Here is a 72089-nt window from a genome sequence, read left to right as displayed (position 1 = left end):
ACTGTGCACTTCATCCCTGAACTAAGATATAATTTGCTTGACTATCGCTGCCTTGATGCATCTGAGTCCCTCAGAGGCACAGGCTAAGAGAAGAACATTTCCCCAGTGAGTTCAGTAGAGACGTGACCACAAGACAGTAGTGCACCTGTGCTGATGCAGAACACGTGGAGGGTTCATTTTAGTGCATCTGATTGACTAGGCTATGGCAGAAGCAGAGTCTTTTTCTTATTGGCTGGTAGACAATGTGGGAAAGTACTCTGTTAGAGGAAAGAAGGGACGGCCTGATAAGAGAAGGAGCTGAGCTGGCTGGAGGTTGCAATTCTGAAAGTGACTGTAACTGGGAGGAACCATGAAGACATCCACAGGAGCTTTAATCATATTCTTGTGGCTGCAGCTGAACTGTGAGTTGAGAAAGTACGGGAACCAGAGTATATTAGTGGATATTCTTCAGAAGTCAAGACTGGCTTTACTCCGGTTTCCTTCAGTTAGTGTAGAAGAAGAGAATTCTGAAGCAGACTAACCTGGAATCTCTTCTCCTTTCTCTGATCTTTTCTTTCTGCACAGGGTTCAGCCAAGGAGAGAAGGTGGAGCAGCATCCTTCTACCCTGAGTGTGCAGCAGGGAAGCAGCTCTGTTATCAACTGCAGTTATTCAGACAGTCTCTCAGTCTACTTCCCTTGGTATAAGCAAGAGTTTGGAAAAGGTCCCCAGCTCCTTATAGACATTCGTTCAAGCATGGCCAAAAAAGAAAACCAAAGACTCACTGTTTTTTTGAATAGGACAGCCAAACATCTCTCCCTGCACATCGCAGACACCCAGCCTGAAGACTCAGCTGTGTACTTCTGTGCAGCAAGCACACATTGCTTCCCAGGCACCTGCTGCCTGCACTCAAACCTGGGTGTGGGGCAGTCCCCTGTCCTTTGACATAGACCTTCAAGTATAGTTTTTGTCCTATTGTTTGTCTGCAAGTGGAAGATAATGTGTTAGATGTTAAAAACATATAATAAGACTATTAGGATCAAGATGACCCAGAAAAGGTTAGAGCATTTTGTTGGATGACTGTTGTTTAATGGATTCTTGAATGGAGTTATGTTTTATTTGGAAATTAAGGTTTTAAGGAACTTTACATTTGCTATTGAGACTCCTATAAATCACTCCTAGTACCAACATTACAGTCCTTATTATCGATGGGCACTTAATTATTGTGCTACAAAAGTAGCATTTATGATTTTTCTAATTCTAAAACATCACATGCCAAACATAGAAGTATTTAAGGTGCAAATATGAAAGTGATAAATCTGTGAAGACCTTTGGGTAGTGAGACTCTCAGCTGGAACAGAGAGAACTATGACATGACCCACACACTTGCTACACCAGGAAACCCCTGTTTCCTGTTCTGGGGCCACAGCAGCAGGTACTCAGCCATCTTTCCCTCACCCTGTCATGCTCCCTCACTGTGCCAAGCCCTGAAACTGAAGAAGAAGACATTTTCCATCTAGTGGGCGAACTCAAACATGTTGCTCTCTAACCTTCTCAAGGTGGTCAAGGCTTCCATGTGGCTAAGTAAGATGGTCCCTGTGGAAATGTGCCTCCTCTATGACCTAACGTCAAGAGAGATAGGCAGGATCTTGTGGATACCTCAGGAAAGGGGATGGCAGTGTGTAAAATAGAAGTTCTGATTCTATGTTTTCTCCTTCAGGATCCAGTATTGCCCAGAAGATAACTCAAGCCCAACCCGCAATGTTAGTGCAGGAGAAGGGGGCTGTCACTCTGGAATGCACATATATAACACCAGTGACCCAAATCATATTCTATTGTGGTACAAGCAGCCCAGCAGTGGGGGCGATGATTTTCCTTATTTGTCAGGATTCTTACAGCCAGCAAAATGCCACAGAAGGTCGCTACTCACTGAATTTCCAGAAGACAAGAAAATCCATCCAACTTGTCATCTCAGCTTCAGAGCTGGAGGACTCTGCAGTGTATTTCTGTGCACTGAGGGAGTCCACAGTGAGAGGTGTGATGGAGCGAGGTATACCCAAACCCCAGGGCTCTTCCTGATGCATCTCCCTGCTGTAGAGCCCAAGGCAGGGAATTGATGTCCCTGACAGGAAGTGGTTAGTGTTGAGGCAACATAGGTACAGGCTTAGAGAGAAAACCTCACTCTAAGAAAATACCTCTCCAGGTAAGAGTTATCATGCATCAAACACTTCCTCACCCCTGAAAATTTGTGCTGAAATTTTTTATGGAAGACTAGAATAGCCACAATAAACAATTTGCCATTTTTGTAATTAGATTCAGCTAGAAGGATTGGCTAAGGAAATTTAGAAACGTTTGACTCAAAAATCAGCAATAATGTGTGGGAATTACTGGATTTTTCAGATAAATTTGTTCAGTAAATATTTATTGAGCATATATTATGTTACAGGCATTGTTAGTCTATGAAGACCCTCAAATGTCTCTGTGGTTTTCCTTTTTTTGTTTTATATCATGCCATTTTATACCGTTTAATGATTTAGTTTAATTAGGTTTGTTTGCTGTGAGTCATTGTACTTACATTTAGTTTCTAAGGGACCTGCTCTGTGATGTAGTTTGTACTAGTGTTCATTCCATCTTATTAATACCTCTAGCATAGGTGTGCTCAGTTTGTATACTATAGGGTTTACCTGCTTCCCACCAGTCTATTCCACAAATGATCATAATTAGGAGCTCTTAGGGGGACACTGTGAAGGACCAGAGTGTGAATTTTCCCCTTTATTGGTTCCTGCCCTTCACGTCAACACTCCTTCAAAGGTATTTTTTTTAAAGATTTTTATTTATTTATTTAAGAGAGAGACTGAGCAGGAGCAGAGGGACAAGCAGAGGGAGAAGCCGACTCCCCGCTGAGCAGGGAGCCCAATGCGGGGCTTGATCCTGGGACCCCGGGAACATGACCTGAGCTGAAGGCAGCTGCTCAACCAACTGAGCCACCCAGGCTCCCCCTTTGAAGGTATTTTTTGCCAACACGTGGCTCACTTTGCACACTTCCCAGCACTCTTTGTTTGTTCGATGTTCCACACTCCAAAATCTTCATTCTTGCCATTTTCCTTCTTCTACCTCTAACCCCATTTGCCCTGTGCCTTAAAATTCAGATGGTAATGGATGGTTGATAATTGGTCTTGCATTGTAACAACCTCTTATATTTGCTTGGAAGGCAGATATGTAGAGAAGAAACCTTAAGAATCTCTTAAAATGTTTTAATTACAAAATTTTACCATTTTAATATTCAATTTACCATTTTAACAATTTTTAATTGTACATTCACTGGTATAAAATACATTTACATTGTTGTTCAAACAGCACCACCATCCATTTCTAGAATTCTTTTCATCTTGAAAAACTGAATATTTGTACTCATTAAACAATAACTCTCCATTACTCCATCCTTCCAGTCCTTGGGAACTACCATTCTGCTTTCTCTTTCCATAAGTTTGACTGCTTTAGATACCTTGTAGAAGTGGAATTGTGTTGGTCATTTTGTGACATTTCATTTGACATAATGCCCTCAGGGTTCGTCTATGTTGCAGTGCGTGTCAAGATTTCTCTCCTTTTTAAGGTTGAATAATATTCCAGTGTATGTACATAGCACATTTTGTTTATCCACATCCATCTGTGGATGGTGTTTTGGGTTGCTTCTGCCTCTTGGTGGAAAGAGGAATACATAAACATCTCAATATTGTGGGTATATAGTCAAATTCTTTCCATTTTTCAGTATATATCAGAAGTGGATTGCTGGATCATAAGGCCATTCTATTTCAAAATTTTTGAGAAACACTTATACTTGTTAATTGGAACAACTATGCTCTAGACTTCATTTTCACAATCAAGTTTCAAGGACCAGAGAAAGAGAGTGATCACTAGTCATGAAAGGAGCTCCAGTATATGAGTGAATCACAAAATTCTAGAGGAGTTTGTCACCCTTGCTACAGTGCTTTGCTTAAATCAGGTGTCTAATAATTGCTCTGAATGGATTGGTGAAACCACTACCCAGTGGTCAGCTCCTGAATAGCAATTGGGCATCCATTATAATATGTTTTCTTACCTCTTTTGGTAAAGATCCAAACTTGCAATTATTTAATACTTCTTTAGTAGTTCTATTTGCATAAAGAAAGTACCTGTAAAAGACTGTCTTAAAATATTTCAAAACTTGGGGAGAAGTCATTTTGCTACTCTCTAGTCTCTCTTTCAGTTTTTCTCTGACAACCATACCATCTATAGTAACAAAAACAGGGAACAGCTTTTACTATCATCCAGCTCTGTGTTCTAATCTATTAGCTCTGCCATGAACTTTCTGGATACTTTTGAGCTTTGTTTCATTATTTGTAAAACGGGAAGTGATATCTCTTTAGTATTTTGTCGTGACAATTTATCAGTAATATATCCAAGAGATTGACAAATAGGAGATGAGCAATTTAGGAGGGTATCTCAATAGGTACAGAGAAAGCATTTGACAAAATCCAGATCCATTCCTAATTAAAACTTCCACCAAATTAGAATTTAAGGGAATTTTTTCAACTAAAAAAGGGCTACTAAAAGACCTACATCAAATGTCATACTTCATGGTGAAAGCCTAAATGATTTTTCCTTAGTTTCATAAATAAGGGAAGATTTTTGGCTTTCACCACTTGTATTTAATATTGAAATAGTGTTCCAGACAATGCAATAAAACATGTGGAAGAAACAAAAGCCATACAGTGTGGAAAGGAAGAAGTGACTTATCTTTATTAACAGCCAGCATAACTGAGCAGAAAATGGAAGGGAATCTACAAAACTGCTACTAGAACAAATTGGTTTAACAAAATCAAAAATATACCTGGTATATGATCCAGCCATTCTACTCCCAGATATGGACCCAAAAGAAATGAAAACATATGTTTATAAAAATATTATATACAAATGTTCACAGCAGCTTTATTTATAAAAGCTCCACTGGGACTAACCCATATGGTTATCAAGAGGTGAATAGACAAATTATTTTATAGGCACATGATGGGATACTACACTGCAACAAAAAGAAACAAGTCCTGATAATTATGAACAATGAAAAAATTTAAAATAATTAGGTTGAGAAGAAGCCAGACAAAAGAGTGTGTGATTTCATTTATATAAAATTATAAAATATCCAAACTAATTCATAACCCAAGTGTTGCCTGGAAATGGAGGTGGGAAAGGGTTGAGAGAAGGATTACAAAGAGACATGAGGAAACTTTTGGGGTGATGCTTATGTTCATTATCTCCATTGTGGTGATGGTTTCACATATATATAAAAGTCAAATATTATAGAATTGTTCACTTTAATTTGGTGCCATTTATTGTTATGTAAATTATGTATAAATAAAGCCATTAAATATCTAAATTTACCATGCACTACCTTCCCTAAATGTTGTGCAAATCTTCTTGTGTGACACAAAATGGAAAATATTTCTCCTGTAGGATTTCATTGGCCTGAAATGTTTTTTTTTTAAATTATAGATAATGACTTTCTCCATCATGAGCTATACTGTTTATTTTCAACCAGCATCATCCCAACCTATTTAGCATTATCCCTGCATATCTGAATACGATTTTGTAGTGGCTTGTCCCGAATTCTTTTCTAGCATAATTTTGTGGCAGGTTCTGACAATGTGATTTGGAAGGTGGAGGGAAAGGGAAGGGATATGTGAATCCAAACAGTATCCAGGCCTGAATTTCTTACTTCACTCCACATCTGGGTAAGCATTCCCATGTTGGCTCTGGACTCATGAAACTCCTCGACATGAATCTGTGGAGAGAAGCCTCCAGGAAACAGCCTGAGCTGTTTCCATATGTATCTAGATATGTGTTACAAGGCTTTATAAAAGATGTGTCCCTCTCCAGAACTTTATCCTAATAATCCTGATTTCTTACCTTGTGTGAAAAATTATTTGATTAACGTTTGGCAACAAAATGTGACAGAAGGATGGTAATAGAAAACATCATTGAGGCTAAAACCTGTTAAGAGTATACCATTAGTATTTGCTGCCTGATTCACATACACTAGTCACCTTATGTTGGAGTCAATAAAGCAATGAGAACATAAGAATCTCAGATCATTCTATGGGTATTTGACAATGTCACGCATGATGTTTCTTCTGTCTAGAATTCCTGTTTTCCACCTTTTAATGATTCTGAAAATCAGGGATATTTGACTAATAAATGCTTGCCTATAAAATAGTGTAATATTTCTTCTGAAATCTTTATTAAAAACAGTATTTCTTACAATTGCTAATAATTTAGGAACAAAGAAATATATATCAGTTAAAGGCAATTTGTTCATTTTTTTGTTATGTAGAAATTATTCAGTGAATACTTAAAAAATGATAGTCACAGTTCTAAATATTGGGGTACAGTGCCAGAAAAACAGAATCACTCAGCAATGACTTGAATTCCTATTACTTTTTCCATATTCAACTCGAATCCCATTTCTGGCAGTCGGTGGGTTATAGGCTGGCCCACATGGACACATGAGAATATGAAGGACTGTAGTAAGATGCTTTAGAAGATTGTTGTCCTCCAGCTACAGAGATGCCATGCGAAGCTGTGTTAAAAAAATTCCATGTCAGGTAGTGTCTTAAGAACAAATGGACCTGAGAGGTCAGGATTGCTGTTGTTCAGACTTCCAAGGGCCACCTGAAGATTGACATGTGCTTCATGAATCAGGGATGAAACAGACTGCTGCTGACTTTGGGAGGCCTCTGGCCAACATGCACGCATTTCAGTCCCTGTCCACCAGGGGGTGCAGCTTCCTACCACAATCACATTTCCTGTGTGAAATGTGGGCTTCCACTGATCATTTCTCTGTCCCTCCAATGTTTCTTCATGTTAAGATTGAAGAATATTATTTAGGTGACACTCCAGAGATGAAGTGTTCTCCAGGCTTCGTGACTATGGTACTCTTAATGCTTGGTAAGTAAAATGCCTTTTAAAAATTGGATTCTTTATTGCATTGTGTCAGAAAACTATTAACTATAATTTTATCCAAGAGCTTTATGCCCAAGGTGACACAGGTCTCTTTTCTTTTTCCTCAGGACAAACCCATGGAGACTCAGTGACCCAGATGGAAGGCCAAGTGACCCTCTTAGAAAAGGCTTCCCTGACTATAAACTGTACTTACTCTACAACTGGGTATCCCACTCTCTTCTGGTATGTCCAGTATCCAGGAGAAGGTCCACACCTCCTCCTGAGCTCCTTGAGGGACCAGGGAAAGAAAAGCAAGAAAGGTTTTGAAGCCACCTTGGACAGCAAACCCAAATACTTCCACTTGGAGAAAGGCTCAGTGCAAGCGTCAGATTCAGCTGTGTATTACTGTGCCCTGCATGACGCAGTGACGGGGACTGCAGGGGCAGCTGAGCACAAACTCTGAGCAGGACAGGGGCCTGGATGCTGAGCGTCTCTGACTAATCCACTCTGGTTCCAGCACAGTCTGTGGTTGTTTGTTGCTCAGTGTCTGCTTGATCCAAAAATCATACAAACGAAGAACATCAGAACCAGAAGTAACATCCCCCAACCCTAGCTGTTCCTTGGTGATATTGAGAACCGTTTGATGCCAAGAGTTCCTCAGCCATGGTGTAACTAATTTAAGGTAAATCCATGTAACAATGAAGTGGTCTTTGCTCATCCTTTCACTGAACGTCCAGCCCCACAAGTTGTTCAGGGCACCCAGATGGGTATTGTTGTGTCTATGACACTTTTAGAGACAGACAGTGTGCCTGAGGAGGTGGTGTCTGCCCATGTCTTCCTGACAGAGTATGGCAGGAGAGTTGATGGGGAACTTCAGCTCCAAACCAGGGTTTACTAGAGAAAGAAAGGAAGGGAAGAAAGGAGGAGGAACACATGAACCTGAGCAAGGAAAAGAGAGGCCAGGGACCTCTGCCCTGCTTTCTTTTCTAGTGAATCTGTTGGCAGACTCAGGCTGATATTCAACATGAAAGGGTGGGGGTAGAAACAGAATGGAGGAAGTAGCTCATATCCTGGCCAGTTAAATAGATCAGTTGGCTTTCTGACAGTAGGAACTCAAGTGAGATCATTCTCAGTGCCCAGGAAATACGGTGAGAGAAAATGCTCTTGCACTGATGTTTCCTAACAATATAGATCGATAGGTGACACTGGGAGGGAAATCCTATAAATTTCTCTAACTCCTGTTTGCAACCTCTCACAGAGAGCCACAAAACATGTATTGGAGAATGCATGGGAGTCAGTGAAGTTTTCCAAGGAATAACAGAAAAAGCAATGTCTGTAGTACACTGCCAGATTTGCCAATATTGTTGCAATCTTCTTTATTTTAAAAATATTTTTAAAGATTTATTTATTTAACATAGAGAGCTAGGGAGATTGAGAGAGAGAGAGAGAGAGACAGAGTAGGGGTGGGGGTGGGAGTTGAGGGGGAGGCGCAGAGGGAGAAACTGTTCTGAAGCAGACTCTGAGCTCAGCCTGGAGCCAGACAAGAGGCTGATCTCACCACCCCGAGATTATGACCTGAGCTGAAACCCATAGTCAGTTGCTTAGCCAACTGTGCCAGCCAGACGACCTTAGATCCTTAAATTATTGTCTTCTTATCAGTATATTTTATAAATGAGCTATGACCAAAATATTAATACATTTCCTTATTATATTAATATATATGTTAATATATCCCATTATATATTCTTGGTTTAAATTAATTTTTTATTTAATTGTTTAAAATATAAAGTTTTTCAAAGCTCTAGAAATATAAATGCATGTCAATAGGTCCTTTAAACAATTCAAAAGTGTATATAATAAGAATTCGCCTGACATTTGGATAAACAATGTAGACTAGGGGTGCCTGGCTGGATTAGTCAGTAGAACTGAAACTCTTGATCTCGGGGTTGTAAGTTCCAGCCTCATGGTGTGTTATGAGATTACTTAAACGAAAGTCTTTTAAAAAAATCATGGTAGATTATTGCTTATCTATTGATTTGTCTAAAACTCTATTAAAAAGATAGTAAAGACATCCCAAAGGGCAGGAAGTGGCAAACACAAAGTAAAACAAGGAAAAAAGCTACTAGCGGACAGTGACGTCAACCAGTTTTAGAAAATGTGTTGTATATGGAGAAAGGCAAACTTGGCATGAAAGACTAGCTAAAGAAGAAAACCTGGCCTAGTGTAGAAGAAACTCAGTGTGTGCTGTGCCCTCCAGTAAGGGTCAGGGAAAAGAAGCACCACATTGTTTTGGATAATTGAGGAAGATGGTGTTGCCAGTGTTGGTGTATGAATTCGTGTGCGTGCGCCAGTGTGCATGTGTGTGCATGTGTTGAGGGTATTGGGGTGAAAGAAGTAAAATAAGTGGACTGAGTGAGAAAATTTTTAAGTCACAGAACAGCCATGCATCTATGGCCCTTTATAAGAATCAATGATCATTTTCTTAACCCAGCTGGTAACTGGATGTTGGTCTTTGAGGAACTGAGAGAAGCACATAAATAATTTACCCAAAATCTGTGTATTACTAAGCTTTTTGATTTTTGCTCACAGGTTTGACTTTCCTTTACTTAAATAAGTTCTTTCTTTCCTCCCTCCAACCCCTGGCAACCACTGATCTTTTTACTGTCTCCATACTTTTGCCTTTTCCAGAATGTCACATACTAGGTATCAAAGAGAATGCAGCCTTTTCAGGTTGGCTTCTTTCACTTAGAAATATGCATGTAAGTTTACTCCATGTCTATCCATTGCTTGATAGCTCGTTGATTTTTAGACTGAATAAAATTTTTTTGTCTTATCTATAAAGAGCTTTTCAAACTCAACACCCAAAAAACCAAAAAATACTGTCAAGAAATGGGCCGAAGAATGAACAGACATTTCTCCAAAGAAGACATACAAATAGCCAACACACACATGAAAAAATGCTCCACATCTTTCGGCATCAGGGAAATACAAATCGAAACCACAATGAGATACCACCTCACACCAGTCAGAATGGCTAAAATGAACAACTCAGGAAACAACAGATGTTGGCGAGGATGTGGAGAAAGGGGTACCTTCTTACACTGTTGGTGGGAATGCAAATTGGTGCAGCCACTCTGGAAAACTGTATGGAGGTTCCTCAAAAAGTTAAAAATAGAGCTGCCTTATGACCCACCAATTGCAACACTAGGTATTTATCCAAAAGATAAAAACATAGTGATTCTTAGGGGCACATGCACCCCAATGTTTATAGCAGCAAGGTCCACAATAGCCAAAATATGGAAAGAGCAGATGTACATGGGCAGGTGAATGGATAAAGAAGATGTGGTGTATATATATACAATGGAATATTACTCAGCCATAAAAAAGAATGAAATCTTGCTGATTTGCGATGACATGGATGGAACTAGAGGGTATTATGCTAAGTGAAATATGTCAGTCAGAGATAGACAAATACCATATGATTTCACTTATGTGGAATTTAAGAAATAAAACAGATGAACATATTGGAAGGGAAGGAAAAATAAACTAAGAGGAAAACAGAGAGGGAGGCAAACTCTAAGAGACTCTTAACTATAAGGAACAACCTGAGGGGTGCTGGAGGGGAGGTGAGTGGGTGGGTATGGAATTGGGTGATGGGCACTAGGAGGGCACTTGAAATAATGAACACTTGGTGTTATGCAACTGATAAGTCACTGAGTTCTTTTTTTTTTTTAAAGATTGTATTTATTTATTTGACAGAAAGAGATAGCTAGAGAGGGAACACAAGCAGGGGGAGCGGGAGAGGGAGAAGCAGGCTCCTGGCTGAGCAGAGAGCCCGATGCGGGGCTCGATCCCAGGACCCTTGGATCATGACCTGAGCCGAAGGCAGATGCTTAACGACTGAGCCACCCAGGCGCCCCAAATCACTGAATTCTATCTCTGAAACTAATACTACAGTATATGTTAATTAAAGTGAATTTAAATAAAAAATAAAAAAATACAACTTTGAAAAAAAAGAAGACTCCTTTATCTGGATATACCATAGTTTATTTACCCTTTCTTCTACTGAAGGACATCTTGGTTGCTTTCATGTTTTGGCAATTATGAATAAAGCTGCTATAAACATTTGTGTGCAAGTTTTTGTGTAGGCAGAAGTTTTCCAGCCATTTGGGTAAACACCTAGGATTGTCATTGCTCCCTCATAAGGTAGAAGACTGTTTAGTTGTGTAAGAATCTGCTAGTCTTGTGTTTGTTCCAGTGTGGTGGTACCATTGTTCATTCTTGTTAGCCACTAATGAGGTTTCCTGTTGCCAGACATCCTTGCTGGTATTAAATAAAAAGCAAACAGATCAGCCTTGAAAATTCCCTGGGCAAAGATCACTTTCTTTTCTTTTTTTTTAAAAGATTTTATTTATTTATTTGAGAGAGAGAGAGAATGAGAGATAGAGAGCACGAGAGGGAAGAAGGTCAGAGGGAGAAGCAGACTCCCCGCTGAGCAGGGAGCCCGATGCGGGACTCGATCCCGGGACTCCAGGATCATGACCTGAGCCGAAGGCAGTCGCCCAACCAACTGAGCCACCCAGGTGCCCCAAAGATCACTTTCAAAACCAATTTAGTCTTTCAAATAAAGCTTAATTTAACTTATTTTGCAAGACTAACTTCTCCTGCATCATTTTTTTGATGTGCCTTTGGAAATCATAAGTGAAACTTGAAATGTTCCCCAAGTTTGATATTAGATACCTACTGAGCAATTTCTGATACCATTTACAGCAATTCTGATATTATAACCAATCACTGTGAAGAGTAGACACTCCCAGTCTCCTCACTCTATAAACTGCTTTCTAGCAATATACCCCTGAGCCTCATGCCATGTTTTGATTTGAGTGTTCCCACTTCATGAACTGTCTTTTCAAATGTGCACATGACACTTTTACTAATTACTACTTTGGTGAAATTCATTGGGTTGACCTGGGCTATTTCTGAGTTTTTGACACCAGCAGTTGGTGGTGTTAGTGTTTTGGATTTTGGCCATTCTAAGAGGTGAGATTGTGCTGTCTTATTTTTTTTAATGTAATTTTTATTGTGTGAAGAACACTTACCATGAGATAGAGCCTCTTAAAATTTTAAGTGTATGATACATGATTGTTGGCTATGGGTAAAACGTTGTACAGCAACTGTCTATTCTTTCACCTGGCTGGATTAGTAACTCCCCCTTACCCTGTCCCCAGAGCCCATGGCAACCTCTACTTTGAATCACTCTTTGAATCTATGAATTTGAATATTTTAGATACCACATTAGAGTGGAATCATGCATTATCTGTCTTATTGTGACTGTGACTGGCTTATTTCAGTTAGCATAATGTCCTCAAGAATTCATCCATGTGATTGCATATTGTAGGATTTTCTTTTCTTTTTTTCTTTTTAAGGCTGAATAGTACTCCACTTATGTATATAGCACACTTTCTTTATCCATTCATCTGTTGTTTCGCATTCAAGTTGTTTCCCCATCTTGGCTATTGTGAACAGTGCTGCAATGAACATAGGAATGCTTAATATCTCTGAGATCCTGATTTCAATTCTTTTTTTAAAGATTTTATATTTATTTATTTATTTATTTATCAGAGAGAGAAGGAGAGAGCATAAGCAGGGGGAGCAGCAGGGAGAGGGAGAAGCAGGGTCCCCACTGAGTAGGGACCCTGGGATCATGACCTGAGTAGAAGGCAGACACTTAACTGATTGAATCACCCAGGCATCCCCTGATTTCAATTCTTATTGCTATATATCTAGGAGTGGGAATCCTGGATCATATGGTAGTTCTGTTTTAAACTTTTGAAAAACCTCTATATTGTTTTCCATGGTTACAGCACTGTGCATTCCCACCAACAGCATGCAAGTGTTCCAATCTCTTCACATCCTAGACAACACCTGCATTTTGTGTTTTTGATAATAGCCATCATTTTTTTAATGTACAACATGTAAATGATATCAAAGAATTTATTGTAAATGTAGTGGCAAATACATTAAGATAGTTATCATTAAAAGGAACTAAAAAATTACACGTTTAAAGTATGTGCTTTTTTCTGCCACCTTTAGGTTGTAGCTAGTACCAACGTTTTAAATACTGAAATATATAATGGGATGGCCCATTTTCACATAAGTGCATGACTGTGTGAGCTGATAGTTCATTGGAGCTTTGATTTTTATTTTCCTGATGATCAGTGACATTGAGTATTTTCTCACATACTTATTGGCCATTTGAATATCTTCTTTGCAGAAATGTCTATTCTAGTCCTTAGACCATTTTTAATTGGCTTATTAGTGTTTTTTAAAACTATTATTATAGGAGTTCCTTTTATAGTTTGGATATTAGCCCTTTATCACATATGTGGTTTGCAAATATTTTCTCCCGCTCTGTAGGATGACTTTTGATGCTGCTGATTGTTTCCTTTGTTGTACTGAGCTTTTTAGTTTGATGCAGTCCCCCTTGTCAGTTTTTGTTTCTGTTCCCTTTGCTTTTGATGGCACGTCATTGATTATTGCCAAAACCAATATTGTGGAACTTCTCTTCTATGTTTTCTCTTCAAAAAAGTAACTTTTAGGGGTTCCTGGGGGCTCATTGGGTTAAGACTATGACTCTTGATCTTGGCTCAGGTCATAATCTCAAGTTGTGAGACTGAGCCCCATGTCAGGCTCTGGACTGAGTGTGGAGCCTGCTTAATATTCTCTCTCTCCCTCTCCCTCCCCCAGTTTGCATGTACTCTCTTTCTTTAAACAAAAAAAAATCTCTTAGTTTGTGACTTTTTCTATTGTTTTGCTATTTCTGCTGTAATCTTTGTTATTTCCTTCCTTCTGTAGACTTGGAACTTACTTTATTCTTTTCCTAGTTCCTTGAGCTGTAAGTTAGGTTATTTATTGGGGTCTTTTGTTAGGTTATTAGACCTTTATTCATAATTCCTAGGGGGATATCTAAGAGAAAGGAACACTTTTATTTATGAAACAATGCACTAAAGCATGCATATGAAAGATAGACTGTTAAAATGTTTAAGATATTTATATGTGTGGGTATGACTCCAAGATTGCTTTTATTGTGATACATTTCATTTAATAGGATACTAAAATTGACCCTCCTAGTAAATAAATGTGATGTTCATAAACAAGACAATTGAAGTCTCCCGTGATTCAAATTTGCACTTGATTTCTTGTGCAGAGAATTATACACAATTTTGATGATGGTTTCTCAACTTCTCTTAATGTGTTTTTAGAGGAATTAGAAATGTATGCTTTCAATAGTTCTTAAAGCATTCCCAATTGTGAAAGAATGGAGATTTGAGGGACCACTGATGAAACTGTAGAAGCTGTTATTCACACTTGTTTTATCCTGTGTTCTATCAAGATGTGGAATTTGCTTAATTTTACTCTCATCCTTTTCTGTAAACCTTGATTTCTTCTTGTTATTTCATCTCTCCCAGTTTTCTTCTCTTTTCTGTTCCCTTTTCTACTGTCTTTCTTTTCTTAGATCTTCCCTTTGCAGGAGTTCCCTTAGTTTGCTAGCTAGGTGTTCTCTCAGACAGCTTTGACTTCTTCTTCAGCAGAACTGACATTCCTTGGGATCTCTCTGGTGGGTGTAGTGGGTTTAGCAGGTGAGGAGGGGGCTTTAGTCTTTGCACACAGATGCAGCAGGAAAATACCATCCTATCTGCTCACCTTTCTTGGCTGTTTTCTTTCAACACTTCCACAGATCACCCGGTGCTCATCAGGGCAAGGGCACTTCTCCATCTCTTCACCTATTTAACCAATCTCCAGCCCTCTCCCTCTGGTAACCATCAGTGTGTTCTGTTTAATTAAGAGTCCGTTTCTTGATTTATCTCTCTCTGTCTTATTTTTCCCCCTTTTTCTTGTTTGGCTTGTTTCTTAAATTCCACATGAGTGAAATCATGTGGTACTTGTCTTCCTCTGACTGACTTATTTCCCTCATTGTTATATACTCTAGCTCCGACCATGTTATTGTAAATGGCAAGATTTCGTTCTTTTATATGGCTGAATAATATTCTATCACTCTTTATATATTCTGAGATCTAGTAAATTACCCCAATGAAACTAAAAGCTCAATGAATATTTATGAGTTTCTTTTGAACTGCAGTAAAGAAATCAAATAAATATCACAAGATGAGATTTACCAAATTATTTTCTGATATAATTTTCCTAGAAATTCCATTTTAAAAGTAGGATTAGGTTCACTTGTAATCCCCATTCAATTTAAGCAGTTATCTACTTTTCTGACCATCTGCATTTCTTTCATCAGGAAGCTTGGAATGAATAGGACTGGGGATCTGTACGTCGGCTGAGTTGCTTGGTCTGAAAGGGTCTTTGCTTCAGTCCTCTAGGGGGCACTCTAGGCTTTACAAGAAACAAAGGCTTCCTGATGGTCCAAGGTTGAATAATTAAAGAGAGAACCGAAATCATGTGAGCCAGTCCAATTAAAGATAGCAAAGGTGGGGATTGAGTGGGGACAGGGTTTGTGTAAAATTCATCTCAGGTTTTCAGTTCCGCCATTGCATATCAACTCCAGAAATGTGGAGGCCATGTCTCTAGAAATCCATTATACAGATAATTCTTGGAGCACAGGTAACAGTATAGGAATGTTTTTGGGCATTGTGACCATGGAAACTAGACAGAAAACATCCCGTTACTTGGTTTCAGTTGTTATGAATAAAAGCCCCCGAACCTACTGGCCTTGAAATTATTTCAGAACTCCAGATATCCTACGTTTTCATATATCTCTGCTGAGAGTGGAGGGAACAAGAAGAAAAAAAAAAGGAACAAAAGTAGAAGGAAAGGGAGAACAATATTAACTGTGACCAGCAACTTGTGGCGTGGCCAGACTCAGCTGTGTGGGTAAGCAGGGTGTCCACGAGTTGCACAGGAGAGGTGGAGAGGTGGAAATTAAATCAGAGGGGACATTATGCAGACATGTATTTTTCATCAACCAAATTCTTGGAATCATTTTTTGTGCAGATAGTGACTGCCTGTCTTGGTTTCTAGAGCTCTCCTAATTTCAAAAAATTGAATTTACTTCTGCAATACACAATGCATGCTGTCAGATAGTTTTCCTTTATCAGTATTTTTATATAATTCTCACATTGTCAAACTATGTAATTTGGGGAATGGAGTGTCTCTTTCCTACGATTCTTGAAGGTTGTGTGTAACCTCCTTTGAGACACTGACTCTTCTGGAAAGATCATTCAGCTTTCCTCACACGCTAACCCACAAATCTTACATAACGTGTTTTAAGAAAAAAATCTCTTATATCTCCCTATATTGGAAATATGGCACCTACCTCTCTGCCTTGTTGGCAAACACACTTTTGGAGAGATTACTGTCCTGGGTCACTGTGGGTGGAGTCTTGAGTTCTGTGAATTACAGAGCTGAGGTGTGATTGGTGCTTAGTGGTTCTGTTGGAGGGGATTGAGCGTTAAGAACACAAGTTCTCTGGACCTATGACTCTACACTCTGCAGGTTAGGAGTGTTAGTAATTTAGCCACAAAAAAGAAACATGAAGAGACACTGGGGAGCTCTGCTGGGGCTTCTATGGGTCCAGATTTGCTGTGAGTGGAGCATTCCTCATGGGTACTCAGATGGAGTCCACAGCCCACAGTGGTGGTGGGGGGGAGCTGACAGATAACTCCTAAAAGGTCCTACATCATCAAGTGTGTTTCTTTGGATATTTTACAGGTTTGAAAATGGCACCAGTGACTCCCCAGTCATATCATTTGTGTTTGTTTTTCCCTTTCCAAACAGGGGTGAGAGGGATGAACGTGGAGCAGAGCCCTTCAACCCTGAGCCTCCAGGAGGGAGCCAGCTCTACTCTGAAGTGCAATTTTTCTAGCATATTGAACAGTGTGCAGTGGTTCCGACAGAATCTTGGGGACGGTGGCCTTACCCGGCTGTTTTACATAACTTCAGGGATGAAGCAGAATGGAAGGTTAAACTGCACAGTGAATGCTAAAGAAAGGTCGAGCACCCTCTACATCACGGCCTCCCAACTGGAAGACTCAGCCACCTACCTGTGTGCGGTGGAGGCACAGTGCTCCCTGGTGATCTGCAGCCTGCAACCAAACTGCAGCTGAGCCTGCAGCCCCATCCCTTCCCTGAGGAGGGCATTTGCCCCCACAGGAAACTTTGCACATTTTCAGACTTTCAGATTTATGTTACAGCAATTTTTTCCCTCCAAAATTAGATCCATCAGGACAGTCATTTCACTTGGTTTTCTTGCCCTTTTTCTTCCCAGAAAGCCCTTTGCCTGTAAAAATCTCTACCATGGAACCTTTGGAGCAAGTGATAGAAATGCCCATATTGATTGCCCTGGGAAAACATGTCCTGGGAGCTAGCATATAAATTATATGTAAATTACTCAAATGGAAAAGGCTTGAAAAAATAGATGGTCATCAAGAGATAGAAAGAGATGACTAAATTTTTTAGTTACCTGTAGATGGTTCTATTATCAAAGGATAGTAATGAGAACATGTGTAATGTTTTTTTCCAGTCTGTATTCACCTTTTTCTTCTTGGAAATACCAATATAATAAAATAATTTTATTGAGGGTCAGGTACTCTACTTATCCAATTACATATATTTTTTATTTCAGTAAGGTAATACCCTGTAAATAAGTACTTTTATTTTATGCAAGAAAAATCAGGATTTTAGAGCATAAGTGCCTCAGTTGAGCTCATATTATTCCAAGGTTAGTGAATCTGAGATGACATAAGAGCTTATCCTCTGAGTACCTGATGTAGAAGACTGTATAAAATCACAAAATCTGAATGATTTCTATTGATCAATTTGTACAATATGTTGACATGTATCACTGACAGAGTATCCATTTAAGTCATTTCTAAATAGCACCTTGTGTGGAAGAGCTCGTGGAAATTCTCATTCTGTTCCATGAAAATCATTGCTTTTCCTTGCATTTTGAATGAATCTACTGCTCATAGTTTTATAACATTATTCCCAGTTTGGGAAAGGGAGCAGAAAGCTTCCAGGACTACCCTAAAAGATCCCCTTCTCTGTTGTAGCCAGAGACAAAGACTGCTAACCCCAAACCCAAAGTTTAAACTTGCATATGGAAAGATTCCAGCACAAATTGAATTCCAGCCTGCACTGGTTTTTATTTTGATGAAAGGGCATTGATAGGAAGGACTGGGCCCCTGAAAATTCAGATGGAGCTAAATGCACAGACTCCCTGAAGCTGGGAGCAGAGCCAGCTTCTTGAGCATATGACCTGTGCAGTTACACAGCCCCGCTCTCCCAAGGAACCCTGCCTTTGGTTTAATGCTGTACTATCACTGCCTTGAAATTAATACTAATTTTATCTTTATACTTGTCTTTTACAAGTGAGTCCCATAGTTGGGAGGAGCACGTGCCTAAGCCGAGAGATACGCGGGGCAGCAGGACACAGGAAGGAACCCATGCAGGCTCAGGCTCTGGGTCACAGCTGTGAGCTGAGCAGTTGGCAGGGCCACCTGTGGTAACTGTGCCTGCTTTGGACTAGCTGGGGCCTCAACAGGCAGCAAAGGGTGTAGTAAATATTGTCAGGAAATTACTACAAATTGAAAGTGTATACACAGACATTTCAATAAAGTAGTTTGGCAGTTTATTTTTTTTTAAAGATTTTATTTATTTATTCGACACAGAGAGAGAGAGAGACAGTGAGAGAGAGAACACAAGCAGGGGGAGCGGGAGAGGGAGAAGCAGGCTACCGCCGAGCAGGGAGCCCGATGCGGGGCTCGATCCCAGGACCCTGGGATCATGACCTGAGCCGAAGGCAGACGCTTAACGATTGAGCCACCCAGGTGCCCCAGTTTGGCAGTTTCTTATAGAACTAAATATACTTTTACCGTATGATCCAGCAATGGCCCTCCTGAGGATTTACCCAAAAGGTTTTAGAACTTATGTCCACACAGATTCTTAATTTCAGGAAACAAACTGAGGGTTGCTGGAGTGGTAGGGGGTGGGTGGGATGGGGTGGCTGGTGATAGACACTGGGGAGAGTACGTGCTATGGTGAGCACTGTGAATTGTGCAAGACTGTTGAATCACAGACCTGTACCTCTGAAACAAATAATACATTATATGTTAAAAGAAAAGAAGATAGTAGGAAGGGAGAAATGAAGGGGGGGAATTCGGCACAGGAGATGAACCATGAGAGACTATGGACTCTGAGAAACAGGGTTCTAGAGGGGAGGTGGGTGGGGAGATGGGTTAGCTTGATGACAGGTATTAAGAAGGGCATGTACTGAATGGAGCACTGGGTCTTATACGCAAACAATGAATCATGGAACACTACATCAAAAACTAATGATGTTGGGTGCCTGGGTGGCTCAGTTGGTTAAGCAACTGTCTTTGGCTCAGGTCATGATCCTGGAATCCCGGGATCGAGTCCCGCATCGGGTGGGGGGGGGGTCCCTGCTCAGCAGGGGGTCTGCTTCTCCCTCTGACCTTCCTTCCTCTCATTCTCTCTCTCTCTCAAATAAATAAATAAAAATCTTAAAAAAAACTAATGATGTAATGTATGGTGATTAACATAACATAATAAAAAAAAACTTATGTCCACACAGACTTGTACACAGGTGTTTTATAGCAGTTTTATTCATAATTGCCAAAACCTTGATGTAAGTTGCATGAACAAATAAATGGTGGTACATCCAAAATGGAATATGATTTTGTATTATAAAGAAATGAGCTATGAAGCGATGAAGAGATAGGGGAAATGTATGCATTTTACTAAATGAATACAGCTAATCTGAAACGGCTACATAGGGTTTGATTCAGATCCTATGAAGTTCTGGAAAAGGCAAAACTATGGAGGGAGTAAAAGATTGTGGTTGCCAAGTGTTGAGGGGAGCAGCAGGAGCAGTTGATGAAGAGCACAGAGAATACTTAGTGTAGCGAGCCTAGTCTCTATGATAGTATAATGGTGGATACATACTTACCTTTGTTCAAACCTATAGAATGTTCAACAGCAAGAGTGAACCCTAGATAAACTGTGGGCTTTGGGTGATATGATCTGGCAGCATAGGCTCCTTCACTGTAAAAGGTGTCTGGGGGATGTTGACAATATGAGAGGCTATGCCTGTGTGGGGGCAGGAGGTGCACTGGATACTTCAGTACATGGGCTTCATTTTTCTTTGAACTTGGTTGAGATGGTTGAAAAGAAGAAAGTCTTTGAAGAATTAAATTGAGAGAATGAAACTAATATGTATGAAGAGTTAAAGCATTTTAGATAAATGATTCCCCTAGAAATGTTATGTAATGACACTTTTCCCCTGCTTTTTGAATGATGTTCCCAAGTTTTCATTTTGAAATGATCTCAAAAATTGTATAGATATCCGTGGCTGGAAATTTTGAAACTCCAGAGTAAAGTTTCAAGGAGAAAGCCAGAATCTAGTAAGCAATTAGGCTGTTTTAAAAAGTGCTTCTTGCTTTCCATATCAGTAAGCTCATCCACCTCCCCTAGGTTGTCTCAACTGCAGAGAGTCCTTCTTTATTCAGTAGGATATATAAATTATATGTAATAGATATATATCTATTATATATAATAATATATATATACAGTTATATATATATAAATACATCTCCAGAAGAATATCCTGCTTACCTGTAGTTCAGCCATGGAGCCCCCTGGTCTCACTGCCTGTGAAGGACTTTCCACTCAGTGAATAAATCCCATTTTATTACATTTTTAATGGATTTAGTTCTCCTTGATACATTATTGATCTTATAGAAGAAATGAAAATCCTGATAAGATTTCATCCTGAGGACTGTATCTCTGCTTCTGAAGAGACCTCAGCCATTGATTAAGATCATCCTCAGACCCACTAGATCACATGTAGCTGTGAAAATAGTCTTGGGGTTCTGTGATGCAGGCAGTTTCACCCCACTCTGACACTTGACCACAGTGCACACAACCAGTCATCAATAAATGTTTGCTTTGTTGTATAGTACAAAAGAAATTTAGAGCTGGAGGCACCCTTAGAAATTCTTGAGTCCAACTTCATTTTACACATCAGAGACTGTAACCAAGATAACAGTAAGAAACAATTAAGTAGTGAATGAGTGAGGTGAGAAAGAAAGTGGGTTTCCTCACTTCCTTATTGACATTCTTTCCACTCCTTGCTATACGACCATCCTGCTTGGTTAAGAGAATGTGTCTAATGCAAGCCCAGCCACTTATTTTGTACAAGAGAGACTGTTTCCAAGGTGACAGTTGGAACAATTAAGTAGTGAATGAGCTGGGGGAAAAGACACTGGGTTTCCTCACTTCCTCTTTAGCATTCTTTCCCCTGCCTCCTTGCTGTAGGACCTTTGTGTTGAATAAAGAGAAAGTGTCTAATGCAAGCCCAAGCATTTATCTCTGCACTTTGGGTCTGAAAAAGTCATGGTCCATCAGTTTGAATGCCTGAATGGAGAGTTCCACTTTGTGTAAATGTCTGAGACCTTGGGCAGGAAAGACGACTCAGGTTGAGCCACTGTTATTCTACCAGCAAACTCATGCATCACTCACTGTGTCTGTAGAAGAAAGCCAAAGGTGATGGTGCCATGTGAACACTGACATGTATTTCTAAGGACTGTCCCCAAAATAGCAAATACATTTCTTATCCCAGGTGGACATCCCTTGAAGGTAGGTTGAGTATAATGAGTATAACTCACACATAGTGCAAAAAAGATCATTGGAATTGGAAGATTCCTGCAGCTGGCAGTCCATGAAGATGGTAGATGAAGATTTTCTAGGCCAACACTTTGACCATAAGTACAACAATATTCTATGAAATAATCAGAGAGCTGGGAATTTTGCTCAAGGGATGGCCTTATTTGTGCAATACTTAATGCAGGGAAGAGCATTATACATATGAATGGTCATATTCAGTCTATTACATTCCCTTCTGAGTGTCACACCTCAAAAGTGCAGATATTGATCTAAATATGTATCTCAGATAAGAGGGAAATTTGCCGAAAGAACATTTTGAGATTCTTATTTAATGGGGAATGGGTGAGAGAAAGGAAATTTCTCTGAATCAAGAAGTTTTCCATACATAAAAACACATTTCATATATATGCATATATTTATATATTGAGTTGATATTCTTCGCCATAGCTGTCTTTAAATCTTTCAGGGTGGGAGAGGTGGAAGGAAGATGAGTTTTATTCTTGGTCATTTCAGAGGATCCATGAGTAGGAATCACAGGAAAGGGGCTTCCACTTTTGGAAATGAGGTAGTCTTGGTTCCCAGAAACCATTTCTCCTAATCAGTTCTTTAGGGCCAGTTTCCTGTTGGTACCATTCCCCGAGGACACACAATATTTATCCTTCCCCGGATTTATTCTCACAGAGGACGTCAGAAATTTCCAGAAATTAATGTAAATGCGAAAGGGGTTTTGGCAGAAAGAGATAATTCTGGAAACTCAAGGACTGGAGAACTTTATCAATGAGTCTCAGGGAAAGAACACTGTAGAAGCGTTTAGGTGAAATATGGTGGAGTATGGAATGTGAAGCAGTGTTGGCCAGGAAGTGAGAAGCATGATAGGATAGATGGCTAATACTTTAGAGGAAATTCTCCTGAGGCTATGAGTCAGTAATTGCATTGGAAGACGAGTCATCTATTTGGATTGGAGAAAATGTAATCACTTCAAGTATAAAGTTACATACGGTTATATTTTCTGAGTTTGCATCTTGATGTTTTCTCAGAATTCTCCACTCTGTCTTTCAATACTTTGCATTATATAAGACATACAGCATTCAGATAGATTTCTTAAATCATGTCAGATTTCTCTATTCAAATTATTCAAACCTTGGGTCAAAAAGTTTCCTATAGTTGAAATAGTAATAACTGATTTAAGTTACTCTCCTGCTCCCTTATCATTAAGATTTGGACTTTTACTTTTGTCATAGTCATCTTAGTTGAGGGAAGATTAAACATTTTGACTGTTGGTACAGTCGGCTCTCTGGGAATCACAAGGTCATTAGCAAGACTAGAGGAGGAGCAGAGTCTGAGAAAAGAGGCATTTGAAATATCATATGGTCTTCTCTCTCTTACTCTAATCCTTGGGTTCCATGTTCCTTTTACAAATAGTTTTTCTCCATAACAGGCGAATGGGGACGGTAGATTTGGCAGAAAGGGAAGGTTTTACATTTTCTTTGTTTAAGAGACTGAATCTTGAATCCTTCCTGATTTTAAACATGTACCCCAGGGCCATCACTGAATAAATAGCAATAGCATCAACCTCTTTCCAAATTAAAATAGTGACTCAGTAGTGTGCAGAGAGAGGTGTAACTCTTGATCTCCACATTCTCACTGTGCACTTCATCCCTGAACTAAGATATAATTTGCTTGACTATTGCTGCCTTGATGCATCTGAGTCCCTCAGAGGCACAGGCTAAGAGAAGAACATTTCCCCAGTGAGTTCAGTAGAGACGTGACCACAAGACAGTAGTGCACCTGTGCTGATGCAGAACACGTGGAGGGTTCATTTTAGTGCATCTGATTGACTAGGCTATGGCAGAAGCAGAGTCTTTTTCTTATTGGCTGGTAGACAATGTGGGAAAGGACTCTGTTAGAGGAAAGAAGGGACGGCCTGATAAAAGAAGGAGCTGAGCTGGCTGGAGGTGCAATTCTGAAGCTGATCTTAACTGGGAGGAACCATGAAGACATCCATGGGAGCTTTAATCATGCTTTTATGGTTGCAGCTGAACTGTGAGTTGAGCAAGTATGGGAACCAGAGTATATTAGTGGATATTCTTCAGAAGTCAAGACTGGCTTTACTCAGGTTTCCTTCAGTTAGTGTAGAAGAAGAGAATTCTGAAGCAGAATAACCTGGAATCTCTTCTCCTTTCTCTGACCTTTTCTTTCGGCACAGGGTTCAGCCAAGGAGAGAAGGTGGAGCAGCATCCTTCTACCCTGAGTGTGCAGCAGGGAAGCAGCTCTGTTATCAACTGCAGTTATTCAGACAGTGCCTCAGACTACTTCCCTTGGTATAAGCAAGAGTTTGGAAAAGGTCCCCAGCTCCTTATAGACATTCGTTCAAACACGGCCAAAAAAGAAGACCAAAGACTCACTGTTTTTTTGAATAAGATGACCAAACATCTCTCCCTGCACATCGCAGACACCCAGCCTGAAGACTCAGCTGTGTACTTCTGCGCAGCAAACACACATTGCTTCCCAGGCACCTGCTGCCTGCACTCAAACCTGGGTGTGGGGCAGCCCCCTGTCCTTTGACACAGACCTTCAAGTATAGCTTTTGTACTGTTGTTTGTCTGTAGGTGGAAGCTAATGTATTAGACATTAAAAGCATATAATAAAACTATTAAGATGGAGTGACCCAGACAGGTTTAGAACATTTTGTTGGATGACTGTTTTTTAATGGATTCTTGAATGGAGTTAGTAATGTTTTATTTTGAAGTTCAGGTTTTTAGATGACTTTACATTTGCTATTCAGACTGCTCTTCTATAAATAACCCCTAGGAACCAGCAATACAGTCCTTACTATGGATAGGCACTTAAGTATTGTGTTTCAAAGTAACATTTATGATTTTTCGATTCTAAAACATTACATACCTAATATAGAAATACAGAAAATGCAAACATGAAAGTGATAGTTCTGTAATCAGATAATATTGCTAATATTCCTTTTACGCTAAAAATTCTTCTTATAATTTGGATCATGATTTTTCACTTTATGTATTTTGATTTGATCATTCCCCACTTTATCAAGTCTTTCCCTCAAACATTTGCTTTAAAAAATTTATTTTTTTAAGTTTCCATTTAATATGTGTTTTAATATAGACCTGTGGTATGTTTTAATTAATTATACTTTCAAATTAATTTTGTTCCTCTGTATTTGGGGCAAAATTTGACAGACATTTCTTTTTTTAAAAGATTTTATTTGAGAGAGAGAGAGAAAAATAGAGTGCAAGCATGAGTGGGAGGAGGGGCACAGGGAAAGGGAGAAGAAGATTCCCCTCTGAGCTTGGAGAGCAGGATCCCAGGAACCTGAGATCATGACATGACCTGAAGTCAGCTGCCTAGTTTACTGAGCCACCCAGGCACCCCTTGACCGCCATTTTTATGTGCTTTGATTACTTTCTTGTTCAGAAATTGTGCCCCAGATTTTCCTTCAAGCACGTAGATGGGAAGTACTATTTGTGTGTTTAAGGAGAATTTAGATAGGGAGTGATTTGACAATGTGAGCTTCAGATAAAACTCAGAAATCTTTTCTCATTTGCAAAATTCTGTAAGTATTTGTTCATACTAACTCTCTAATACAACTTAGGAGACAGCATTTTGTATTTCATTCATTTCTGTATTTTCAGTACCTAGGAAAACTTTTCCACATCATTATCAGTAGATGATAATGAAAGAAGGAAAGGACAATTCTGTTACCGACTCATAATTTTAATTTAAGCTTTCTGTTTGAATTATATTTATAAATTGATTTGTGAAAAATAAAAGTCCTTAAAGTGTATATGTGATTATTTGATTGTTTGAGAACATACTGTTTCTTTCCATTTTAATGTCTCTCTTTCTTAATGATGCTCTGCTGTTAGAAGATTATTCAATTTATTCTTGCACTTGTAATTTTTTGTTATCATTATAAGGAAAATCTTTCTTTCTGAGATATATGGGAAAACTTTTATATGCATGTATCAGCCACCTTACTATTATTAGTAGATTGCATGAAGGCATTTGGACTAATGGCTAATGTAGAGATGATGTGCTATCAGCCTCCCTCCACATGTTCATGTTTGACTGAATTAAACATTGTTAACCACAAACTTTATTTAAAAAAAAAATTTCTCTAGTGCTGCAGAGAAATCAATGGAATGAAACAAATGGAGTAAATATTTAATTCCCTCATTCTCCCACCCCTGCTCAAGGATAAGCTCCTTTCAAGGTCCCTCCAAGTCTTCATAACTAACGATGGATATAATTGGCAACGGTTACGGTGACAGTGCTTCCTCTTAGATGAGTTATGATTGCTAAGTATTTGGTAACTGGCTTTTTCTTACTGGGAAAGTCCTCAGATTAAATTCAGTTTATCACATCTGACCAAAGGAGGTTAGAACCACAGCCCAACATGTCAATGGGCTTGATTCTTTCCCTCTTTATATTTCCAGCTCCTGTGCAGTAGAAGGAAGGTGACTCCCGATTGGTCCAATTCCTCCAGGCCTGATAATGGAATCAGAAGGAAGCATATTTCTGTATTATTAGTTTATTTCTTTTTAAATCAAGTTAGAAGTGGCAGAGAGGGTGCAGTTCCTACAGGTTTGAATGCTTGATCATACTTAGGTGAGAACTGATGCAGTGGAAGTAAACAAGTGTTTTAGCCAGAGTGTGCAGTGAGTACATAGCTCAGATCCAGACACATTCAGGCTTTCAACCTTCATCATGCTTGGCGTATTTGTTTCCTACTTCCTGGGACAATGTGGTACAAACTTTAAGGCCTTCTCTTGATCCTGTGAAGCCAGACTGGGTGCTGAGAGTCTCCCTTTTGTTTGCTTTCTCTAGGATGGTGCTGACTGCATATGTGTGGTTTCTCCCAATCTGGCAGAGTGGGGCTGCTTTCTGCACGTGCTCGCTAGCCACTTACAAAAGCTCACTCTTGTTGCCCCCCTGTGTGCGCTGCTGGCAGGCCACAGGGTGGGATGATGTATGGGTGACAGACTGAGTGTTGTGTGTGCCCATGGACCATTTATGGAGGTCTGCAGGTAAGCCATCTCCAGCGGCTCATGGGCAGATTCTTAATGGAGGCTGTGCCATGGTTTGTAGGATACCTGTTGGTTTACTGCCCTCCAAGAGCTCTGGGTGTTGTTCTGCTAGGTGCACCCCACTCCCCAGTGAGCAATACACCTCAGTATTCTCGATGTGGCTAGAAAGAGGGTTTTCTTTGGCAGCATCCTCCAGAGCTTGGGTAGCCAGATATCACTCACACGTTCTCACTTCTCTCTATGGGGAAATCTCAGGCTGGAAGGTTTCTCTTGGCATGGAGCTGTGTCAAATGGGCAGGGCTGATGAAGTTAAAATGAAATTGTGGTTTGTACCCTCTCAATCTGTCCACTCTCGGATTTTTTTGCTCTCCTGTGAGCTCTGTCTTCTCTGTTGGAGTTCATCATAGGCACCCTTTTTAGTTTAGTTTAGTGTATGATTTTGAAAATCAGTCTTTATTTGGGGGGGTGAGATGTTAGTAAACTCTTCTTTTGCCATTTTGGTCTCAGTGTTTAAATTTTTTATTTTAAAATAATTACATTGAAAAATTGATTATTTTTAATGTACAGTTCTGTGAATTTTGAATTTTAATGCATTGTATAGATCACCTAACCCTCATACAATCACTGTACAGAATAGTTTCTTTGCTCTCCAAAACTCCCTTGTGCTATTCTTTTGCTATCACACACTTCCATAGTCCCAACTTCTTGCAAGTATTGGTCTATTCTTATTTTTGTGTTTTAAAAATGTCATATTGATGGGAGCATAGAATCCATAAACTTTTGAGAACCATGTGTCTTGGTGGGTGGAAGCACATGCCACAGGGCACACGCATGACCTCACCTCTATCTCCACTCTCAGTGTTTCCTACCCCTGAGGTTTTGAACTTTGAGGTTATTTTCATAGGAATAACTCATCATTTCAAGTGTTTTGAATTTCTTTAGAGACTTGATTTATAGTTCTACAAAATATATTTGGCAATTGATAATGCAGAGGTGGTGTTGAAGTTTGAATCAACTCATACAATCAAGTTGAATCACATTCTGTACACAAGTTTAGTTGTACGAACTCCATCCTAAATTTTTATCAATAGATACTTTTTCACATTTTAAGGGTAATTTAATTGATGAAGATTCACTCTAACAGTACCAATTAGGGTATGGTTATTACCTCTTTTTTCTAGGAGTAGATATGAAATAACATATCCAATAATTATTTTTTTTAAAAATTATTTATTGATTTGAGAGAGAGAGAGAACACAAGCAGGAGGTGCATCAGAAGAGGGAGAGAGATTTTCAAATGAACTGCTTGCTGGGCATGGAGCCGGATGCTGGCCTCAGTCTCAGAACCCTGAGATCAGGATCTGAACTGAAACCAAGGGTCAAACGCCTAACTAACTGCACCACCCAGGCGACTCTGCAATAATTCTTTATCTTTGTTATACTAGCAATGTCTGTGCGGAGCTGAACTGTAGCACTAGGGTGGGTATTGTCTCAAATAAAGGCTATACGCATGCAAGTTATTTTATTAGTAAGAGAACAAAGTCAAGATAATCAGAAATATGTAATATTTTACCATTAAAATGGAAAAATACCTCTAAAATGAATAAAAATAACCACAAAAGAATGCAAAGTATTAAAATTGGTGGTTCCAAACATCTAGCGAATTCTCTTCTAATGACCTTGGTGGATCTGTCTGCTTCATGCAATTACATGCTTATTTCTAGGATCTTCCATATGCACTCATCTGTGGACTGTCTGCTTCTGCTGATTCTCTAGAGAACGTCAGTTTAAGGTCCCTACTATGAGTAACTTTTTCAATTCTTGTCAGCGAATGGTGCATGATGTCATACTAGTTCATAAACATGTAGCCAAGGATCCATTTCTTGTACTTTATTTGCTGAACTCGTAATAAACAGCACTTAAAAGGTCATTTCACAGGTCTCAATGGCAACCTTTTTCTGGGATTTTGTTCAGAGCACCAAAGGTTAAGGTCCTGTAGTAAAGGTAAATAAATGAAAGGCCAGGAGAGCAATCTGTGCCTGGATGAAAGGAAAGTGTCAGGGGTTTTCTTATCTAGTTCAGTTTGTGATGCTGGAATAAGTATGGGTTGGGACATCTGAGCGATGTGGGCTACAGTGAGGAATTTATGGTAAGACAGCATAGGGCTTTTTGAGGGTAGGATGCAGGGCCACCTGGGATAAGGCTAACATGCACCAGGCACTAGTACCTGTGAACTACTTTAAAAACATATTGACTTTGGCGATGTTTCTAGGAAGAAGCTGCTGCAGCTGAGGTCGAAGAGGTTGCTGCCTGGACTAATGATGTAATGTATGGTGATTAACATAACATAATAAAATAAAATGAAAAAAATATATTGACTGACACTGACTACATCATTTTTTGTCAATTGACGTGCCCAAGAGATATCCACTAATATAGCCACTTGAATTAATTTTGCTTCTGGTAAGTGATTGGATTTTATAAGAAAGTCCAGAGTACTAATTGCATGAACAGTCCGGTATTGTCTTTTTTAATACTTAAGATAAGATTATTAAAAATCTTTTAACTCGGAGTTTGGTCTGAGAGTGTTTAAAAAGGTCTGTCTTGGACATGGACACTTCTTGAATGACAGAAAGGACAAATATGAGATTCCTTTCATTGAGAAATCTATTAGAGTTGAATAATGGGAGGAGTAATGAATAATATTTCACATTTACTTGTCCAGCTGGTAGAAAAATGTTGGATGTTTTTAGAGAGTTATAGTCTATACCTTAGTGAGTAGGCCAGTTTGTACTGTATGTGATTCCATCATATTTTATGAAGAATGCAGTACAAATTCTGAAGATGCTTCAACCAATTTAGCTGAGGCAACAGTGATTTTGAGACAGGGATGACAAGCCCTGGCTACTGTATCAAGAGACAGACAATGATAGTCAATAGATCTTTGCTGTTCTCAATGATGTTGATGAATATCCTTGGGGCACAACCTCACTTTTAATGTACATACACAGAGAAAGTTTTATTACAATCAATTATTGTATGATCAACAGTGCTGTGGAGGTATAAGGGATGTATAGTCTCTTTAGAACTGAGCATAGGAAGCATGGAAGCTTACTGTGGTTCAACTGAGGTAAGGGCAAAATATAAATTTAAAGGATTGATAACCTAATGACTAAACTCTGGTGTCTATTCTGGCTTTTCTGAACTGTGGAAACGAAACAGTGAGGAGAAGGAGACCTCGGTGACAGGATTTATTGTCGGAGGGCTGTAGCCTGAATGCTTCAGCAAAGACTGATTAGATTTTTCTGCTTTGGCTCCAACACAGGCATCTGAACAGATGTGAGTAGTGAGGAGGAACACTGGCATAACAGCAGGTACATTGAAAGAGCTACTGTGATTAGTCTAAACACTTTGTCTTCTTATCACAATATGATTTATTTCTACCTTAGGTGAAAGAGCAGCATATATAGTGTGAAGATACATGGTTCTCAATCTTATGTTGTTTTCATAATCCATTACATGAAGTATTTTTATGTAGGTGCCACCCACCTACTTGCATCACAGATGCAATGAATGTACATATCATAGTAGGTTAAACCATCAATCTTCATTTCAATATAAAAATTTACACATTAATTTTCAGATGTAATTGTTTCCAAGTTAAGGGTTTTATAATGCAAACAGATTTTTGGGTAGGGAGACTCTCACTGGGACATAGAGAACTATGACATGACCCACACAACTTGCTACACCAGGAAACCCCTGTTCCTTGTTCTGGGGCCACAGCAGCATATGGCCAACAATCCTTCTCTCACCCTGTCAGGCTCCCCTCACAATGCCAATCCCTGATATTGAAGAAGAAGAAGAAGAAGAAGAAGAAGAAGAAGAAGAAGAAGAAGAAGAAGAAGAAGAAGAAGTAGAAGAAGAAGAAGAAGAAAACATTTTCCATCTAGAGGGAGAACTCAAACGTGTTGCTCTCCAGGCTTCTGAAGGTGGTCGTGGCTTCCATGTGACTAAGTAGGGAAAGCCCCTGTGGGAATGTGCCCGCTCTATGACCTAAAACAGGGGAGACAGGCAGTGTCTTGTGGGTATTGTGGGAAGGGGGGATAGTAGTGTGTAAAATAGAATTCTTTGTGCCATATCATTTATTTTGACATCCTTAATCCCATGTTTTTTCCTTCAGGATCCAGTATTGCCCAGAAAGTAACTCAAGCCCAACCAGCAAAGTTAGTGCAGGAGAAGGAGTCTGTCATTCTGAAATGCACATATGACGCCAGTGATCTGAGTGATAGTCTGTTGTGGTACAAGCAGCCCAGCAGTGGAGCAATGATATTACTCATTCATCAGGATTCTTAGAACCAGCAATATGCTATCCCGCTAAGAGGCCTAAGGGGCCTGCTCTGTGTTCATTCCGTCTTATTAACACCTCCAGCAGAGGGGTGCTCAGTTTGCATTCAGGAGGCTTACCTGCTTACCAGTATGATCCACAAACCATCATAATTACGGGGACACTGTGAAGGAGCAGAGTGTGAATCTTCCCCTTTGTCTGTTCCTGCCCTTCATTTCAACACTCCTTCAAAAGCGCTTTTTGCCAACATGTGGCTCACTTTGCACACTTCTGAGCCCCCCTTTTTGATCAATGTTCCTCACTCCAAAATCCTCATTCTCTCCATTTTCCTCCTTCCATCTCTAACCCTATTCCTGCAGTGCCTTAAAATTCAGATGGTAATGGATGGTTGATAATTGATCTTGCATTGTAACAACCTCTTATATTTGATTTGAAGGCAGATATGTAGAGTAGAAATATTAACAAGAAATTTCAAATTTTTTTAATCACAAACTTTTACCATTTTAACCTACCATTTACCATTTTAACAATTTTTAATTGTACAAATCAGTAGTATTAAATACATTTACATTTTTGTTCAACCAGCAACACCATTGATTTCTAGAAATCTTTTCATCTTGAAAAACTGAATATTTGTACTCATTAAACAATAACTCTCTGCTACTCCATCCCTCCAGGCCCCGGAAACTGTCATTCTGCTTTCTCTTTCCATGAGTTTGACTACTCTAGATACCTCGTAGAAGTGGAATTCTGCAGTATTGGTCATTTTGTGACATTTCATTTAACATAGTGTCCTCAGGATTCTTTCTTGTTGCAGTATGTGACAGAATTTCTTTTCTTTTTAAGGCTGAATAATATTCCAGTGTACATCACACTACATTTTGTTTATCCATTTTTATCTGTTGGTGGACTTTTGGGTTGCTTCCACCATTTGGTGGAAACAGGAATTCGTAAACATCTCAATATTCTGGCTATTTAGCTAAATTCTTTCCATTTTTGAGTATATAGCAGATGTGGATTGCTGGATCATAAGGCCATTCTATTTCAAAATTTTTTTCCCAGTCACTTCATTTTTACTACTTCACATTTTCAGCAAACAAATCAAGGTGCAAACAGGGTTTATTTCACATTAATATATTAACTGGGTTTTTGTTGTTGTTGTTTTGTCAAATAAATAGGGAATTCTCTTTAAATAACCATCTCCTGGGGGGCGGAGCAAGATGGCGGAGGAGTAGGAGACCTAGATTTTGTCTGGTCTCAGGAATTCAGCTGAATAGGGATCAAACCATTCTGAACACCTACGAACTCAACAGGAGATCGAACAGGAGAGTAGCAACAACTCTCTGAACAGAGAAGCGACCACTTACTGGAAGGTAGGACGTGCGGAGAAGTGAATCCGAGGCGATATTCGGGAGGATAGACGGCGGGGGAGGGGCCTCCGCCGGCCGCTTCTGGCAAGTGCTAGAGCCGCGGAGCACAAAATCGGACCTTTTAAAAGTTGGCTCGGCGGAGGGACGTCGCTGCAGTGGCTAAGCGGGGGGTGGAATCCTCCCGGGACAGTGTGGTCTCAGGACCCTTGGGGTCACAGAGAGACCGGGGGTGCCTGAGTGCGGCAGAGCTCCCGGGTATCAGAGCAGGGAAGCCGGCTGCAGAGACGGAGCAGAGTCGCGGGCTCTCAGCTCTGGGTTGCCACAAACTGTGATCTGCGGCCCAGTCGGGGCACGGCTCCCCCAGCAGAGACCCAACAAGCAGCAGATCCGGGGAGACTCCCCTTCCTTCCCGGGGAGGAGCGGTGCGGGAACACACTGCAGGGATCTGCTGGGTTTGGAGACTCCGAGCGGGGTCGGGTGCCAGAGATAGCAACGCTCGATCACAGGCCGGGTGAGCACGGAGTGCGGCCAGAGACCGGGGACACGGGAGTGACTGCTTTTCTCTGGGGGCGCACTGAGGAGTGGGGCCCCGAGTTCTCGGCTCCTCCGGGCGGAGACTGGGAGGCCGCCATTTTCGCCCTGGTCCTCCAAAGCTGTACCGAGAGCTTGCAGGGAACAAAAGCTCCTGAGAGCAAACTGGAGCAGCTTCCTTAGCCCGGACCGACAAGGGCGGGGCAATTCCGCCTCTGGCAAAGACATTTGGAAACCACAGCAACAGGCCCCTCCCCCAGAAGATCAACACAAACAGCCAGCAAGCCAAGACCAAGTTGACCGATCAAGGAGAATAGGAGAACTCCAGCGCTAGGGGAATACTGCACATAGATTCATGGCTTCTTTTTTTTTTTTTTTTTTTTTACCATGATTCATTATTTCATCAAAGTTAATTTTTGTTGACTTTTTTTATTTTTCTTTTTCCCTTTTTCAACCAACATCTTATAAATCCCTTTTTTAAAAAAAAAAAACAAACATTTTTTATTTTTCATTTTTAGAGTCATATTTTATCCCTTCATAGTAGTTACCCTTATTTTTGGCATATATATATAAGTTGTTCTCTCTTTAAAATTTTGAGGTACAGTTTCTTCTAACAGATCAAAATATACCCTAAATCACTAGGGTATGGCTTTGTTCTAGTCTCCTGCCTGATCACATTCTCTCCCTTTTTCCTTTTTTTTTCTTAAATCTTCTTTCTTTTTTCAAACAACTTATCTTACCAAGTCCTTTTATAAAATCTTTTATAATTTTCATCTTTACAGTCATCTTCCATCCCTTCATTGTATCAACCCTTATTTTGTACATATATGTCTTTCTTCCTTTAAAATTTTAGGAGGCACTTTTTTCTAACAGACCAAAATACGCCCAAAATCTAGTGTGTGGCACTGATCTATGCACTAGCCTGATCATATTTGATCATATTCTGCCTTTTTTGAATTGTTTTGTTTTTGTTTTTATCTTTTTTTCTTTTTTTTTCTTTTTCTCTTTCTTTTTTCTTTCTTTCCCTTTCTTTTCCCCTGGTTTCAGGTCTTTTCTGATTTGTATACAGTATATTTGCTGGGGACGTTGTAAACCTGTTAGCCTTTTGTTCTCTCATTCATCTATTCTCCTCTGGACAAAATGACAAGACGAAAGAAATCACCTCAGCAAAAAGAACAAGAGGTAGTACCGTCAGCCAGGGACCTACTCAATACGAACATTAGTACGATGTCGGACCTAGAGTTCAGAATCATGACTTTAAAGATACTAGCTGGGCTTGAAAAAAGCGTGGAAGTTATTAGAGAAACCCTTTCTGGAGAAATAAAAGAACTAAAATCTAACCAAATCAAAATCAAAAAGGCTATTGATGAGGTGCAATCAAAAATGGGGGCACTAAATGCTAGGATAAATGAGGCAGAAGAGAGAATCAGCGATATAGAAGACCAAATGATGGAAAATAAAGAGGCTGAGAAAAAGAGAGAGAAACAACTACAGGATCACGAGGGCAGAATTCGAGAGATAAGTGATACGATAAGACGAAACAACATTAGAATAATTGGGATCCCAGAAGAAGAAGAGAGAGAGAGAGGGGCAGAAGGTATATTGGAGCAAATTATAGCAGAGAACTTCCCTAATGTGAGGAAGGAAACAGGCATTAAAATCCAGGAGGCACAGAGAACCCCTCTCAAAATCAATAAAAATAGGTCAACACCCCGACATCTAATAGTAAAACTTACGAGTCTCAGAGACAAAGAGAAAATCCTGAAAGCAGCTCGGGAGAAGAGATATGTAACCTACAATGGTAGAAACATTAGATTGGCAACAGACCTATCCACAGAGACCTGGCAGGCCAGAAAGGACTGGCAAGATATCTTCAGAGCACTAAACGAGAAAAATATGCAGCCAAGAATACTATATCCAGCTAGGCTATCATTGAAAATAGAAGGAGAGATAAAAAGCTTCCAGAACAAACAAAAACTAAAGGAATTTGCAAACACGAAACCAGCCCTCCAAGAAATATTGAGAGGGGTCCTCTAAGCAAAGAGAGAACCTAAAAGCAGCAAAGAGCAGAAACGAACACAGACAACAGACAGTTAACAGTCACCTTACAGGTAATACAATGGCACTAAATTCATACCTTTCAATAGTTACCCTGAATGTAAATGGGCTAAATGCCCCAATCAAAAGACACAGGCTATCAGATTGGATTAAAAAACAAGACCCATCAATATGCTGTCTGCAAGAGACTCATTTTACACCCAAAGACACCCCCAGATTGAAAGTGAGGGGGTGGAAAACCATTTACCATGCTAATGGACACCAAAAGAAAGCTGGGGTGGCAATCCTTATATCAGACAAACTAGATTTTAAAACAAAGGAGATAATAAGAGATGAGGAAGGACACTATATCCTACTTAAAGGGTCTATCCAACAAGACGATCTAACAATTGTAAATATCTATGCCCCGAACATGGGAGCAGCCAATTATATAAGGCAATTAATAACAAAAGCAAAGAAACACATTGACAACAATACAATAATACTGGGGGACTTTAACACCCCCCTGACTGAAATGGACAGATCATCTAAGCAAAAGATCAACAAGGAAATAAAGACTTTAAATGACACACTGGACCAAATGGACTTCACAGACATATTCAGAACATTCCATCCCAAAGCAACGGAATACACATTCTTCTCTAGTGCCCATGGAACATTCTCCAGAATTGATCACATCCTAGGTCACAAATCAGGTCTCAATCGGTACCAAAAGATTGGGATCATTCCCTGCATATTTTCAGACCACAATGCTTTGAAACTAGAACTCAACAACAAGAGGAAAGTCGGAAAGAACTCAAATACATGGAGGCTAAAGAGCATCCTACTAAAGAATGAATGGGTCAACCAAGAAATTAAAGAAGAATTAAAAAAATTCATGGAAACCAATGAAAATGAAAACACAACTGTTCAAAATCTTTGGGATACAGCAAAGGCAGTCCTGAGAGGAAAGTATATAGCAATACAAGCCTTTCTCAAGAAACAAGAAAGGTCTCAAATACACAACCTAACCCTACACCTAAAGGAGCTGGAGAAAGAACAGCAAAGAAAGCCTAAACCCAGCAGGAGAAGAGAAATCATAAAGATCAGAGCAGAAATCAATGAACTAGAAACCAAAAGAACAGTAGAACAGATCAACGAAACTAGGAGCGGGTTCTTTGAAAGAATTAACAAGATTGATAAACCCCTGGCCAGACTGATCAAAAAGAAAAGAGAAATGACCCAAATCAACAAAATCATGAATGAAAGAGGAGAGATCACAACCAACACCAAAGAAATACAAACAATTATAAGAACATATTATGAGCAACTCTATGCCAGCAAATTAGATAACCTGGAAGAAATGGGTGCATTCCTAGAGATGTATCAACTACCAAAATTGAACCAGGAAGAAATAGAAAACCTGAACAGACCTATAACCACTAAGGAAATTGAAACAGTCATCAAAAATCTCCCAAGAAACAAAAGCCCAGGGCCAGATGGCTTCCCAGGGGAATTCTATCAGACATTTCAAGAAGAATTAATACCTATTCTCCTGAAACTGTTCCAAAAAATAGAAATGGAAGGGAAACTTCCAAACTCATTTTATGAGGCCAGCATTACCTTGATCCCAAAACCAGACAAAGACCCCATCAAAAAAGAGAATTACAGACCAATATCCTTGATGAACATGGATGCAAAAATTCTCACCAAAATACTAGCCAATAGGATCCAACAGTACATTAAAAGGATTATTCACCACAACCAAGTGGGATTTATTCCTGGGCTGCAAGGCTGGTTCAACATCCGCAAATCAATCAACGTGATACAATACATTAACAAAAGAAAGAACAAGAATCATATGATCCTCTCAATAGATGCAGAAAAAGCATTTGACAAAGTACAACATCCTTTCTTGATCAAAACTCTTCAGAGTATAGGGATAGAGGGTACATACCTCAATATCATAAAAGCCATCTATGAAAAACTTACAGCGAATATCATTCTCAATGGGGAAAGGCTGAGAGCTTTTCCCCTAAGGTCAGGAACGCGGCAGGGTTGTCCACTCTCACCACTGCTATTCAACATAGTATTAGAAGTCCTAGCCACAGCAATCAGACAACAAAAAGAAATCAAAGGCATCCAAATCGGCAAAGAGGAAGTCAAACTCTCACTCTTTGCAGATGATATGATACTGTATGTGGAAAACCCAAAAGACTCCACCCCAAAACTGCTAGAACTCATACAGGAATTCAGTAAAGTAGCAGGATATAAAATCAATGCACAGAAATCAGTGGCATTCCTATACACCAACAATAAGACAGAAGAGAGACAAATCAAGGAGTCGATCCCATTTACAATTGCACCCAAAACCATTAGATACCTAGGAATAAATCTAACCAAAGAGGCAAAGGATCTGTACTCAGAAAACTATAAAATACTCAGGAAAGAAATTGAAGAAGACACAAAGAAATGGAAAAACGTTCCATGCTCATGGATTGGGAGAATCAACATTGTGAAGATGTCAATGCTACCTAGAGCAATCTACACATTCAATGCAATCCCCATCAAAATACCATCCACTTTTTTCAAAGAAATGGAACAAATAATCCTAAAATTTGTATGGAACCAGAAGAGACCCAGAATAGCCAGAGGAATACTGAAAAAGAAAAGCAAAGCTGGCGGCATCACAATTCCGGACTTCCAGCTCTATTACAAAGCTGTCATCATCAAGACAGTATGGTACTGGCACAAAAACAGACACATAGATCAATGGAACAGAATTGAGAGCCCAGAAATGGACCCTCAACTCTATGGTCAACTTATTTTTGACAAAGCAGGAAAGAATGTCCAATGGCAAAAAGACAGTCTCTTCAACAAATGGTGTTGGGAAAATTGGACAGCCACATGCAGAAGAATGAAACTGGACCATTTCCTTACACCACACACAAAAATAGACTCCACATGGTTGAAAGACCTAAACGTGAGACAGGAGTCCATCCAAATCCTAAAGGAGAACACAGGTAGCAACCTTTTCGACCTTAGCCGCAGCAACTTCTTCCTAGAAACATCGCCAAAGGCATGGGAAGCCAGGGCAAAAATGAACTATTGGGATTTCATCAAGATAAAAACTTCTGCACAGCAAAAGAAACAGTCCACAAAACCAAAAGACAACCGACAGAATGGGAGAAAATATTTGCAAATGACATATCAGATAAAGGGCTAGTATCCAAAATCTATAAAGAACTTATCAAACTCAACACCCAAAGAACAAATAATCCAGTCAAGAAATGGGCAGAAGACATGAACAGACATTTCTCCAAAGAAGACATCCAAATGGCCAACAGGCACATGAAAAAGTGCTCAACATCGCTTGGCATCAGGGAAATCCAAATCAAAACCTCAATGAGATACCACCTCACACCCGTCAGAATGGCTAAAATTAACAAGTCAGGGAACGACAGATGTTGGCGGGGATGTGGAGAAAGGGGAACACTCCTACACTGTTGGTGGGAATGCAAGCTGGTGCAACCCCTCTGGAAAACAGTATGGAGGTTCCTCAAACAGTTGAAATTAGAGCTACCGTTCGATCCAGCAATTGCACTACTGGGTATTTACCACAAAGATACAAATATAGGGACCCGAAGGGGTACGTGTACCCCAATGTTTATAGCAGCAATGTCCACCATAGCCAAACTGTGGAAAGAGCCAAGATGCCCATCGACAGATGAATGGATAAAGAAGAGGTGGTATATATACACAATGGAATATTATGCAGCCATCAAAAGGAATGAGATCTTGCCATTTGCAACGACGTGGATGGAACTGGAGGGTGTTATGCTGAGTGAAATAAGTCAATCAGAGAAAGACATGTATCACATGACCTCACTGATATGAGGAATTCTTAATCTCAGGAAAGAAACTGAGTGTTACTGGAGTGGTTGGGGGTGGGAGGGATGGGGTGGCTGGGTGATAGATATTGGGGAGGGTATGTGCTACGGTGAGCGCTGTGAATTGTGCAAGACTGTTGAATCACAGATCTGTACTTCTGAAACAAATAACGCAACATATTTTAAGAAAAAAGAAAAAGAAGAAGATAACAGGAGAGGAAGAAAAGGGGAGTATGTCAGAGGGGGAGACGAACCATGAGAGATGATGGACTCTGAAAAACAAACTGAGGGTTCTAGAGGGGAGGGGGGTGGGGGGATGGGTTAGCCTGGTGATGGGTATTGAGGAGGGCACATTCTGCATGGAGCACTGGGTGTTATGAACAAACAATGAATCATGGAACACTGCACCAAAAACTAATGATGTAATATATGGTGATTAACATAACAATAAAAAAATAAAAAAAAAACCATAACATAATAAAATAAAATTAAAAAAAAAAATAACCATCTCCTCACTTCACGGCTAGTCCAGAAGCAAATGAGAGCAAATTTTAGTGCCTCCAGGGGGCATATCACCAATTAGGCATGAAGCTTAAAGGGAAGAGGGCAGGGTGAGGGGCTGGTGAGAGGTCATGGTCAGCACACAGGCTCAGGTCAGGTGCCTCTGTTCCAGCCCACCCTGAAGCCCCCAAATGGCATGATGGAATGAACATGCATTCTCCAGTCTGAGAAGCCTCTTCTAGAGGGAAAGGAGAGAAGGTAGAGGGAAACAAAAGCCAAAAATACCTGGAGGGAAGCAGCCGCCCAGCCCGGTGCCGCCCACCCCTTGGAAGCTCAAGTTAAAGCTCCAAAAGTCAAAGTGGTGGCAACAGGTGACCAAGGACAGGACAGGGAGGCGAAGGTGAGCGTGACCTGGCTGGAGGCTGGTTGGGATTGGAATGTGGGCTGACTGTCTGGTGAGAAGGTGGCCTTCCATGGGGAGGCAGAGACCAGAGTGGAGGGAATGTGAAGGGGGCCCGGCGGGGGCCCTCAGGAAGACGCGAGGCTGGTTTGAGGGAGGTCACAAGGCTGAATATAAAGTGGATTCCAAAACGAGGGCGCTGGACTGCGGTAGAGGAGGTGGCCAGAATCCTTCCATGGGCATGAAACTACTAGAGCAAGACAGGAGCGAGATGGATGCCCACGATCCTGAGCAGAGCCCCAGACACGGTGAGAGGGAAGCGCATCCAAACGGCGCCGTGGGCTCCGAGCTAGCTTGAGAAGCGGGGAGGCACAGCTCCCAAGTCAAGGGCCCCCCCTTCCCTCAACACCAGTCCCTGCGAAGTGTTTTATAATAAGACCTGGAGGAAGAACAATGCCCTTCCATTGCCCCCCTAGCCCCAGCCTCAGCCCCAAGGGGAAGGGAAGGGAAGAGTGACGAGGGATGGGAGGCAGGGGCAGGAGGGGTCTACTGGGTCTTCTTATCTTCTGGGGGGTAGTAAGGAGGTGGCGGAAGCTGGTTCGTGGGCATGTAGACGTTATGTAGGTTGCCCGGGTTGTAATAGGCGCTGGCCGCTGCTTCTGCAGCCTTGGCTTCAGCTGCAGGAGTGGAGGGGACATCAGGGCCGCTGACTGGAGGTTCCATGGGCCCAAGGTAGGGTGGTGGTGGAGGCTGCACGTATCCCATGGCCCCGTCCATCATGGGAGGTCCTGGATAGAACTCAGGTGGGGGCGGTGGATAAGGGTAGCCAGGAGGGCAGGGGTACATTCCATTGGCAACGGGCGGGGGAAAGACATAGGCCCCGCTGGGCATGTGAGAATACCCATAGGCTCCATTGGGTGCTTTGCCTCGGGAGGCTTGAGATACCGCCTGTGGCATCCGCTGTCCAAACTCGATGGCGCCCCCTGCCATAAAGGTCAACTTGTATGACGCAGAGCCTTCCCAGCCACTTCCTGCTTCAGCCTGCACCGTTCCTTTGATGTAATTTGCTCCAAACACGGGCTGCTTGATCTCACAGTCCTTCATCAGATAAAACGGCATCATGAAGGACTGCATGGCATCCTTGCCTTTGGACAGAAAGATGACCCGGTACGGGGTAAGGTAGACGGTGCTTTCTTGGTCCCTTTGAAGGCCTCGGGCACGTTCTTAATGTCACTGAATGTAAGTTACACATGATCATAAGTCATCAGGATGCTCTCGGTGTTGTTGAGGATCACTCCGCCGCCCTCCGAGTGATTCTTGTTGAGCGCCATAGGCTCTCGGAGAAGGGCTATTTCAAAAATTTTAAGAAACATTTATAGTAGTTAATTGGAGCAACTATGCTCTAGACTGCGTTATCACCAGGAAGTTTCCAGGAACAGAGAAAGACACTGATCACTAGTCATGAAAAGAGCTCCAGTATATCGGTGAATCATAAAACCCTAGACGAGTTTGCACTCTTGCTACAGTGCATTGCTTAAATCAGGTGTCTAATAATTGCTCTGAATGGAATGGTGAAGCCACTATCCAGTGATCAGCTCCTGAATAGCAGTTTGGTCATCCATTATAATATATTTTCTTTCCTCTTTTGGTAAAAGAGCCAAACCTGCAATTATTTAATTCCTATTAGTTCCACTTGCATAAATAAAGAACCTGTTAAAGGGCATCTTAAAAAATTTCAAAGGCCTGGGAAGATGTCATTTGCTACCTTCTAGTCTCTCTTTCAAATTTTCTCTGACAACAATCTAGAGTGGCAAAAAAAAGGAAGAGGCTATTGCTAGCTTCGAGCTCTGTGTTCTAAACTATTAGTTCTTCCATGAACTTTTTTGATCCTTTTGAGATTTGTTTCATTATTTGTAAAGTGGGAGAGTGGTATCTTCTTTAATATTTTGTTGTACAATTTACCAATAGTGTATCCAAAGAGATTGGCAAGTAGCAGATGAGCAATTTAGGAGGGTATCTCAATAGGTACTGAAAAAGCATTTGACAAAATTCAGATCCATTCCTGAGAGAAACTCCCAGCAAATGTGGAACTGAAGGGAATTTGCTCACCTTAAAAAAAGGACTCACAAAAAATCTACATCAAAAGTCATACTTCGTGTTGAAAGAAAGTTAAATGCTTTCTCCTTAATTTCGGAAGTAAGGGAAGAATTTTGGTTCTCACTTGTATTTAATATTGAAGTAGATGCAATAAGGCACATGGAAGAAACAAAAGCCATACAGTGTGGAAAGGAAGAACTTATCTTTATTAACAGCAGCATAATTGAGCAGAAAACTCAAGGGAATCTACAAAACAGCTACTAGAACAAACTGGTTTAACAAAATCAAATGTACAACTATCATATGATCCAGCCATTCTACTCCCAGATATGGATCCAAGAGAAATGAAAGCATACTGATACACAAATGTTCACAGTAGCTTTATTTGTAACAGCCCCACTGGGACTAATCGATATAGTCAGCAGCAGGTGAATAGACAAATTGTTTTATAGGCACATGATGGGATACTACACAACAGAAAGAAACAAACTCTTGATAATTGTGACCAATGAAGTATCTGAAAATAATTATGTTGAGAAGACGCCAGACAAAAGAGTACATATGATTCCATTTATTGCAAAATTATAAAATACATGCACTAATTCATGACAGAAGCATTGCCTGGAAATGGGGGTGGGAGAGGGTTGAGCAAAGGATTACAAAGGGAGAAGAGGAAACATTTGGTGTGATGCTATGTTCATTATCTCCATTTTGCTGAGGGCTTTGCAAATACAAATATATGTCAAATCTTACAGAATTGATCACTTCAAATTGGACAGTTTATTTTTATGAAAAGCACACACTAATAAAGCCATTAATTATCCAAATACACTTTACAGTATCTTCCCTCAATGTTGTTCAAGTCTTCTTGTGTGCCACAAAATGCACAATATTTCCTGTGGGTTTTCATCGGTCTAAAACTATATATACATACATATATGTATATATTTTTACAGAAAGTTAAAGACAATGACTTTCTGCATCCATGTGCTATATTGTTTATTTTCAACCAGCATCATCCCAGCCTCTTTAGGATTCTCCCTGCATATCTGAACACAAGTTTGCAGCTGCTTGGTCTGAATTCCTTTTGAGGCAGGATCTGACAGTGTGATTTGGAAGGTGGAGGAGAAGGGAAGGGACACGGGAAACCAAATTTTCCAGGCCTGAATTTCTTACTGCAGTCTGCATCTGGGAAGCCTTTCCAATGTTGGTTCTGGAGTCATGAAGCTCCTCAACTTGAATGTGCAGAGAGAGGCCTCCAGGAAACAGCCTCCTGAGCTTTCATCTTCAGGTATAGAGATAAATGTTTACAGGGCTTTACAGAGGATATGCTCCTCTCCAGAACTTTATCCCGATGATCCTGATTCCTTACCTTGTGGAAAAAATTATTTGATTAACCTTTGGGAACAAAATGTGACAGATGGATGGTAATAGAAATCATCCTTGAGGGATGCCTGGGTGGCTCAGTTGGTTAAGCAGCTGCCTTCGGCTCAGGTCATGATCCTGGGGTCCTGGGATTGAGCCCCAAGTTGGGCTCCCTGCTCAGCAGGGAGTCTGCTTCTCCCTCTTCCTCCCCCTGTTCCTTCTTTCTTCCTCAAATAATAAATAAAATCTTTTTAAAAAAAGAAAGAAAGCATCCTTGAGGCTAACTTTGTTAAGAGTATATGATTATTATTTGTTGCCTGAGTCACATAAAATAGTCGTCTTATGTTGGAGTCAACAGAACAGGGAGAGCATAAGATAATAATCACAGATCAGGGAGCCTGATGCGTGGCTCGATCCCAGGACCCTGGGATCATGACATGAGCTGAAGGCAGAGGCTTAACTGACTGAGCCACCCAGGTGCCCCCCAACTCTTGGTTTTGGTTCAAGTTATGATCTCAGGGTCGTGAGATTGAGTCCTGCATCAGGCTGCAAGCGTGGAGTCTGCGTACCCTCTCCCTCTCCCTTTACCCCTCCCCTCGCTCTCTCCTCTCTCTCTCTCTCAAATAAATAAATAAATCTTTTTAAAAAAAGAATCTGAGATCATTCTGTGGGATTCAACTTCATTTATGATGTATCTTCTGTCTAGAATTCATATATTCCACCATTGAATGATTCTGATTTTCCGGAATATTTGACTATTAAAATTATTGACTATAAAATAGTGTAATTTTCTTCTGAAAACCTTTATTAAAAAGATAGTATTCCTTGCATTTGGTATTATTTTGGACCCAGTAAATACTGTATATCAATTAAAGGCCATTTGTTCATTATTTTTGTTAAATGTAACAAATATTTAGTGAGTGCTTAAAAAATTACAGTCATAGTTCTAAATAATGGGGCACAGTACCAAAAACACAGAATCACTAGCAAAGACCTGGCTTCCTATTACGTTTTCTGTGTTCAACCCCAGCCCCTTTTCTGGCAGTCAGTGGGTTATAGCCTGGCCCACATGGATACATGAGAATATGAAGTACTGCAGTAAAATCCTTTAGAAGATTGTTATCTTCCCAGCTACAGAAATTCCCTGGGATGCTGTGTTAAAGAACTTCCATATCAGGTAGTGTCTTAAGAACAAATGGACCTGAGAGGTCAGGATTGCTGTTGTTCAGACTTCCAAGGGCCACCTGAAGACTGACATGTGCCTCATGAATCAGGGATGAAACAGATTGCTGCTGACTTTGGGAGGCCTCTGGCCAACATGCACGCATTTCAGTCCCTGTCCACCAGGGGGTGCAGCTTCCTACCACAATCACATTTCCTGTGTGAAATGTGGGCTTCCACTGATCATTTCTCTGTCCCTCCAATGTTTCTTCATGGTAAGAATGAAGAACATTATTTAGGTGACACTCCAGAGATGAAGTGTTCTCCAGGCTTCGTGACTGTGGTACTCTTAATGCTTGGTACGTAAAATGCCTCTTAAAACTTGGATTCTTTTTTTGCATTGTCAGCAAAACATTTAACTATAATTTTATCCAAGAACTTTACGCCCAAGGTGACAAGGTCTCTTTTCTTTTTCCTCAGAACAAACCCATGGAGACTCAGTGACCCAAACGGAGGGCCAAGTGACCCTCTCAGAAAAGGCTTCCCTGACGGTGAACTGTACTTTTTCAACGACATGGTCCCCCACTCTTTTTTGGTATGTCCAGTATCCAGGGGAAGGTCCAGAACTCCTCCTGAAAGCCTCGAGGGACAAGGAGACGAAACACAACAAAGGTTTTGAAGCCACCCTCGACAGCAAATCCAAATCCTTCCACTTGGAGAAAGGCTAGTGCAAGCGTCAGATTCAGCTGTGTACTACTGTGCCATGAGTGACACAGTGACGGGGACTGCAGGGGGAGCTGAGCACAAACTCTGAGCAGAACAGGGGCCTGGGTGCTGAGCGTCTCTGCCTGATCCACTCTGGTTCCAGCACAGTCTGTGGTTGTTTGTCCTTCAGTGTCTGCTTGATACAAAATCATACAAAGGATCAGAGCATAGGAACCAGAAGTAACATCCCCCAACCCCAGCTGTTCCCTAGTGACACTGAGAACAGTTTGATGCCAAGAGTTCCTCAGCCAGGGCATAAGTAATTTCAAGGTAAAATCACATGACAATGAAGTGGTCTCTTGCTCATCCTTGCAGTGAATGTCCAGCCCCACAAGTTGTTCAGGGCACCCTGGTGGGTATTGCTGTGTCTTATGACAGTTTTAGAGACACACGGTGTGCCTGAGAAGGTGGTGATGCCCAATGTCTTCCTGACAGAGTATGGCAGGAGTGGTGATGGGAGAGCTTCAGCCCCAAACCAGGATTTAGTAGAGAAAGAAGGGAAGGGAAGAAAGGAGGAAGAACACATGAACCTGAGCAAGGAAAAGAGAGGCCAGTGACCTCTGCCCTGCTTTCTATTTTAGTGAATCAGGTGGCAGACTCAGGCTGATATTCAACATGAAGAGGTGTGGGCTGAATCAGAATGGTAGAAGTGGCTCATGTCCTGGCCAGCTAAATAGATCAGTTGGCTTTCTGACAGTAGGAACTCAAATGAGATTGTTCTCTGTGCCCAGGAAATACGGTGAGAGAAAATGCTCTTGCACTGATGGTTCCTCACAATATAGATAGATAGGTGACACTGGGAGGGAAATCCTATAGATTTCTCTAACTCATGTTTTGCAACCTCTCACAGAGAGTCACAAATCATGGGACTGGGAGAATGTATGGGAGTCAGTGAAGTTGTGTAATGAATAACAGAAAAGCAGTGTCTATATTGCAGTGCAAGACTTTGCCAAAAAAGTTGCAATCTTCTTTATTTTTTAAAACATTTTTAAAGATTTATTTATTTATTTTAGAGTGAGAGATAGCCAGAGCATGTGGGGGAAGGGGTTCGGGGATAGGGGGTGCGGGAGGGGGAGGGAAAATCTCAAGCAGACTCCTCATTGAGCAGGGAACCTGACATGGGGTTTGATTTCATAATCCTGAGATCATGACCTGAGCTGAAAGCAAGAGTCAGTCGCTTAACGACCCGAGCCACCCAGGTGCTCTATGATCTTTTTAAATTATTATCTACTTCAGTAGATTTTTTGAATGAGCTATGATCAGAATATTATTACATTTCCTTCTATATTAATATATATTCTTGGTTTAATGAATTTTTTTGTTTAATTGGTTTAAAATATAAACTTTCTTGAAAACTCTATAAATATAAACACATGTCAAAATGTACTTCAAACAATTCAAAGGGGTATATAATAAGAATTTCCCCCTGACATTTGGATAAAATGGTAGACTGGGGTGCTGGCTGGCTTAGAACGTAGAACTGCTACTCTGCGTCTCGTGGTTGTAAGTTCGAGCCCCATGTTGGGTGTTGAGACTGCTTAAAAATAAAGTATTAAAAAAAAACCCATGGTAGATTAATAATGCATGTTTACCTCTTGATTTTTCTAAAACTCTATTAAGAAGATAGTAAAGACATCTGAAAGGGCAGAAAGCTGCAAACACAGAGAGAAATAGGAAAGAAGCTATCAGCAGGCAATGACGGTCAACCAGCTTTAGAAAATGAGCTGCATATGGAGAAAGGCAAACTTGCATGAAAGACTAGATAAGGAGAAACCCGGGCCTAGTCCGGAAGCACCTCAGTGTGTGCCGTGCCCTCTGGAAAGGGTCAGGGAAAAGAAGAACCACATATTTTTGGATAATTGAGGAAGATGGTGTTGCCTATGTTGCTGGGTGTGTACGTGTGTGTGTGTGTGCGTGTGTGTGTGTGTGTGTTGAAGGTATTGGGGTGGAGGGAATAAACTATGTGGGCCACGTGAGAAAATTTTAAGTCACAGAACAACCATGCACTCCACGGCCCTTTATAAGAAACAGTGATCACTTCTAAACCCAGCACAAGACTGCAAGTTGGTCTTTGAGGAATTGAGAAGAGCACATAAAAACTTTCCCCACATCTTGTGTATTACTAAGCTTTTTGATTTTTGCTCACCAGTTCAACTTTCCTTTACTTAAAGAAGTTCTTTCTTTCCTCCCTGTAACCCCTGGCAACCACTGATGTTTTTACTGTCTCCATAGTTTTACCTTTTCCAGAATGTCGTATAGAGGGTACCAAACAGAATGCAGCCTTTTCAGATTGGCTTCTTTCACTTAGAAATATGCATGTAATTTTCTTCCACATCTTCCCATGGCTTAATAGCTCATTTCTTTTTAGCACTGAATCAGATTCCCTTGTCTGGCTGGACCATAGTTTACTTACCCTTTCTTCTACTGAGGACATCTTGGTTGCTTTCATGTTTTGGCAATTATGAATAAAGCTGCTACAAACATTTGTGTGCAAGTTTTTGTGTAGGCAGAAGTTTTCCAGCCATTTGGGTAAACATTAAAGATTGTCATTGCTAGATCCTACGGTAGGAGTCTGTTTAGCTGTGTGAGAACCTGCTACTCTTGTATTCCAATGTGGCGGTACCATTGTGTATTCCTGTCAGCCAGGAATGAGGTTTCTTGTTGCTGGACATCCTTGCTGGTGTTAAAATAAAAACCAAACAGAGCAGCCTCAAAAATTCCCTGGGCAAAGATCACTTCCAAAATCAGTTTAGTCCTACAAATAAAGCTTAATTTAGTTTATTTTGTCAGACCAACTTGACCTGCAAATTTTTTGCTCTGCCTCTGGAAATTATAAGCAAAACTTGAACTGTTTCCCAAGTTTGATCACAGGTACCCACTAAGCAATTTCTGATATCATTTAGAGCAACTCTGATACTATAACCAATCACCGTGAAGAAGATACACTGCTGGTCTCCTCACTATACGAACTGCTTTCTAACAATATACTGCTGAGCCTCATTCCATGTTTTGGTGAGTGCTCCCAGTTCATGAGCTCCCTTTTTTATGTGTGCAACACGACACTTTTACTAATTACTACTTTGGTGAAATTCACTGGATTGACCTGGGCTATTTCTGAGTTTTTGACACCAGCTTTTGGTGGTGTTAGTGTTTTGGATTTTGACCATTCTGACAGGTGAGACTGTGGTGTCTTATTTTTTTTTTTAATTTAATTTGTATTGTGTAAAGAACACTTACCATGAGATTTAGCCTCTTAAAATTTAGGTGTACAATACATGACTGTTGGTATGGGTAAAACGTTGTACAGCAACTCTCTATTCTTTCATCTGCTGGATCAGTAACTCCCCATTACCCAATAGCCAGAGCCCATGGCAACCTCTATTTTGACTCACTCTTTGATTCTATGAATTTGACTATCATAGATACCACATTTAAGTGGAATCATGCATTATTTGTTTTACTCTGACTGGCTTATTTCAGTTACCATAATGTCCTCAAGATTCATCTGTATGGTTTCATATTGTCGGATTTCCTTTTTCTTTTTCTTCTTAAGGCTGAATAGTACTCCACTTATGTATATAGCACATTTTCTTTATCCATTCATCTGTTGTTGGGCATTCAAGTTGTTTCCCCATCTTGGCTATTGTGAACAGTGCTGCAATGAACATAGGAGTGCTTATTATCTCTTTAAGATCCTGATTCAAATTCTTTTTGATATGTACTCAGAAGTGGGATTACTGAATTATACAGTAGTTCTCTTTTTAACTTTTTGAAGAAACTCTATATTGTTTTCCATGGTTGCAGCATTGTGCGTTCCCACCAACAGTGTGCAAGTGTTCCAATCTCTTCACATCCTCGACAACACCTGCATTTTTTGTTTTGATAATGGCCATTATTTTTTTAAAAATATAAAGTATGGATGATATCAAAGAATTGACTGTAAATGTAGAGGCAAATACATTGAGATAGTCATCATTAAAAAGGAACAAGAAAATCACACATGTTTATAATATGTGCTTTTTTCTCCCACCGTTAAGTTGTGGCTAGTACCAACATTTTAAACACTGAAGTACTTAATAGGATGGTGCTTTTTCACATATTGCATGACTGTGCGAGGTGATAATTCTTTGGGGCTTTGATTGCATTTTCCTGATAATCAGTGACATTGAGTGTTTGCTCACATATTTGTTGGCCATTTGAATGTCTTCTTTAAAGAAATGTCTATTTTAGTCCTTACAACATTATTAATTGGTTTACTAATTTTTTAAAAAACTTATTTTAGGAGTTATTTTATTGTTTGGATATTAACCCCTTATTATATATGTGGTTTGCAAATATTTTCTCCCACTCGGTAGGATGACTTTTGATGCTGTTGATTGTTTTCCTTGCTATGCTGAGTTTTTTAGTTTAATTTTTTTTTTTTTTTTAGCCTTTGTCTTTTCTTTCTTAGAGCTTCCCTTTGTGAGAGTTAACTAGTTTGCTAGCTAGGTGTTCTCTTAGACACATTTTGACTATGTCTTTGGCGGAACTGACATTTCTTTGTGTTTTCTCTTTGGGTGTGGATTTAACAGGTGAGGAGGGGGCTTTAGACTTTGCACACTGGGACAGCAGGAAAATACCATGCTATCTGCTCACATTTGTTGGTTGTCTTCTTTTAGGTTTGTATCTTAAGCAATATGGATAAATAGTTTTAAATTTTGATTCAATTCAATAATTTCTTTTTTTTAAGATTTTATTTATTTATTTGACAGAGAGAGACAAAGCAAGAGAAGGAACACAAGCAGGGGGAGTGGGAGAGGGAGAAGCAGGCTTCCCGCCGAGCAGGGAGCACGATGCGGGGCTCGATCCCAGGACTCTGGGATCATGACCTGAGCCGAAGGCAGACGCTTAACGACTGAGCCACCCAGGAGCCCCCAATAATTTCTTTTAATCTATGTTTTGATTACTGAATATTTGAACTTATTTCTAATATTTTGGTTTTGCTCTATATGATTTTGCTTCTTTTTTTTCTCTTCTGTTACATTGATAGAATTTTCTCTTTTTCTCTGCTGATTTGGGAAAAGTAAAGTGTCCTTCTGTATTATTGACAATATTTTCAAATTGTGTGTACATTTTTTTCTCTGTTTAGTTTTATTCTGTAATATTTTTTCCTTGTATATACCACTGCTTCTGCTTGGGGATGTTTTTTCTCTTGCTGATTTACTATATTTAGAAAACCTCTGTGGCTGTTGGTTGGAGTAAACTATACACTATCTCTATATCAGAATTTCAGAAAGAGTTTATCAAATGATAAACTACCATTGCAATGTACATTAAGAAAAACAATAGAAAAAGAAAACCTTCCAACACAATAATCAGAACATGAATTCTCTTCCTTCTTCCTCAAACCCTTTGCTCTTGACTATCCTCGACCTGGAGTAATTTTCACCTGCTTATTCCTTCAGTTCTTCCTAGTCTCTGTTCCTAGCAAAACATGTGCTCATGTGGGGAATACTTAATAACCTTTACTGTAGTGGAATATTTCAGCAATTAAGAAATAATCTTAACCTTTAATCAATAGAGAAAAAGATGTATAAATGGAAGTATACCCACAATATGGAATATAATGGAACAGAAGGATGTGTAGGGGTTAATCTAATAAGACCACAGGATTTACAATTGAGATTATAAAGTTACAGAAAGGTATACTCAGCAGGTATATTTGCATTATAATAAAGTATAAATAAAATACTATATATTTTTGGGTGATTCAAATCTAGTAAAACATCTGGAAAACCAACTCCAAATTGTCAAGAGGAAGAAAGTATTAGGGTAATAAATGATCTAAGGGTCAGAATTGGGAATGGTAGTCAAAATTTTAGTCTATAGGTAGTGTTTTATTACTTTTAATAATTCATATATATACAAGTTCCTCCTATTATTAAAAGTAATAAAAATCATAAATGCCATCATAAAGACCTATCCATATTCTCTTCTATCCTTGAGACCAAAAAGGGGAAAGGAGAGCATGACTACCTTTTCGTAAGATTTTGTCCAAGGACCTAATGCATATGTATTTCTCCCTCCTCTTGGGTCAGATGGTTTTTAGTTTCCACTCTTCTTATGGTCCCACTCTTTGACTGTATTATAATTATGTATATTTTTGTCTTTCCAAGTTATTAACAGTGACTCCACAGTGCACAGAGGTATAACTCTTGATCTCCACATTCTCACTTTACACCTCACTCTGATGTAAGAGGTAATTTGTTTTGACTGATTGCTGCCTTGATGCACATGAGTCCCTCAGAGGCACAGGCTAAGAGAAGAGCATTTCCCCAGTAAGTTCAGTAGAGACGTGACCACAAGACGGCAGCGCACCTGTGCTGATGCAGAACACGTGGAGGGTTCATTTTAGTGCCTCTGATTGACTAGGCTATGGCAGAAGCAGAGTCTTTTTCTTATTGGCTGGTAGACAATGTGGGAAAGGACTCTGTTAGAGGAAAGAAGGGACGGCCTGATAAGAGAAGGAGCTGAGCTGGCTGGAGGCTGCAATTCTGAAGCTGATCTTAACGGGAGGAACCATGAAGACATCCACAGGAGCTTTAATCATGTTCTCATGGCTGCAGCTGAACTGTGAGTTGAGCAAGTATGGGAACCAGAGTATATTAGTGGATATTCTTCAGAAGTCAAGACTGGCTTTACTCAGGTTTCCTTCAGTTAGTGTAGAAGAAGAGAATTCTGAAGCAGAATAACCTGGAATCTCTTCTCCTTTCTCTGACCTTTTCTTTCGGCACAGGGTTCAGCCAAGGAGAGAAGGTGGAGCAGCATCCTTCTACCCTGAGTGTGCAGCAGGGAAGCAGCTCTGTTATCAACTGCAGTTATTCAGACAGTACCTTCATCTACTTCCCTTGGTATAAGCAAGAGTTTGGAAAAGGTCCCCAGCTCCTTATAGACATTCGTTCAAACACGGCCAAAAAAGAAGACCAAAGACTCACTGTTTTTTTGAATAAGATGGCCAAACATCTCTCCCTGCACATCGCAGACACCCAGCCTGAAGACTCAGCTGTGTACTTCTGCGCAGCAAGCACACATTGCTTCCCAGGCACCTGCTGCCTGCACTCAAACCTGGGTGTGGGGCAGCCCCCTGTCCTTTGACACAGATCTTCAAGTATAGTTTTTGTGCTATTTATCTGTAGGTGGAAGCTAATGTATTAGACATTAAAAGCATATAATAAGACTATTAGGATGGGGATGACCTAGACAGGTTTAGAACATTTTGTTGGATGACTGTTTTTTAATGGATTCTTGAATGGAGTTAGTAATGTTTTATTATGTTTTATTTTGAAATTCAGGTAGGATTCTTATTTTAAAGATTTTATTTATTTGTCAGAAAGAGAGGGCGTTAGAGAGTAAGCACAAGCAGGGGGAGTGGCAGGCAGAGGGAGAAGCAGGCTCCCCGCTGAGCAAGGAGCCCGATGCCGGACTCTATCCCAGGACCCTGGGATCATGACCTGGGCCAAAGGCAGATGCTTATCCGATGAGCCCCCCACACGTCCCTGAAATTCAGGTTTTGAGATGACTTTACATTTGCTATTCAGAGTCCTCTGCTATAAATAACCACTAATACAGTCCTTATTATGGATGGGCACTTAATATTGTGTTTCAAAGGTAGCATTTATGATTTTTCTGATTCTAAAACATCACATGCAAAACATAGAAATATGGAAAGTAGAAATATGAAAGTGATAACTCTGTAATTAGATAATATTGCTAATATTCCTTTTAGTCTCTACAAATACTTATTAGAATTACATTCATGATTTTTTCACTTTATGGATTTTGATTTGAGCATTCCCCACTTCATCAATTCTTTCCCTCAAAGATCTTCTTTTTTTAATTTTATTTTTTAAGTTTTCATTTAACATGTGTTTTAAAATAGCTCTGTGAGGTATTTTCATTAATTATGGTTTCATATTAATTTTGTTCCTCTCTATTTGGGGCAGATGTTGACTGCCCAAAATTTCTATGTGCTTTGATCACTTTCTTGTTCAGAAATTGTGTCACTGGTTTTCCTTTAGAGCCCAGGGATGGTATGTACTATTTGTGTGTTTGAGGGAAATTAAGATAGGGAGTGATTTGACAATGTGAGCTTCAGATAAAACTCAGAAATTTATTCTCATTTACAAAATTTTGTAAGTCTCTTTTCGCAATTACCCACTCATAGAATTTAGGAGACAGAATTTTGAATTTCATTCACTGCTATATTTTCAGTAAGTAGCACAAACTTTTTCACATAATTAATTATCAGTAGATGTTAAAGAAAGAAGGAAGGAGAATTCTGAGAATACTTACTCATAATTTTAATTTAAGCTTTCTGATTGAATTAAATTCATAAATTGATTTGTGAAAAGAAATGTCCTCATTCCGTATATCTGATAATTTGATTGCTTTGCAACATACTGTTTCTTTCCACTTATATGTGTCTCTTTCTTAATAATGCTCAGTTGTCTTTTTGATTCGTTCTCCCGTATCCCTGACTCTTACCTGGATCTAAAGCCTGAAGCTAGAGACAAGCCTTGTGTGTACTCCTAGCCACGGCTCAGCTCCAGACACGCTTCTTCACTGACAACAAGAAATATGCAGTAGATTATGTTCCCTTCTCAATTCCTGCAAGCGCTGCTGACCTTAGTAACATCATCAATAAATTGCTGGAGGCCAAAAATGAGTTCCACAAACATGTGGAGTTCGACTTCCTTATCAAGGGCCAGTTTCTGCGAATGCCCTTGCTCAAACACATGGAACTGGAAAACATCTCATCAGAAGAGGTTGTGGAATTGGAATATGTGGAGAAGTATACTGCCCCTCAGCCAGAGCAATGCATGTTCCATGATGACTGGATCAGTTCTGTCCGAGGGGCAGAGGAATGGATCTTGACTGGTTCTTATGATAAGACTTCTTGGATCTGGTCCTTGGAAGGGAAGTCAATAATGACAATTGTGGGACATACAGACGTTGTAAAAGATGTGGCCTGGGTGAAAAAAGATAGTTTGTCTTGCCTACTACTGAGTGCTTCTATGGATCAGACGATTCTCTTATGGGAGTGGAATGTGGAGAGAAACAAAGTGAAAGCCCTGCACTGCTGCAGAGGCCATGCCAGAAGTGCAGATTCTATAGCTGTTGACAGCATGGGAACTAAGTTTTGCAGTGGCTCCTGGGATAAGATGCTAAAGATCTGGTCTACAGTTCCTACAGATGAAGAAGATGAAATGGAGGAATCCACAAATCGACCAAGAAAGAAACAGAAAACAGAGCAGTTGGGACTAACAAGGACTCCCATAGTGACCCTCTCTGGCCACAAGGAAGCAGTTTCTTCGGTTCTATGGTCAGATGCTGAAGAAATCTGCAGTGTATCTTGGGACCACACAATTAGGGTGTGGGATGTAGAGTCTGGCAGTCTTAAGTCAACTTTGACAGGAAATAAGGTGTTTAATTGTATCTCCTATTCTCCACTTTGTAAACGTTTAGCATCTGGAAGCACAGATAGGCATATCAGACTGTGGGATCCCCGAACTAAAGATGGTTCTTTGGTGTCGCTGTCCCTAACCTCACATACAGGCTGGGTCACGTCATTAAAGTGGTCTCCTACCCATGAGCAGCAACTGATTTCAGGTTCTTTAGATAATATCGTCAAACTGTGGGATACAAGAAGTTGTAAAGCTCCTCTCTATGATCTGGCTGCTCATGAAGACAAAGTTCTGAGTGTAGACTGGACAGACACTGGGTTACTTCTGAGTGGAGGAGCAGACAATAAATTGTATTCCTACAGATATTCACCTACTACTTCTCATGTGGGGGCATGAAAGTGAATGATAAATTTGACTACAGAGATTGTTTCTGTAAATGAAATTGATAAAGAAGCCTCAGATTACATCAGCGACGTTTCAGAAAGCAGCCTCTTTAAGTTTATATGATGTTTTCACCCTTGATAATAGCTATCACTGTCTATTTCTTTATTTTATATTTATTATACAATAGTTTATGTTGTTAAAATTTAAATGTGACCTGCTCTCTCTGCCATATGCAAACTCTTGAAAGTAAACTGAGTTTTTTTATTTTCTTTTATAGGTATTGGTTTGAATTAAGATTTGCTTTTGAAATGCTGTAAAAGCATATATTAAAAATATAGTAATTATCCAGATTTTTATTTCTGATGGGCAAACAAGTTTTCCAATGTTAGTTTAAAAAAAGTATCTTAAGGAAACTAATAAATTCTAATAGAGAAAAAATTAGAAATACAATTTGCTTTAGGTAAAATAGTGATGTCTAACTATAATAAGACTTTGTGGGTATTCAGAGCATTAAAACATGTAGGTGCTGCCAATTAAGAGTTTGTTGAAATATTCTAAGTGAAGTACTTTGTACTAGAGCTATGTTAGAATCCTTTAGAAATTGCATACAGATTTCATGGTAACCAGGAATCTTTTTCCCCAACCTATCCATGTATAGAATAGAATCTTTAGGCAAAACCTTTCAGTCAGTATTAGATAATAAACATTCTATAAATTTTATATCATTAGCATTTATCTTAATGGATATGTTATATTCCAAATATTTAAAGTAAATGTCTTCTTAAAGTGTGAAAAAAATAATGCTCAGTTGTTTGAAGATAATTCAATTTATTCTTGGACTTGTAATTCTTTATCATTATTATAATGAAAACCTTCCTTCTGAGCTATATGGGAAAATTTTATATGCATGTATCAGCCACCTTACTATTTTTTTAAAGATTTTTATTTATTCATTTGTGACAGAGACAGAGAGAGAACAAGCAGGGGGAGAGGCAGAGGGAGAGGGAGAAGCAGACTCCCTGCTGAACAAGGAGCCCGATGCGGGACTCGATCCCAGGACTCTGGGATCATGACCTGAGCTGAAGGCAGACGCTTAACCATCTGAGCCACCCAGGCTCCCCTCAACTACCTTACTATTATTAGTAGATTGCACGAAGGCATTTGGACGAATGACTAATGTCGAGATGATGTGCTACCAACCTCCCTGCCACGTGTTCACGTTTGATTGAATTAAACATTACTAACTACAACCTTCTTTTTTTAAAAAAAGTAATTTTCAACAGTCTTGCACCACAGATCTGTACTTCTGAAACAAATAGCGCAACATATTTTAAGAAAAAAGAAAAAGAAGAAGATAGCAGGAGAGGAAGAATGAAGGGGAGTAAGTCAGAGGGGGAGACGAACCAGGACAGATGATGGACTCTGAAAAACAAACTGAGGGTTCTAGAGGGGAGGAGGGTAGGGGGATGGGTTAGCCTGGTGATGGGTATTAAAGAGGGCACATTCTGCATGGAGCACTGGGTGTTATGAACAAACAATGAATCATGGAACACTACACCAAAACAAATGATGTAATGTATGGTGATTAACATAACAATAAAAAATTTAAAAAAAGTAATTTTCTAGTGCCGCAGAGAAATCAATGGAATGAAACAAAATGAGTAAATATTTAATTCCCTCATTCTCCCACCCCTGCTCAAGGGTAGGCTCCTTTCAAGGGCCCTCCAAGTCTTCGTAACTAACGATGGATATAATTGGCAATTGTTACGGTGACAGTGCTTCCTCTTAGCTGAGTTATGATTGCTGGGTATTTGGTAACTGGCTTTCTCTTACTGGGGAAGTCCTCAGATTAAATTCAGTTTATCACATCTGACCAAAGGAGGTTAGTACTGTAGCCCAACATGTCAACGGGCTTGATTCTTTCCCTCCTTGTACCACCAGCTCCTGTACCGTAGAAGGAAGATGACTCTTGATTGGTCCGTTTCCTCCAAGACTGAAGATGGAGTCAGAAGGAAGCATGCTTCTCTATTATTAGTTTATTTCTTCTTAAATCAATTAGAAGTGAGAGAGAACATGCAGTTTCTATATGCTTGATCATATTTTGGTGAGAATTGATGCAGTGGAAGAAAACAAGTACTTTAGCCAGAGTGTGCATGAGTACATAGCTCTGATCCAGACACATTCAGGCTTTCAACCTTCAGCATGGTTGGATATTTGTTTCCTACTTCCTGGGACAATGTGGTACAAACTTTAAGGCCTTCTCTTGATCCTGTGAAGCCAGACTGGGTGCTGAGAGTCTCCCTTTTGTTTGCTTTCTCTAGGACAGTGCTGACTGCATATGTGTGATTTCTCTCAATCTGGCAGAGTGGAGATGCTTTCTGCACATGCTCGCTCGCTGCTTACAAAACCTCACTCTTGTTGCTGTCCTGTGTGTGCTGGTGTCAGGCCGTAGGTTGGGTGATGTATGGTTGAGGAACTGAGTGTTGTATGTGCCCATGGACCATTTGTGGGGGTCTGCAAGAAAGCCATCTCCAGTGGCTCATGAACAGATTCCTAATGGAGGCTGTGCCATGGTTTGTAGGGTCCCTGTTGGTTTACTGCCCCCCGAGAGCCCTGGGTGGCTCAGTCGTTAAGCGTCTGCCTTCAGCTCAGGTCATGATCCCAGGGTCCTGGGATCGAGCCCCGCATCAGGCTCCCTGCTCAGCGGGAAGCCTGCTTCTCCTTCTCCCACTCCCCCTGCTTGTGTTCCCTCTCTCGCTGCGTCTCTCTCTGTCAAATAAATAAATAAAGTCTTAAAAGAAAAAAAACAGTGAACCATAATTTTCAGTAAGCACCATTCAGGTAGAAAGAATAAGACGATCTTCCCCCTTTGATAGGCTACTTTCAGGCCGAATACCACATTTTTCTAAAGATGCTAATAGCTAGGACAGTTCTGCATCTACTTCTTTCTTTTTTTTTTTTTTTTTTTTTGGCTTTCTTATTCTTAGCCTTTATTTTTGGCTTTCATTTGATTTTAAAGAGCATTTCAATACTCACTAGACCGGTCACATCTTGCCTCTCCCTCCTTTTCTCTTGTTTGTTTGTTTGTTTTCCCCTCAAGAATCTTCTTTGCTTAGCATTCTTGGAGAAAGCTTAGCCTACCTCATCAGAGGGGGATAAATGGTTCTTATGATTCAGAGGCACTGAGGACGACAGATGAGAGCAAGGAACTTCCATTACTCATACCAGGTTGAACGCCATAGAATCGCCTATTGGACCATTTTTGACCTATACAAATAAATTCATATGGTTTAAACTAATATGTAGGGGTTTGAGGCTCATATTCATACAGTGAACCATAATTTTCAGTAAGCACCATTCAGGTAGAAAGAATAAGACGATCTTCCCCCTTTGATAGGCTACTTTCGGGCCGAATACCACATTTTTCTAAAGATGCTAATAGCTAGGACAGTTCTGCATCTACTTCTGTAACCCTCACTTCAGTTCCATGAGGTGGGACTTATGACTCCTGTTTCACATATTGGAATAGTGAGGCTCAGAGAGTCCGAGTGAAGGCAGGCCTGCCTCATTCAATGCTCTTACACTTTTCCCCTCTGCTATCCAGCCTCCTGTTTGCACTACCTCTTGCCCTTTTTATTTATTTATTTTTTTAAAAGATTTTATTTATTTATTTGAGAGAGAAAGAGAGAGAGAGCACATGAGAGTGGGGAGGGTCAGAGGGAGAAGCAGACTCCCTGCCGAGCAGGGAGCCCGATGCGGGACCCGATCCGGGGACTCCAGGATCATAACCTGAGCCGAAGGCAGTCGCTGAGCCACCCAGGCGCCCCTTGCCCTTTTTAAAGCTCTTCCTAGGCCACCTGGGGGCTCAGTCAGTTAAGGGGTTAAGTGTCTGCCTTTGGCTCAGGTCACATGGAGTCCCTGCCTGTGTGTTCTCTCTCTCTCTGTCAAATAAACAAACAAAATCTTAAAAAAAAAAAAAAAGCTCTTCCTAATATTCCTTTTCACCTGACTTTGCCTCAAATAAGCATAGGCAAATGATCCACCATCTGATCCTCACTGGACCCAAATTGCCCAAGATATGGCCGTGATGCCTCCCTGCTGATAAGGAAACTATAGGAAGTGCTATTTATTTATCAAGTAATGGTCCCTCATTTCCTCAAGTAGAAATGCTTCAACATTATAAATTTTTTTAAAGTTGTAGACAGTTGACCAATTTGTATGTGTTATAAACAAACTGGGAAGCCAGAGCACAAATGTATCGTGTTCATAAATGCCATCAAATAAAATCTAAAAGATTAAATTAACCTGACACATACTTAATGAAGTACATAATCATTATTGTTTCATGGTAATTAAGGAATAAATGAGATGCATTCCATGTTAGTGACTGTAATTGGCTTGATGGCACCTAGCAAGGTGCACCCCACTCCCCAGGGAGCAGTACACTTCAGTATACTGGATGGGGGTAGAAAGAAGATTCTCTTTGGCAGCATCCTCCAGAGCTGGAGGGCTATGTGTTTACTCACATGTTCTCACTTGCCTCCATGGGGAAATCAAGGCTGGAAGGTTTCTCTTGGCTCGGAGTTGTGCCACATGGGCAGGGGTGATGAAGGCAAAGTGAAATTGTTCTTTGTGCCCTCCTCAATTTATCTAATCTCAGATTTGTTTTGTTCCATGATGTGCTGTGTCTTCCCTGCTCAACTTCTTCATAGACACTCTCTTTAGTTAAGTGTATGACTGTGAAAATCAGTGGGGTTTTTTGGGGGGGGCGGTGGAGATGGTAGAAAATTCCTATTTTACCATTTTAATGTCAGTGTTGAAATTATTTATTTATTTATAATACCCCAATTGAGTTTTTTTAAGCTTTTATTTATTTATTTGAGAGAGAGAGAGAGACAGAGAGACAGAGGGCTTGTGCAGGAAGGAGGGGCAATGGAAGAGGGAGAAGCAGACTCCTGGCTGAGCAGGGAGCCAGATGCAGAACTAGATCCCGGGACCCCAAGATTATGATCCAACCTCTCGGCAGACCCTTAGCCAACTGAGCAATCCAGGTGCCCCTAAATTTTTTATTTTAAAATAATTATATAGAAAATTCACTATTTTTGGTGTACATTTCTGTGAATTTTGAAATTAAATACTTTGTATAGATCATGTAACCATCATACAATCACTGTACAGAATAGTTTCTTTGCTCTCCAAAACTCCCTTGTGCTATTCTTTTGCCATTACACACTTCCATATTCCCCACTCCTTGTAAACATTGGTCTATTCTTATTTTTGTGTTTTAAAAATGTCATATCGATGGGAGCATAGAATCCATAAACTTTTGAGAACCATGTGTCTTGGTGGGTGGAAGCACATGCCACAGGGCACACGCATGACTTCACCTCTATCTCCACTCTCAGTGTTTCCTACCCCTGAGGTTTTGAACTTTGAAGTTATTTTCATAAGAATAACTCATCATTTCAAGTATTTGAATTCCTTTACAGACTTGACTTATAGTTCTACAAAATATATTTGGCCATTGATAATGCAGAGATTGTGTTGACGTTTGGGTAAACTCATATAATCAAGATGAGTCATGTTCTGTACACAAGTTTAGTTGTACGAACTCCATCCTAAATTTTTATCAATAGATACTTTTTCACGTTTTAGGGGTAATTTAATTGATGAAGATTCATTCTAGCAGTACCAATTAGGATATGGTTATTACTTCTTTTTTCCAGGAGTTCATATGAAATAACACATCCAGTGATTCTTTTTTTAAATTAATTTGTTTTAGAGAGAGCTCAACGGGGAAGAGCACAAGAAGAGGGAGAGAGAATCTCAAGTGGGCTGCCCGCTGAGCACAGAGCCCAACACAGGGCTCAATCTCACGATCCTGAGATCAGGATCTGAACTGAAACCGAGGGTCAAAAGCCTAACTAACTGCACCACCCAGGTGCCCCTGCAATAATTCTTAATCTTTGTTACACTAGCAATGTCTGTGCAGAGCTGAACTATAGCACTAGGGTGGGTATTGTCTCAAATAAAGGCTATATGCATGCAAGTTATTTTATTAGTAAGAGAACAAAGTCAAGATAATCAGAAATATGTAATACTTTACCATTAAAATGGAAAAATACCTCCAAAATGAATAAAAATAACCACAAAAGAATGCAAAGTATTAAAATTGGTGGTTCCAAACATCTAGAGAATTCTCTTCTAATGACTTTGGTGGACCTGTCTGCTTCATGCAATTACATGTTTATTTCAAGAATCTTGCATGTACACTCACCTGTGGACTGTCTCCTTCTGTTGATTTTCTGGAGAACCTCAATTTAAGACCTCTAATATGAGTAACTTTTTCAATTCTTGTCAGTGAACGATGCATAATGTTATACTGGTTGATAAACATGTAACCAAGGATCCATTTTTGTGCTTTATCTGCCAAACTGGTAATAAATCGTACATATAAGGTCATTTCATACATCTCAATGGCAATCTTTTTCTGAGACTTTGTTCAGAGCACCAAAGGTTTAGGTCATGTAATGGTGATTAAATGAATGGCCCCAGAGCAGCCTGTACCTGGGATGAAAGGAAGAGTGTCAAGGGTTTACTTATCTAGTTCAGTTTGTGAAGGTTGGAATACATTTGGGTTGGGACATCTGAGTTATGTGGGCCACAGTGAACAGTTCATAATAAGACAGCCTAGGACTTTGTAAGGGAAGGATGCAGGGCCACAAGGGCTAAGGCTGTACCAGGCCACAGTAGTTCAAGGATAACTGCTATAATAACTCATTTCAGTTTTAATATTCTATCTGTTTCCACTTTTCCACAGGATTGGGATGTGATAGGAGAAGTGAAGTTTCTGTGTGAGGCCTAACCTTACCTAACTGTCCCAGAGAAATTTCCTCTGCTATCTAGAGAGTAATTGAAATGGAATAGGCAGTAAACACAAAATCCAGTTGATATTTGATGCTTGTGATTGCTGTGGTTTTTAAGCAAGAGAGTGGTTCCATCCATGTAGAAAATAAAATACTCTTACCCATCCATACTCATAGCTCATGTAAGGAATGCAATTGTGTAAGATCCCTTTGGAGATACTCAAATGTTTGCTTAGGACAGTATTTCAGAGCATATTTCACCTTTCCAACTTCATGGGATTTTGTTGACTTCCAGAAAGGCATGAATAGCCCCCGTTGTCTGCCATCTTAGAACAGTCTCCCCACTGGTGTTTATTTAATGTTGCAGTATATTCTCAGTGTGATGCGTTGTCTCTGGAGGATTGTAGCAAGGGCTCAGTAGAGATCATTTGGCTGCACCAGGCAGCTGTCTTGGCTTTGATATATCTTGTTCTAGTGGATCATCAAATCAATCATTCCTAGTGATTCTTTACAAAGTTTGTGCCAAATTTTCTGCAACCAAGATGGGATTATTGAACTTTTCCTTGGTTCTGTTTTATGTTTTTAAAGAAGTGGTCACATAAGGCTCTTAGTTAGAAATGTATATTCAGATGACCTGCTCAAGCATTTTTTCTTAGTTCCTACATTGTCTTTTTTGCCGTGAGACTTTGTCTTTCTGACAAAAATTTTTGAATTCCATGAATAAAAAAATATTCATGTATTTGCTGTGCATTTCTAATAGGATGCAGGAGATACATGAAAGGGTTAAGAAACCTCATTGTCTTTATAGTATTTGGAAGTTGTGACCAACATTAAAAACATATTGACCGATGCTGACCACATGATTTTTTTGTAAAATTACATATATATATATGAGATTTTCATTAATTCAGCAACTTGAATTAATGTTGCTTCTCCACGGTTTGGATTTGATAAAGGGGTCTGGAGTTGTAATTGCATGACCAGTCTGGTGTTGTCTTTTTCAGTGTTTAAGGACTCTGGCCAACATGCACCCATTTCAGTCCTTGTCCACCAGGGGGTGCAGCTTCCTACCACAATCACATTTCCTGTGTGAAATGTAGGCTTCCACTGATCATTTCTCTGTCACTCCAATGTTTTTTCATGGTAAGAAGGAAGAACGTTATTTAGGTGATGCTCCAGAGATGAAGTGTTCTCCAGGCTTCGTGACTGTGGCACTCTTAATGCTTGGTAAGTAAATACCTCTTAAAATTTGGATTCTTTCTTGCATTGTGTCAGCAAAACCTTTGACTATCATTTTATCCAAGAGTTTTATGCCCAAGGTGACGCAGGTCTCTTTTCTTTTTCCTCAGGACAAACCCATGGAGACTCAGTGACTCAGACAGAGGGCCAAGTGACCCTCTCAGAAGAGGCTTTCCTGACGATAAACTGTACCTATTCAACAACTGGTTACCCTACTCTTTTGTGGTATGTCCAGTATCCGGGAGAAGGTCTAGAGCTCCTCCTGAAAGCCTCGAGGGACAAGGAGAAGGGAAGCAAGAAAGGATTTGAAGCCACCTATGGCAGAGATTCTAAATCCTTCCACTTGGAGAAAGGCTCAGTGCAAGCGTCAGATTCAGCTGTGTATTACTGTGCCATGAATGACACAGTGACGGGGACTGCAGGGGGAGCTGAGCACAAACTCTGAGCAGAACAGGGGCCTGGGTGCTGAGCGTCTCTGCCTGATCCACTCTGGTTCCAGCACGGTCTGTGGTTGTTTGTCTCTCAATGTCTGCTTGATACAAGATCATACAAACGATCAGAGCATAGGAACCAGAAGTAACATCCCCCAACCCCAGCTGTTCCTTAGAGACATTGAGAACAGTTTGATGCCAAGAGTTCCTCAGCCAGGGCATAAGTAATTTCAAGGTAAAACCACATGACAATGAAGTGGTCTCTTGCTCATCCTTGCAGTGAACGTCCAGCCCCACAAGTTGTTCAGGGCACCCTGGTGGGAATTGCTGTGTCTATGACACTTTTAGAGACATACAGTGTGCCTGAGAAGGTGGCCTCTGCTCAGTGTCTTCCTGACAGAGTATGGCAGGAGAGGTGATGGGAAAGCTTCAGCCCCAAACCAGGGTTTATTAGAGGAAGAAGGGAAGGGAGGAAAGGAGGAGGAACACATGAACCTGAGCAAGGAAAAGAGAGGCCAGGGACCTCTGCCCTGCTTTCTTTTCTAGTAAATCAGGTGGCAGACTTAGGCTGATATTCAACATCAAGGGGTAGGGATAGAAATAGAATGGAGGAATTGGCTCATATCTAAATCACCCACCGTGCCCCTCCTTTTATTCTTGGCAAGTACATGGATCATTAACCTTCTAATAAGTAGGCTTCGAGTGAGGTGGTTTTGCAGTGCCAAGGAAAGTTGCGCCATACATATTCCTCTCTATATCCCTTGAAGCCCTGTTAAAAAGATGGTAAAGAAATTATAAAGGGCATAAATCTACAAAGAGAACAGAAAAAAAGTGACAGTGGACAGTGATAGAAAAATTTTAGAGGGTGAGCTGTATATGGAGCGTGTGTGTGTGTGTGTGTATTTTGGGGACATTTGGAAGATCATAAGAGGACTGAAGAGAAAATACATAAGTTACAGACACCCCATGTTCTTTACAGAGCCTATATAAGAAGGAGTGATCACTTTGCAAACCCTGCAGAAGAATGGAAGGTAGTCATTGTGAACTGAGGAGCATCACATCAAAAAGTCCGAAAGCCAAGGAGCACCTGGGTGGCTCAGCTGGTTGAGCATCTGCCTTTGGCTCAGGTCATGATCTCAGGGTCCTGGGATGGAGCCAGGCATGGGGTTCCCTGCTCAGTGGGGAGTCTGCTTCTCCCTCTCCATCTGCCCCTCCTCCCTGCTTGTGCTCCTGCACTTGGGCATGCCTGCTCTGTCTCTCTCAAATAAATAAATAAAATCTTTTTTATTTTTATTTTTATTTATTTTTTTAAACAAATGCGCTTCTTTTTTTTTTTAAAGATTTTATTTTATTATTTATTTGAGAGAGAGAGAATGAGAGATAGAGAGCACGAGAGGGAAGAGTGTCAGAGGGAGAAGCAGACTCCCCGCAGAGCAGGGAGCCCGATGTGGGACTCGATCCCGGGACTCCAGGATCATGACCTGAGCTGAAGGCAGTTGCTTAACCAACTGAGCCACCCAGGCGCCCAATAAAATCTTTTTTAAAAAAGTGAGAAAGCCAAAACAATGAAAACAGAAAAATATAATCATTAATTATTCACTTCAGGGAAAATAAAATATTATTCAGGAAAAGAATAATATGTACTGTTAATAGTGGTGATTGGGCAGAAAACCTGTTTCCCCACACCTTGTGTATTACTGAGGTTTTTGACTTTTGCTTGTCAGTTAGGCTTCCCTAACTATTAATAATTTCTTCAATTATGAATGTGATGGAACTTCATTTCATATATTTAAAAGCTGTTTACATGTTTTCTCTATAAATTATCCGCACATATATCTGCCCATTTTCTACTATGTTACTGTCTTTTAACTATACAGATTTTGAGGAACATTGTCTGTGTTTAGAAAATTGTAACATTACTGTCATATATATGTGCCTTTTTAAAATGTATATAATTATCCTTTTGACTTTCTGGGATTTTCTTGCCATCCAGAATTTTAAAAAATATTATATAGTAAATTTAACAAATTCTTTTTTATGGATTCTGAGTCGTGTGTCCTGTTTAACAATCCATAGCACTCTAAAATGGTAAACTTTTATCTCATATTTTCTTTAGTTTCTCCCAAATTATTTTTATCTTTAAATCCTTCATTTGGATGTGTGTCCATGTAAGAAGTGAGCTTGAGGTTCAAGGCTTTCTGTTTTCCTTGATTTTGTTTATTTATTTTGAAGCAACTAACTAATCAGGCTCAACGTCCATCCTTGAATGACTAATTATTCTTCATTGATTTTGAATATTCTCTTTGGGTTTTTTTCTCACTTTAATATTTTTCCTTATTAAGGTTTTCAACCTAGCCACTGTGTTTTCACCCAAAATTTATACTTTAATATTTAATAGCTTACTGGGTATGTAAAGAATATGTATGTCCACTCAGCCTGGATCCCATTCTAGAATTTAATGCAAAGAAAATGATGTGAATGGAAGAAATTCCATTAGAGAAGGAGGGAGAGGTAAACCCAGCCCATGACTTGACCAAGATGTGTAGTGAGAGGTCATTTCAGGCCATGTGAAAAATCTGCCTGTTTTTCTGACTCTTGTCAGTTGTTTTGGATTGAGAAGACCCAAATAGCTGATGCCATGCCGGCAAATGATTCATCCAAGAATGGGAAGTGGACAGCTAAGTTTGAAGAGTAAGTGCAACTTTGTATCTTTTGTGTTCTTTTTCAAGAGGAGGAATTAAATAACCGAGACTTGGGTTTGGAGTTCAGAAGAGTCCCAGCTACTTGAAATGCCTTGAAATCTACTGCTGCCTCAGTGTTTTGGATCCTGTCATTGTTTTGCAGGAAATTTCCTGACTTTTCTTCCATTACTTCATATGTTTCTTGATGAAGTTTATGAAAATCCAGTGTAGTAACTATCATGGCCTCTCTTGAGAGTGCTGTTCAAAATGGACTCTATTTCAAACATAGTATCCTTATTTTAAGCAGAATGGGTATGGACTGTTCTGTTGTCTGAGATCTTTCTCCCTTAATCCTCTCCTCTCTTCCCTCAGCCTTCTCCCTCCTGAGTTTGCGGGACCGATTCTGTGTTTTAGCTCTTCCCTGAAGTGAGTGTCTCTGAGGGATCAACCATTTCTTGGGGCTACAATATCTTCACCATCAATAGTTAAAAAACCCTTTTACTGTGAAATCCAACAAATGTTCACAAAAGTACACAACACAAACAAACCATCTGTATTATTTAGGTGTAATCAAATTTAAGACGGATTTTTTTTGAATATGAAATTTCTTCATTAATTTCTAAAAATACTCTCTATATTAGTCAGGGTTCTCCAGAGATACAGAATCAAGAAGATCAACAGGGTGTGTGTCTGTCTGTGTGACTGTCTGTGTGTGTAAAGAGAGAGACAGACACAGAGAGATGTTGATTTTAGGGATTGGCTCATGTGATTGTGGAGACCGGCAAGTCCAAATTCTATAGGGCAGGTGGGCAGGCCGGAGACCCAGGGAAGAGTTGGTGTTGCAGCTTGTGTCCAAAGGCAGTCTGGAGGGAGAATTCCTTCTACCTCCAGGACCTCCATATTTTTCTCTTAAGATCTTCAACTGATGGGATGAGGCCCACTCATGTTATAGGGAGTAATCTGCTTTACTCTTGTCTATTGACTTAAATGTTAATCTTATCTAAAAAATATCTTCACAGGGGCACCTGGGTGACTTAGTCGGTTAAGCATACGACTCTTGCTTTCAGCTTGGGTCATGATCTCAGGGTCTTAGGATGGAGCCCCGTGTGGTGTGGAGCCTGCTTGGGGTTCTCTTTCTCCCTCTTCCTCTGCCTCTGTCTCTCAAAACAAAACAAAAATGAAAAAACCTTCACAGTGACTTCTAAACTGATGTTTGACCAAATATCTGGGTACCATGACCTAGTCAAGTAGACACATAAAATTAGCCATTGCACCTTCTTTACCTCCAATAATTCTATTCCTAAAGCCTAGTTTGTTTTCTATGCATACAGTATGCCAGGTTTCTTTTGATAAGTGTTTGCATGGTGTATCTCTTTCCATCTTTTGCATTCAGCCACTCTGAATGCAAACTATATCTCAAATTTGCAATGAAGCCTCATATATCTACACCCTCAACTATTCGTTGAGAAAATAGAAGCAATAAGAAGAGAATTTTCAAAAGCTTCTAAACTTACCACTTACCAGTGTCTATGCTCAAATAGTCTGCCCTTACCCTTACTAGATTGTAATTCCGTGAGTGCAGAGACTTTGCTTATTCTCAACACATACAAGCATACCTGACAAATAGTAGGCCTACAAAAAATTTGTTGAATTACAAATGAGTAATAAAAAATACCACTATCAGTACTAGAGCAAAAAATTATCATTAATTCATTCAATAAAACTTGGTTATGTGCCCATTTCTACAAACTGAGGGTATAGTAGAGAGTAGAACAGATATCCTAAGGAGTTCATATTTTAGTTGAGGGCTAAATCCAAACTATTCCCTGCTGTAGGCACTTTATATGCATCCTTTCTTTTGTTTAAATTTTTTTCCAGCTTTATTGATTTAAAATTGCCAAATAAAAATTGTCTACATTTAGAGTATACCACATAATGTTTTGATATATGTATACATTATGAAATGATTACCACAACAAAGCTGATTAACATATCCACTACCTCACATAGTTACTATTTTGTGTGTGTTTGGGTGTGTGTGTGATGAAAATGCTTACAGCCTACTCTCTTAGCAAATTTCAAGTATGCAATTCTATTAACTATAGTCACCATCTTGTATATTAGATCTTCAGAACTTACTCATCTGGCATGACTGAAAGTTTGCATCCTTTGACATACATCTCCCCATTTTCCCCCACCTTAACACCATCGTTCTACTCTCTGTTTCTGTGAGTTTAACTTTTTAAGATTCCTCATACAGTTTGATTCATGCAATATTTGTCTTTCTGTGTTTTGCTTATTTCATTTACTATGTGTCCTTTAGGTGCATCCATGTTGTCACAAATGGCAGGATTTCATCTCTTGGTGGACATGTATGTTGTTCTCCATACCTTGGCTATTGTGAATAATGTTGCAATGAACGTGGGAGCACAGATAATTTTTTGAGTTACTGATTTCATTTGTTTTGGATTTATACCCACAAGTGGGACTCCTGGATTGTATGGTAGTTCTATTCTTAATTTTTTGTGGGACTTCCATACTGTTTTCCATAGTGACTGTACCAATTTATATTCCCACCAACAGTGTCCAAGGGCTCCCTGTTTTCTTTTCTTTTCTTTTCTTTTCTTTTCTTTCTTTCTTTCTTTCTTTCTTTCTTTCTTTCTTTCTTTCTTTCTTTCTTTCTTTCTTTCTTTCTTTCTTTCTTTCTTTCTTTCTTTCTTTCTTTCTTTCTTTCTTTCTTTCTTTCTTTCTTTTCTTTTTCTTTCTTCTCTCTTTCTCTCTTTCTTTCTTTTAAGATTTTATTTATTTATTTGACAGAGAGAGAGGGAGCACAAGCATGGGGGAGAAACAGAGGGAGAGGAAGAAGCCAGGGAGCCCAACATGGGGCTCAATACCACGACCTGAGCCAAAGGCAGATGCTTAACCAACTGAGCCACCCAGACACCTGGCTCCCTGTTTCCTACATCCTCACCAAAGTTTGTTTTCTCTTGCCTTTTTGACAATAGCCATTCTAACAGATGTGAGGTGATATCTCATTGTGGGTGTTATTTGCATTTCCCTGATGATTAGTTATGCTGAACACCTTTCTATATACCTGCTGGCCCATTTGTATGTCTTCTTTGGAGAAATTTCTATTTAGGTTCTTTGCCCATTTTTAAATTGTGTTATTTGTTTTCGTGCTGTTGAGTTGTTTGAGTTCCTTATATATTTTGGATGTTAGTCTCTTATTAGATGTGTGGTTCACAAACATATAATCCCATACATTGTCTTTTCATTCAGTTGACGATTTCCTTTGCCATGCAGAAGCTTTTTAGTCCGATGCAATCCCACTTGTTTATTTTTGTTTTTGTTGTCTGTGCCTTTGGGGTGATATCTAAAAAAATTAGCTGAGAGGATCAAGCTCTGTCCATTGTTCAGTGCTCTGTCTGAGACGAGATAGAAACTGGCTCAGGGAGGGTGGTTTGAATTATTGGCCATAAGGCCTCTTTCCCTTCTTTGTGGGGGTAAAACCTCAGTTCTGCACCTGTTCCCAATCTTGTAAACAGTACCAGTTGTAGAATGATACCTTTCCTTTCCTTTTGTTTCTAGCTGTCCCAAGGGATTGGGATCTGCCTGCTGTTCAGCACTGGTATAAGCAAGATAGAACTCAGCCCCATGGAGGGGGCCCTGAGAGGCTAGGAAGCCAGGTTGGGGCTCCATTCTCAATCCCCACCCTCCAAACATCTACCTCTCTGTGGCAGAAATCATGGCCTGGGCAATCTTTTTGGTACTGAGCTAACTTGATGTGGTGGAGGGACAAATATGGGTAAAGTGAAATTGCTCTTCTTACCTGTATCGGTGTAACTGTTCTCAGTTTGTGCTCCTCTGGGGTGCTTTTAATTCTTAGCCGGATTCTGAATTTGTCTTCAAGGTACTGATATCATTGTTAAATCAGTGTAGTGGTTCTGTATAGGAAGAGATGGCCTGCATCACGTCTTCTAAATCTTTGCAAAATTGTCAGATAAGTGTTACTACACTCATTCTCAGATGAGAAAGCTGAGGCTTAACTCTTCGATCCAGTATCATTTACAGCCAGAATTCAGACTGAAGTGTTCAAACATGTTTTAAGTGCTAGTCTACTGTGCTCGTACAGGCATATCAGGGCTTATATCCTATAGCACATTGCAAACGGCAATGAGAAAACCCAGCACGAATCAGAGCTTTTGAGCAACTGTAGCTTCAGCCCCAAGATGGCAGTGTTTTCAATGGCCTTGCCTATAGAAAGATTGTGTATAGGAGGGGCATGTGGTCTCTGATTGGCTGACCACACACCCTGAAAATCCCTTTGTTTAGCGTTAAAAAATGTTGAATAGACAAGTCAGCTTTGGGGGCAGCCCTGTGCAGAAGGATGGAGAAGCATCTGAGAACCTCCTTGGTGGTTTTGTGGCTTCATTTTTGTTGTAAGTTAATGCAGAGTTTTAGCCAGGTTGATGCGGGAAGTTCAGGGAACATTTTCTTAGGATTTTCAGCAAATGCGTATTGCACTGAGATAGGAGAAAGGAAGAAAATGGGGCCATTTTATAGTTTACCTGGGATTCATTGTGGAGAAAAGGAAGGGCTGCAGATTAGGAAGCATTCGAATGGATGATCTATTTCTTAAATCTCACTTTGCTTTCTGAATAGGGGTGAGTGGCAAAAACCAAGTGGAACAGAATCTTCCATCCCTGGTCATCCTGGAGGGGGAGAACTGCACAATTCAATGCAACTATACAGTGAACCCTTTTAGCAACTTAAGGTGGTACAAGCAGGGCACCGGGAGAGGTCCTGTTTCTCTGATAGTCATGGCTTACGGTGACAGCAAAAAGTCAGATGGAAGGTACACAGCGACTCTGGACACAACCTCCAAGCACAGCTCCCTGCACATCACAGACGCCCAGCTCAGTGATTCAGCCTTCTACATCTGTGCGGTGAGCGCACTGTGTTCCCTGGGCACTTGCAGCCAGTACCTAAACCTGCATCTGCAGGTTGTCAAGGAGGCTTAGGAGGTGAAGTAGAGCATTGTTTTTTTGTCGTATATAATTTCACAAGTGAGCTGGTACCCCTTTCTTGCATATGATTGAGTTTGAACTTAAGCCGGGAAGTCTGCACAGCTTAAGGTTATCTTCATTCGGCACATAAAGTTAGCTGCCACATCTGGCTAGGCCCCAAAGGTAAGACTGTCATGTTGCATTACTGCTGTTGAAGTAAATAATAATTTTGTTTTAAATAGGATATATCAGCTCTTTCTGGGGTCCAGAGACTAGTAGAATGTCAACCAAGTGGGAAAGCAACAAGTGATGGGGCTGAGGACAGTATCTGATAAGCCTTCTTTCCTCCTGACAGATTTTTATTCCTCACTTAATGGCTATTCAAGTTCTTAGGAAGCGTTCTGTGGGGAGAGATCTGCCTTACCAATTTATCCATGCTCCACATCAAGCCACCTTTCCAGATGCAGCATCAACTCATTTATTGCCTTCCACAGCTGTTCCTTTGGAGAACATCACTGCTCATACAATTATGCCAGCATGATACTGGCAGGCACAGTCACTCTGAGGCAGCAGGGCAGCTGTCCCAGGCTCTTCAACTAATAGCATTCTAGAAAAGAAACTTAAGGGACAGAATGTCTTCATGCTATGTGTAGTCTTAGATTGCACTTATTAGCTATGATGTTCTTTTTGGAGACACTTAGAGAAATTGAAATATGGTTTGAGAGTTAGATGAGATAAATATTTATTTTATTTGAATGGTAGATATTAACTGAGAAAAACAAGAAGGATATATAATAAGATATTTAAAAAGGTAATCTCTGAGTTGCAGGAATACTTTTATTTTTGTATCTTTCCTTGTCTGTA

At 40.1% G+C, this 72089-nt stretch overlaps 1 protein-coding gene, 2 pseudogenes and 7 gene segments (V, D, J or C); 9 read left to right on the top strand and 1 right to left on the bottom strand.

Moving 5' to 3' along the window:
* Positions 1 to 326: 326 nt before the first annotated feature.
* Positions 327 to 923, top strand: LOC113909257. The segment is given in 2 exon segments: positions 327 to 401; positions 565 to 923. Coding segments are annotated over 2 exon segments (411 nt in total).
* A 590-nt stretch (positions 924 to 1513) lies between these two features.
* LOC113909258 lies at positions 1514 to 2057 on the top strand (annotated as a pseudogene).
* A 4856-nt stretch (positions 2058 to 6913) lies between these two features.
* On the top strand, positions 6914 to 7416 carry LOC113909259. The segment is given in 2 exon segments: positions 6914 to 6959; positions 7082 to 7416. Coding segments are annotated over 2 exon segments (381 nt in total).
* An 8993-nt stretch (positions 7417 to 16409) lies between these two features.
* Positions 16410 to 17080, top strand: LOC118357071. The segment is given in 2 exon segments: positions 16410 to 16469; positions 16752 to 17080. Coding segments are annotated over 2 exon segments (348 nt in total).
* A 6498-nt stretch (positions 17081 to 23578) lies between these two features.
* On the top strand, positions 23579 to 24221 carry LOC113909260. The segment is given in 2 exon segments: positions 23579 to 23699; positions 23863 to 24221. Coding segments are annotated over 2 exon segments (411 nt in total).
* A 16112-nt stretch (positions 24222 to 40333) lies between these two features.
* LOC113908990 lies at positions 40334 to 41118 on the bottom strand (annotated as a pseudogene).
* A 3573-nt stretch (positions 41119 to 44691) lies between these two features.
* On the top strand, positions 44692 to 45168 carry LOC113908999. The segment is given in 2 exon segments: positions 44692 to 44769; positions 44891 to 45168. Coding segments are annotated over 2 exon segments (294 nt in total).
* Positions 45169 to 51555: 6387 nt separating this feature from the next.
* Positions 51556 to 52309, top strand: LOC113909261. The segment is given in 2 exon segments: positions 51556 to 51787; positions 51951 to 52309. Coding segments are annotated over 2 exon segments (411 nt in total).
* A 1530-nt stretch (positions 52310 to 53839) lies between these two features.
* LOC113908992 (ribosome biogenesis protein WDR12-like) lies at positions 53840 to 55378 on the top strand. Its single transcript, XM_035727855.1, has one exon. It carries the CDS (start codon positions 53932 to 53934, stop codon positions 55012 to 55014), a length of 1083 nt encoding a protein of 360 aa, XP_035583748.1. The 5' UTR covers positions 53840 to 53931; the 3' UTR covers positions 55015 to 55378.
* A 7609-nt stretch (positions 55379 to 62987) lies between these two features.
* On the top strand, positions 62988 to 63552 carry LOC118357070. The segment is given in 2 exon segments: positions 62988 to 63095; positions 63218 to 63552. Coding segments are annotated over 2 exon segments (432 nt in total).
* Positions 63553 to 72089: the final 8537 nt, after the last annotated feature.

This window comes from Zalophus californianus, chromosome 6, assembly GCF_009762305.2.
Source record: "Zalophus californianus isolate mZalCal1 chromosome 6, mZalCal1.pri.v2, whole genome shotgun sequence".
NCBI classification, from domain to species: Eukaryota; Metazoa; Chordata; class Mammalia; order Carnivora; family Otariidae; genus Zalophus; species Zalophus californianus.
The sequence above is the reverse complement of the archived record's forward strand: the minus strand, read 5'-3'. Positions and strand labels throughout refer to the sequence as shown.

Bases quoted from the DNA above. Each gene is read 5' to 3' on its own strand.
- LOC113908992 (XM_035727855.1), top strand. From the start codon at position 53,932: ATGCCCTTGCTCAAACACATGGAACTGGAAAACATCTCATCAGAAGAG.